The sequence below is a fragment of the Ambystoma mexicanum genome, chromosome 2q, assembly GCF_040938575.1.
Source record: "Ambystoma mexicanum isolate Mex_15411 chromosome 2q, UKY_AmexF1_1, whole genome shotgun sequence".
NCBI classification, from domain to species: Eukaryota; Metazoa; Chordata; class Amphibia; order Caudata; family Ambystomatidae; genus Ambystoma; species Ambystoma mexicanum.
In genome coordinates this window covers 415655019-415727107 of record NC_090924.1, presented here as the reverse complement: position 1 = coordinate 415727107, position 72089 = coordinate 415655019, and the positions used below count along the sequence as shown (strand labels likewise).

Genomic DNA, 72089 nt, shown 5'->3' with positions numbered 1-72089 from the left:
TCCTTGCTTATCACTACCTCCTCTAGCTGTAGACTGAGGATGGTACCTTTTAGTTCATCCTTCTGGAACTGTGGCCTGAAAAGGAATCCCGATGCCAATCGGAAAACCTTCCCTTGTATTCCCAGGACCCAACCCAGAAGTATCTCGACCCCCCTACAAAAACATGCTCAGGTGAATAGGTTGACCTTGTAGTTTGCTCTGAGCGTGTGCCACTAGCAGGAGTGTGGCCACTCGTGTGTAGTAAATGCCGTGTGTGGTGTACACCATCCCTCATTCCATGAATGATATTGTGGCGTTTAGCTTGCTGAATAAGCCTCTCCCCAGTATATTGATAGCAGTGTCTTTGGAATACAGTAGTGGCGCTATGATGTGCTGCATCCCTATTGTTGGTGACAAATCCTTTGTTACTGGAACCATCACCACCCCCCACCACACAGAAAAGCTCTGTGTATCCATCACCTTGTTCAAAAGCTGGAATCCCCCTTTCCGTATACAAGATTTAGTTGCTCGTGTATCTATGAGGAATGAGAATTCCCTGGATCCTATTTTCACTGCTAAGACAGGTTATATCCGGGGGCCATCATTTACTGCTAGGACTGAACACATTCTGGCTTTCTGTGGGCCCCCCTATTGTTGTGGGCTTTCCTGTGGGAAAGGGAAAGGATTTCTGCCGACAACAATGACCCTGGTGTAGTGGGGCTCTACATTCTGCCCTAACACCACTGTACTTCCTGCAGATACTGCTAGTGTTGGTGCCATGGTTGGGGATGCTATCCCACCATCCACTGCCCCCCCCTTGCACCTTGCTGTGGCAGCATCTGCCCCTGCTGCAGCTGTGCTGAAAGCGGCTGCATCTGCTGCCACTGGGGCTGTGTGGTAACATACTCTTGTTGCTGTGCCATCTGCATTACTTGTGCATGGGCTTGTTGCACAAATGGACAGGTGTGAGTGAGGTGCCCATGTTCTGGCATATAAAGCACAGCCCACAAACGATGTTTCCTGTCCCTCTGTAACCTCCTCCTCTTCCTCGTTGCTGGTACCTCATCCCCATTGGGAAGAATCACCCATGCATATAATTCCCCTACTGTGGGGCTCCCCACTTTGGCATATACTGTGGATGCTTATAATGCCCTTGCTGTGGTGTGTTTACCACAGGAAATGCTCCTGGTTGGGCGGTGCCACTGCAGCTGCGTCGGGCACAAGCATTGTCCCTTCAATAGTATACTTCACCTGTTTCTTTTATACCAGTTTGTTTTCCGCTGTTGCAGCATTTCCGGCCGCTTACCTTTCGCTCTCCTGTTTTTGTTTACAGTAGTGTACTATCGGTGCCTGTGTCTCTGGCCACCCCTTTGCTTCTATTCCCACAATCTTTTCTATTGATGCCTGGATATCTGTTGGCAGCCTCTTGCCCAATATCTAGTAAAATAAGGGTATGCCATTGTCCCAGGACCTTTGTGTCTCCTGAGTACAGAGATCCTGCACCTGTTTAATATAGTTTACAGGGTCATTGTCGTTCTTCATTTTATGAGCCATTGCTTTCCCCAGGTCCCAGCTATCGGGATACAGGCTTTTCCCATACGTTTGCTCGGCATCTGTTGACCAGTCCCTTCCACTCTTGTCGCTGTCCTGTCGTCTTATTTGTTTCCTCCCCCTTCTCCTGTCTTTATCAGACATCCACTTGTCACATTCTCCATTGTTCCTTTCTCCCCCAACTGCTCCCTCATCTGAGGCCGCACTACCCTTGTCCCCTCCTATTTCTTCCTCCTCTATGCCTTCTTCCTCTTCGTCGACCAGTCTAAATGTTGTCCTCCCTGATAGCAATTTCCCCTTGTCCCTTTTATTTTCTCTCTGCACCTCCTCTTCTATCACCCTCTCTGCTTCATTGAATAATGCATCCACCTGCTGTCGTGTATTCTTTTCTATGTCTGATAAGTATTTCCTCTCCCCCTTTTGTGTACCTCCTACCTCCGTGCATCTCTGTCCCTCTTTTCTTCTGCCATCTCTTTGTCCCCTCGCTGTGGATTTGTATATCCTGCCACGGGCCGCAATGTCAGACAGACACCGTAGGTCGGGGGTGGAGAGCTTGGTCCACCCCCTTCCTTCATCCCCACTCTCTCTTTCTTCACTTCCCCTTTTGTATCTTTATACAATTTCCAAAGCCCCAATATATTTTGCCTGCTTTTCAAGTTGGAGCCCTTCTATTTTGTTAACAAGTATGAAAACATGTTTTCTATTATTCTGCTATCGAACGTTCTTTCTCCAGGCCACGCATGGATGCACTGTCCTGCAGTCTCCTGGACGCACTAAAATGTATACTTTAATATTGAATTGTGATACTGGAACAATTTTTTACACATGTCATCCAGGGGGCTAGCTAGATAGGCCATTATCTCCTGCCCTCTGCCTGCCCTTCCTCAGTGTCCCAATTCCCCTAAGCGCCATTTCCACTTCTCTTTGTATTCTCCCCTTCCCTGCAACACCGACACACACTCCTGAGCACCCGTGTCCCCCTTCGTTAACTCTGGCATTCTCCACCGGCCCACCCACGCACTCTTCTCCTCAGGCCTGTCCACCCGCTCTGTGTTAGTAACCAACAGCCCTCTCTATGGGCTCACTTTCTCTCTATGTTAGTACTGAGAAGCACTGAGTCACCTCCACTTTTTTCACTCGCTTACCGCTAAAACTACAAAGCTCATTACTATACACAAGGTACCTGTCAATGTTGACCCTTCCACCTTGGGCCAACACTGCAAACCAATACAAACAATACTAACTACCCTGCATGCATTCTCCTCTGTTCCTCCAAAATAATTGTACATTAAAAATGACACGCATCTACCCCCAAATGACGCAACTATACAATCGATGGTGCTGCGTGCAACTCCTGTCTAATGTGGTCCGCCTCTTACTATGCACCTCTCCTGCTCTAACGCAGGTGTGCCCTCACCCAGGTCCACTCCCAATAGGGTGGCATATGCTAAAATCAGATAGAACTGCGGCCGATCAGGCTCCCACCTTGAGGATGCGTCCTAAACAGCATAAAGTACTGTCCCTGCCCGCCATGGGCATGCAACCACGATGCAGTGCTTTCTTGCATGGTTACACACTTGTCCTAGAGGTCCTCGAGTTCCCTCGGCAGCAAGCCTCCCCTATGGCCACTGCCTGCCCTGAGCGCGGGCGGCACTCGGGACTTGGCAGTCTTTTGTGAACTTGGTGTCTGTAGATCCTCCTCGGTGATGTGCGTGGATCAGGACTGCGTTCTCTGGATCCATGCCCCCAGAGAGGGAAGCTGGAATACCATCACTTGACCAAGAGAACTGAGGATCTTGCTGGGGCCTGCAAATATGTATATGGGGTCCTCCAAAAAGCTTGTGAGAAATAGTTACACAAGTAATCCAAAAAGAAGCATACACTGGGAAAGCAGTAACGCTGTTTATTGCAGCTGGGTTAGCACAAATCAAACCGAACAGTGGAACAGAACTGGTTAATGAGAGCTGACAAACTGGCATAGAGCGAACATCATCTTTTATACTGCTAATAGAATGTTGATGGTAGTGGAAACAGTTGTGCTTCAAATGTCACGTCTGAGTGGTTCCCATGCAGACTACTGCTTAAACTACGTCATACCCTTATAGCTAGACATAAATTAGTAGAACATGATTGTAGGAAACCGATCTGCCCTCTATTAGCTCATCATCTCCCCATGTGGTGCCACATTGATTCCCACTCCTCCCGCAAACAGATTGCAATTAGTAAAAGCATTTGTGCTGACCTCCGGTTCTTTATTAACCTGCCATTAGTCAGCACCATAGTGGAAGGAACACGAGACACCCTGAACTTCTTGGAAGGGAGACATTCACATGGCACCTGCAGGATGTCGACCCTCACAAACATTGTAGTGGACACACAGAGGGCTGGTTACCTCTCAGGGACATTGGAACCTACCGTCTGATTGGTTCTTCGAGGAGCATAGCCCCTTCCACCTCCCCGTTCCCATACCCACTGGCCAAAGAGCAATTAAGACTGCCATGGTGTTATCAGGTCGACTTCTCCAGCTCCCACAAGCAGCCGTTAGATTGGCTTGTCGGCCTTTATTACGTCACCCAGTACTGTCCCATCGACTATGGACTGCTGGAGATGAGCAGCTTGAGTTCAGCTTCCCCCCGCCCTTGACCGTGGTGCATCCGTTATGTATTTGGAGAGGGCCTTCATTGTGAAGCCCAACATGTGGCATCCCCAAGGAGTGCGCTTACCTTTGGTTATCTCCATTCTCATACTTGTGCATACAGATTCCTTGTGTCGATGCCATAAACAGAGTATCCCCATCCCCTGATTTGCTTCCAGGCCCGATTAAGAGGCTGACTACGGCTTCCCTTCTTTCTCCCCCTAGAGTGCGTCCCAGCCCATCCCGCTTATTCCCTCAATTGGTAGGTGCGCCCCCTGTCTGGTGCTGAACCAGCACATTCATTACAAAGGTTTGATCTGGCTGTTATGGCTAATTGATATCAGCTGATTCAATCGATCACCTATTATTTTTTGGCAACTTGAAAAGGTACAAATGCCCATCATCTCTCCTGACTCCTATCAAGATGCTTCGCTCAGATACAACTATGCAGGTCAGACTTACGTTGGAGGGCCTCTTGTCTGCTGCATTAGCCACAGAACTGGGACTGAGACAGGGATGCATATTAGCCTACACATTGTTTAATCTTTTTATTTTGGACATTGGTGAGAAATGTGGGGAGGCAGTAGTCAGAGATCACTTGGTTGCTATAAACGGACAATCTCGTCCTCCTCTCTCATGGATTACAGAACCTCTTGAATAAGCTGGATGAGTATGCCAACGAGAATAACCTGACTGTAAACTCTGATAAAACCCAAATTGTGATCGCCGGGGAAGAACGAAACACTTGCGGTAGTAGCAAAATATAAATATCTGGGTGTTCCTTTCACTGGTTCTATTATCAACAGCTCCTACTTAATAAGTATGGATGCCAAACTAAGAACCATAATATCTGAGGCCAAAAGTCTGACATGCTAATATGGCAAATTCACATTCACGCACATCATGACTTTTTTCCAGCAGAAGGTAGTACCAATTGACACGTATGGGTCTGAAACCATGATGCCTAGGGAGAGAAAATTCTGCTATCGACTGAAAGCTCAGTTCTGGAAGTCGGTATTAAGGCTAGCCAAGTGTGTGCCTTTGGCCATAATATGATATGAATTGGGTGTTCTTTCCTTATATAGTCAGGCTCTTTGGAAAATGTGTTGTTTTTACAGAAAAAGTCTCATGGGTTTTTGTGCGAAGAATTTTTTGAGCACAGTGGCACAATATGTAACGACATCAAGAGAAAAATGTCCCGTGTATGGAGCAATTGCATTTTGGATGCTTTAGTAGATGCACATGTCTCTATTGATATGCTAATAACTAACCCAGGAAAGTCAAACATTTAGTTTTACCAGTATGACTGGATATGTTCACAAGGAGAATGTAAAGGTAATGTAGATTTTAACATTATCTTATTTGGAAACAAAAGATTTCAGAATATGGTGGATTATTTGACAACATGCCCATCAAATTATATTTGCAAGCAATACTTAAGAATCAGACTAAACTTGTGTCCAACTAACGAAATTTTATCAAGAAGGGGCATTATACCGAAAGATAAAAACTTTTGTTGATTCTGCAAAAAGAAACTTTGTTGAATTCAGTGTTAGAATGCCCGGCTCTGATAAAAAATCGAGAAAGGTATTTTAAAAATGTGTTTTATATCGACTACCACTTGTCTAAAGATGAAACATGGCTTACTATTTTTTTCTAGTCCAAGAATAACAGTGAAAATTGCACTCGTACAATATATGAATGCGATCTTACAGAAACAGTTGAATGTGGAGTAGAATTTACTTTTTGAAAAATGGTTTGTTATGTACTGTTGTGTCACGGATTGAGCTGTATTTGAGTTGCATTATGTATATTTCTTTTAAATTGTTATAACAAAGTGCAGTTAGTCTTATTGTATAGTATTTAGGTGTGTTTACATTACATTGTAAAGAATGAAATTTGTTTGTGATAAATAATTTGAAAGGTTGATTAAATCAGCAAAACAAACAAATAAATACATTAAAAAAAGATATCACGCCCTTAATGTTGAGAGAAACATAACTTGTCATTTTACTGCCTCACAGTTTTTATGTAAAGGAGCAGCACATTGCCAGCAAACAAACACCAGGACTTGCACAAACAATGCCAGTAGACGGGGCTTGGGGATGGTGTGCTAATGGGGAACAGGAAAGATAGAGAATAGAGGAAGGTGATAGGGGAATGAATGAAATCGATTTGCAGGGTGAAAAATCCTGCATTCTGTATAAAGATATATGACAGGAGCAAGAAGAAAGATGCCGTGGTAGGAATGGGGTAAGAGAGGTAGGCATGAAAAGGATGTAAAAGGCTGCATAAAGGGTGATTAAGGGGGTAATTCATAGAATTCAGCGCACAATTGGCACACGCGGCTGGCGCACAGTGTGCGCGTGCGAATCCCTGCGCCAGCCGCGTGCGCTAAAATCCATTTCCGCGCACAGCGTATTCATGGATTCCAGCCACCAAAAGCAGCCGTGGCGCACAGTGGCGCAGCGACCCTGCAGCAGCGCCAGTTATGCCCCCAAGAACGCCTCTCGCGCAGGGAAAAGCCATCAATATACCCAATCCAGCGCAAAGGACTGCGATAACCCTGTACCAGCACGGCAAGCGGGCTACGTGTATCACTGGGGTGCGAAGTACCTCACGCGATTGGCCCCGTGCGAGCAGGGTATGCGTATTTCAGGGGTGCGCGGGAAGTTCCACACGCGATTTCCGCAGGGTACGCGTATCTCAGGGGTGCGCGGGAAGTGCCACACGCGATTGCAGCAGGGTACGTGTATTTCAGGGGTGCGCGGGAATTTCCACACTCGATTTCATCATGGTACGTGTATTTTGGGGAGCGGGGGAAGTTTCACACACGACATCAGCAGGGCACGTGTATTTCAGGGGTGCGCGGGAAGTTCCACACGCGATTGCAGCAGGGTAGTGTATTTCAGGGGTGCGCGGGAATTTCCACACGCGATTTCATCATGGTACGTGTATTTTGGGGAGCGGGGGAAGTTTCACACACGACATCAGCAGGGCACGTGTATTTCAGGGGTGCGCGGGAAGTTCCACACGCGATCTCATCAGGGTAAGTGTATTTTGTGGTGCGGGGGAAGTTTCACACGCGACATCAGCAGGGTACGTGTATTCCAGGGGTGCCCGGGAAGTTCCACACGCGATTCCATCAGGGTACGTGTATTCCAGGGGTGCGCGGGAAGTTCCACACGCGATTGGGCCTGTGCGAGCAGGGTACGCGCATTTCAGGGGTGCGCGGGAAGTTCCACATGCGATTCCATCAGGGTACGTGTATTACAGGGGTGCGCGCGGAGCTCCACACATGAATTGCACGTGTGGGTCCTCCCAGGTGTTCCCTCTACACCCTCCACGGCCCCTGCAGGTGGCTCACACCACAGGGGACTACCCTGCACATGTCCTGCAGGCACACCATCCACCATGGCCATGACCCCCAGCCAACCCACATGTCAACTTGCACTACTGCCCACCAACGCATGTCCCCCTGCACCCCCAGTCACCAGGGGCACCCTCCACCAGGCCCCCACCCATGTCTCCCAGCACCCCCACCCCCCAGCAGTGCAGTGGCACCCACCACCAGGCCCCCACCCATGTCTCCCACCACCCCCCACCCCCCAGCCACCAGGGGCACCCACCACCAGGCCCCCACCCATGTCTACCAGCACCCCCACCCCCCAGCAGTGCAGGGGCAGCCTCCACCAGGCCCCCACCCATGTCCAACTCATATCTCCCACCACCCCCTCCACCCAGCAGTGCAGGGGCAGCCTCCACCAGGCCCCCACCCATGTCTCACACCACCCCCACCCCCCAGCCACCAGGGGCAGCCTCCACCAGGCCCCCACCATGTCTCCCACCACCCCCACCCCCCAGCAGTGCAGGGGCAGCCTCCACCAGGCCCCCACCCATGTCTCCCACCACCCCCACCCCCCCAGCACTGTGGGGCACCCGCCACCAGGCCCCCACCCACGTCTCCCAGCACCCCCACCCCCCAGCCACCAGGGGCAGCCTCCACCAGGCCCCCACCCATGTCTCCCACCACCCCCACCCCCCAGCACTGTGGGGCACCCGCCACCAGGCCCCCACCCACGTCTCCCAGCTCCCCCAACCCCCAGCAGTGCAGGGGCAGCCTCCACCAGGCCTCCACCCATGTCTCCCAGCACCCCCACCCCCCAGCACTGTGGGGCACCTGCCAGCAGGCTCCCACCCATGTCCAACTCATGTTCCCCACCACCCCCACCCCCCAGCAGTGCAGGGGCACCCACCACCAGGCCCCCACCCATGTCTCCCAGCACCCCCACCCCCCAGCACTCTGGGGCACCTGCCAGCAGGCCCCCACCCATGTCCAACTCATGTTCCCCACCACCCCCACCCCCAGCACTGTGGGGCACCTGCCAGCAGGCCCCCACCCATGTGCACCTCATGTCTCCCACCACCCCCACCCCCCAGCACTGTGGGGCACCTGCCAGCAGGCCCCCACCCATGTCCAACACATGTTCCCCACCACCCCCACCCCCCAGCAGTGCAGGGGCACCCACCACCAGGCCCCCACCCATGTCCCCCAGCACCCCCACCCCCCAGCACTCTGGGGCACCTGCCAGCAGGCCCCCACCCATGTCCAACTTATGTTCCCCACCACCCCCACCCCCAGCACTGTGGGGCACCTGCCAGCAGGCCCCCACCCATGTCCAACTCATGTTCCCCACCACCCCACCCCCCAGCACTGTGGGGCACCTGCCAGCAGGCCCCCACCCATGTCCAACTCATGTCTCCCACTACCCCCACCCCCCAACACTGTGGGGCACCTGTCAGCAGGCCCCCACCCATGTCCAACTCATGTTCCCCACCACCCCCACCCCCCAGCACTGTGGGGCACCTGCCAGCAGGCCCCCACCCATGTCCAACTCATGTTCCCCACCACCCCCACCCCCCAGCACTGTGGGGCACCTGCCAGCAGGCCCCCACCCATGTCCAACTCATGTTCCCCACCACCCCCACCCCCCAGCACTGTGGGGCACCTGCCAGCAGGCCCCCACCCATGTCCAACTCATGTTCCCCACCACCCCCACCCCCCAGCAGTACAGGGGCAGCCTCCACCAGGCCCCCACCCATGTCTCCCAGCACCCCCACCCCACAGCCACCAGGGGCAGCCTCCACCATGCCCCCATCATGTCTCCCACCACCCCCAACCCCCAGCAGTGCAGGGGCAGCCTCCACCAGGCCCCCACCCATGTCCAGCTCATGTTCCACACCACCCCCACCCCCCAGCACTGTGGGGTACCTGCCAGCAGGCCCCCACCCATGTCCAACTCATGTTCCCCACCACCCCCACCCCCCTAGCACTGTGGGGCACCTGCCAGCAGGCCCCCACACATGTCTCACACCAACCCCACCCCCCCAGCCACCAGGGGCAGCCTCCACCAGGCCCCCACCCATGTCTCCCAGCACCCCCACCCCCCAGCCACCAGGGGCAGCCTCCACCAGGCCCCCACCCATGTCTCCCACCACCCCCACCCCCCAGCCTCCAGGGGCAGCCTCCACTAGGCCCCCACCCATGTCTCCCAGCACACCCACCCCCCGCCACCAGGGGCAGCCTCCACCAGGCCCCCACCCATGTCTCCCACCACCAACACCCCCCCAGCACTGTGGGGCACCCGCCACCAGGCCCCCACCCACGTCTCCCAGCACCCCCACCCCCCAGCCACCAGGGGCAGCCTCCACCAGGCCCCCACCCATGTCTCCCACCACCCCCACCCCCCCAGCACTGTGGGGCACCCGCCACCAGGCCCCCACCCTCGTCTCCCAGCACCCCCACCCCCCAGCAGTGCAGGGGCAGCCTCCACCAGGCCCCCACCCATGTCTCCCAGCACCCCCACCCCTCCAGCCACCAGGGGCAGCCTCCACTAGGCCCCCACCCATGTCTCCCACCACCCCCACCCCCCAGCAGTGCAGGGGCAGCCTCCACCAGGCCCCCACCCATGTCCAACTCATGTTCCCCACCACCCCCACCCCCCAGCACTGTGGGGCACCTGCCAGCAGGCCCCAACCCATGTCTCACACCACCCCCACCTCCCCAGCCACCAGGGGCAGCCTCCACCAGGCCCCCACCCATGTCTCCGAGCACCCCCACCCCCCAGCCACCAGGGTCAGCCTCCACCAGGCCCCCACCCATGTCTCCCACCACCCCCACCCCCCAGCCACCAGGGGCAGCCTCCACCAGGCCCCCACCCATGTCTCCCAGCACCCCCACCCCCCCCCCACCACCAGGGACAGCCTCCACCAGGCCCCCACCCATGTCTCCCAGCACCCCCACCCCCCAGCACTCTGGGGCACCTGTCAGCAGGCCCCCACCCATGTCCAACTCATGTTCCCCACCACCCCCACCCCCAGCACTGTGGGGCACCTGCCAGCAGGCCCCCACCCATGTGCACCTCATGTCTCCCACCACCCCCACCCCCCAGCACTGTGGGGCACCTGCCAGCAGGCCCCCACCCATGTCCAACTCATGTCTCCCACTACCCCCACCCCCCAACACTGTGGGGCACCTGCCAGCAGGCCCCCACCCATGTCCAACTCATGTTCCCCACCACCCCCACCCCCCAGCACTGTGGGGCACCTGCCAGCAGGCCCCCACCCATGTCCAACTCATGTTCCCCACCACCCCCACCCCCCAGCACTGTGGGGCACCTGCCAGCAGGCCCCCACCCATGTCCAACTCATGTTCCCCACCACCCCCACCCCCCAGCACTGTGGGGCACCTGCCAGCAGGCCCCCACCCATGTCCAACTCATGTTCCCCACCACCCCCACCCCCCAGCAGTACAGGGGCAGCCTCCACCAGGCCCCCACCCATGTCTCCCAGCACCCCCACCCCACAGCCACCAGGGGCAGCCTCCACCATGCCCCCATCCATGTCTCCCACCACCCCCAACCCCCAGCAGTGCAGGGGCAGCCTCCACCAGGCCCCCACCCATGTCCAACTCATGTTCCACACCACCCCCACCCCCCAGCACTGTGGGGTACCTGCCAGCAGGCCCCCACCCATGTCCAACTCATGTTCCCCACCACCCCCACCCCCATAGCACTGTGGGGCACCTGCCAGCAGGCCCCCACACATGTCTCACACCACCCCCACCCCCCCAGCCACCAGGGGCAGCCTCCACCAGGCCCCCACCCATGTCTCCCAGCACCCCCACCCCCAGCCACCAGGGGCAGCCTCCACCAGGCCCCCACCCATGTCTCCCACCACCCCCACCCCCCAGCCTCCAGGGGCAGCCTCCACTAGGCCCCCACCCATGTCTCCCAGCACCCCCACCCCCCGCCACCAGGGGCAGCCTCCACCAGGCCCCCACCCATGTCTCCCACCACCAACACCCCCCCAGCACTGTGGGACACCCGCCACCAGGCCCCCACCCACGTCTCCCAGCACCCCCACCCCCCAGCCACCAGGGGCAGCCTCCACCAGGCCCCCACCCATGTCTCCCACCACCCCCACCCCCCCAGCACTGTGGGGCACCCGCCACCAGGCCCCCACCCTCGTCTCCCAGCACCCCCACCCCCCAGCAGTGCAGGGGCAGCCTCCACCAGGCCCCCACCCATGTCTCCCAGCACCCCCACCCCCCAGCCACCAGGGGCAGCCTCCACTAGGCCCCCACCCATGTCTCCCACCACCCCCACCCCCCAGCAGTGCAGGGGCAGCCTCCACCAGGCCCCCACCCATGTCCAACTCATGTTCCCCACCACCCCCACCCCCCAGCACTGTGGGGCACCTGCCAGCAGGCCCCAACCCATGTCTCACACCACCCCCACCTCCCCAGCCACCAGGGGCAGCCTCCACCAGGCCCCCACCCATGTCTCCGAGCACCCCCACCCCCCAGCCACCAGGGTCAGCCTCCACCAGGCCCCCACCCATGTCTCCCACCACCCCCACCCCCCAGCCACCAGGGGCAGCCTCCACCAGGCCCCCACCCATGTCTCCCAGCACCCCCACCCCCCCCCCACCACCAGGGACAGCCTCAACCAGGCCCCCACCCATGTCTCCCACCACCCCCACCCCCCCAGTCACCAGGGGCAGCCTCCACCAGGCCCCCACCCATGTCTCCCATCACCCCCACCCCCCCCAGCACTGTGGGGCACCCGCCAACAGGCCCCCACCCACGTCTCCCAGCACCCCCACCCCCCACCCACCAGGGGCAGCCTCCACCAGGCCCCCACCCATGTCTCCCACCACCCCAACCCCCCAGCACTGTGGGGCACCCGCCACCAGGCCCCCACCCATGTCTCCCAGCACCCCCACCCCCCAGCAGTGCAGGGGCACCCACCACCAGGCACCCACCCATGTCTCCCAGCACCCCCACCCCCCAGCACTGTGGGGCACCTGCCAGCAGGCCCCCACCCATGTCCAACTCATGTTCCCCACCACCCCCACCCCCCCAGCACTGTGGGGCACCTGCCAGCAGGCCCCCACCCATGTCCAACTCATGTCTCCCAGCACCCCCACCCCCCAGCACTGTGGGGCACCTGCCAGCAGGCCCCCACCCATGTCCAACTCATGTTCCCCACCACCCCCAAACCCCAGCACCTTGGGGCACCTGCCAGCAGGCCCCCACCCATGTGCAACTCATGTTCCCCAGCCAACATGTCATCACAATCTAGATCCCTGGTCCCTATGGTCAGCCTCCAAATGCAAAACACCTACCCGAGTATTGCATCCACCCACTCATAATTTGCAATTACATCACAGAACACCAATTGCAAGTTCCGAAACAAACACTTTCCCTCACATACACCCAATGGGTGTCAGTGAATCTCAAAACACATATCATGAAATGCATGAAACCAATGAGATACCACACATTGAAGTTCACCATAAAAAATATGTATTAAAGGAAACATAAATAGAATAAAAAATGAAGAAACAGAAATGTGAATGTACAAAAATTAAAAGAAGCATGTCAGTTAAAAAAAGCAAAACCAAAAATAAAATTCCAAAGTAATGTTGTCCAAAGTCAATGTCCACAAAACAAAATCCAATGGTAAATAAAAAAGAAAGCCATTGCTCCATGGTTAAAAAGTGAAAAAAAAATACAATCCACTGTGAACTATGTACATGGGAACAAGCCAGGGTCCATTAACCCAACAAAATAAAGGAAACCTATCTACTACACTAACTAATAAAAAAAACTATATACAAAAATGTGGCCAATGTCCGAAAGGTCCAAATAAAATAAAAACAAAAATGAAACCTAACACTACCTACATAACTATGTACAAGGGCAGCGGGCTAGTTTCACGGCTCACTTGTGGATGTCCCGGGCCAGGGCATCATTGAACTCCTCCTCAATGTCCCGGAGGCGGTCCTCCTCCATGGCCCCGAGGGTCCGCAGGGCCGTCGACGTCTCCACCTCCAAACCCCTGCGGATTGCCTCGAGGCACTCAGCCCGCCTCAGGGCCCTCCGCATGGAGTTCACCGCCCTGACCATTGTGAGCCGTGCCTCTTCCGCCCGCTGCCGCTCCGCATCTATGGCGTGGCCCAACCGCTGCCACACGGAAGACACTCTCTGTCCTGGGTCCTCCTGCCCTCCGGCCGATGCCTGCCCCTCCGATGTTGAAGGCCCCAAGCCTTCATGGCTCCCACCACGTTGCTGCTGCTGCTGCTGTGCCTCTGCCCGTGCACTGCCTCCTGCTGCCTGCACATCCTCCGCCGGCTGGGGTGCTGGACGTCCGACTCCCGACTGTGGCAGGGATGCCTCCTCCACCAGCCTGGCTGCACCGTCAGAGGCAGCTCCACAGGGCACCCAGGTGACTGATGGGTGGGAAGATGGCACAGAGGAGGACTGGCGCGTAGGGGGTCCAGTTGAGGAGGGGGTCGTAGCAAGCCCCATCAGATGGAGGAATCCGGCCTGGGTGACCTGTCCCAGCAGGCTGACGTGGTCAACGAGCCATTCGAGATGACGTGCAGTCTCTTCATGAAAAGACTGCAGGTCACCTTGCATGGCCCGTTGACGCAACGCCACACCAGCCAGGACAGGCTCAACCCGGACCTGGATAGCCACGTCTGCAGGCAGAGGAAGGCCAGTTGACGTGAGCTCATCCCCTGCCTGAAAACGGGTCTGGACGTAGGCATCCCTGCTGGTGCAAGATGATGCAGGGACAGGATCAGGGACAGGATTGCACACAGGCACCTCTGCGGCGGCCTGTGCTGCCTCCTGTCCCTGGTCCTGCACTGCACCACTAGCACCAGTGGGAACCCGACCTCCAGACCCCGTCTCTGGTGCTTGCACAGCCTCCTCCTCCACCAAACCCCCCACCAACCTGGATGACTCCGTGCCATCTTCCCCTGTGGGGTCCCAGCTGCCCCTTCTGCTGCCGAGGAGTCCAACTCCAACCTCCGCCTCTTGGACCTCCCCCCGGCAGCTGCGGCCTGGGATGCGGCACCGGACTCCTCACTCCCCGACGAGATGACAACCTGGGAGGGGAGCCGGGCCTTGCGTCTCCGGCTGGCGGTGGGATCCCCGCCGCTGTGCTCCACAGCACCTTCTCCGCCCTCTTCATCAGTTGACGCTGCAGACAGGGAGAAACAAAACAGAGACATCAGGGCACTGTACAATGGACACATACACACATGACAGTTGTACATGAGTGGCATTGGCAAACCTCAGAAATGTCATCACAATCCCCAACACACATGTCATTACAACTCACACACATGAGCCATACCACAGCCATATCGCAACTGCCACCACCATCCATACACATACAACAGCATGAGCAGCCAAAGGTGAGCCAGACATCACATGCAACACAGGAAGTGCACCACACATGTACACACACCACCACACTTGCATGCATGTGTACACCTCTGCCAAGTGTCGCAGTGTTCAGGCGGGCATCCATGTCACATCTGCCAATCAGGCTTCCACATACCGCTGTCACATGCATCCATGTTGCATCACTGTTGCACCCTTGTCAAATACACACACATGCACATGTACACAGTGCTGATACATGCAGCCAACAACAACATACATGCATGACATCACGGACATGCCTACTTACATACACATTCATCCAAACATGTGTGCCCACACAACTGCATTTGGCATGCAAGCCTACACACACAAGCACCATCCATGTCTCACACATTACAGCCCTCGCATGTGTCAGCCCCACGGACCTGTACACCCCCACCCATACTCGACCCCATACAAACAGATGTGCAACCTGCACACTACTGAATAATCACCACACGCACTGCTCACAATCAGGATGCATGTACACTCACCGCTCGACTCCAGATGGGTCTGCTTCTCAAGGACCTGGACGTGGAGCGCTGGGGATATACGTTCCAGGCCTTCAAGAGGCGCCGGGCCTTGTTCAGGGTCCTGGACCTGAAGTCCTCCCAGCGCTTCTTGACATGTTGTAAGTCGCGGACTGCCACCCCCTCCGCGTTGATGGCAGTCACGATGTCAGTCCAGATCCGAGACCGTCCTTCCTTGTCGGCGCGGGAACTTCCGAAGAGGGCATCATACTGCCCCAGGACTTGCTCCACCAGGACACCAACTTCGGTGGCACTGAAGCTGGTGCCCCTCTGCCTCTCTGGCCGGGGGTTGTCAGTGGTCACAGATGGTGTTTGCCCCAACATGACAACCCCAGAGGCAGGAGTGGGTGGGCAACTGGGTCCTGGGGCTGGGCTGTGAAGCGATGGAATCCCAGTCGGGAGTCTTCGGTTCCAGCAGGGGTGGTCACAGCAACAGCACCCCTGGCTGATGTGCAGGCAGCAAATGGCAGGGCACGTGGGCAGCAGGCAGTCAGGCAGCAGCAGATGGCAGGTGGGAGCGTGCTCGGGGCTCTGGGGGGCAGTAGTTCGGCCTTCTGGGCAGGAGCGTGGTCTTCCGTGTGCTTACGCGTGGCCAGCTTGATACGGAGTGATTTGGCACGTGAAAAATATGCACGTCAGCGTGTAATTCGAGGAAAGGCCCTTAGCGCGTAAGCGCGTCTGCACGCATACACATTTTCATTGGACAGAAGGCCCCTCAAGCGCAAGCGCCCCTGTGAAGTGACAGACGTGCATGGGCATTTCAGCACGCGTGAAAAACTGCACGTCCGCGTGTAATACGAGGAAAGGCACTTAGCGCGTATGCACGGCAGCACGCATATGCGATTTCATTGGACCAAAGGCCCTTAGCGCGTGAGCGCGCGTGAAAAACTGCACGTCCGCATGTAATACGAGGAAAGGGCCCATGCGCGTAAGTGACGTGATGCGCGCGTGCGTTTCCCTCAGCATGGGTTAAAGGTGAGTGGGCCCAGCAGTTCGCTGTACGTGCCTTTCGTGGAGACCGACGTGTGTTGCTGCTTCCTGTTGTTTTGCGCGCCATCACAACTTCACAGCTATCAAGGACGTATCTCTTCTTTTGGCGGGGGTATTGGCTACGCGTGTTTTTCTGCATCGCGCTAGTCAGACGGTGAGTCGCACACGCTCTTTTTCCCACTGCGGGTGCCCCTGTGTATCGCACCCATTTTCGATGTCATAGTAGCCTGCGTGTCCCACACGTCCGCGTTATTCGTGTTACTGGGTGCCACCGCGTACTGCGGGAGGTTGAATCCACGCACGTAGGCTGCAGGGTTGCGTGCACGGTTTTACTGCAGTTTTGGGGTGCCTGAGCATTGCGTGACCCGTCACCACATCACCAAGGTCACATACAGCCCTGCAGGTGCAGGGGGGCTGTTAACATCTTGCTTCCCACCCCCTTCACCACAATTGCCCAGGTCAATTGTGGTGTACACCTCCCATTGGCACCACTCCATCTGTGCTAGCACTACTACATCTGTGCCATGGTTGGGAGGCCACCAAAGGTGAGGGGCGCCTCAGCTGGGCGTACTCCTCATGGCGGGCGTGGTCGGGGACGTGGCTGTGGTGACCAGGGAGTAGGGGGACTCCAGGGTGTCCAGGGCAGCCACAGAGGGGGAAGAGGCAGGGGTGCGCAACTTGAGCACAATGTTGTGCCATGTGTCGGTGCAGCCATGCCACCACCCCCTGTGGTTCCGGGGGATGCAGCTCCTGCATCTGGCACTGGCACCCATATGACCCGGCAGTCCGTTCCTTTGACTGCCACGGGCTTAAGGGTAGTGGTAGCTGCAGGTGCAGCTGTGGACACTGCCACCCAGGCTCAGGGTCTGCCAGCGCAGGCTGCGTGGGCACTTGAAGAGCCCTTGGTAGATCTCCAACAGGCCAGCGGGGAAACCATAGGGGCAGGCCGGGCTGCTCAGACCAAGACACGTGTCCCTGGGGCAGTCATGTCATCTGCTGCCCCGAACAGCTGGGTGTTGGCAAGTGCAGGGGCAGATGCACCCAACAGCACCCCGGTTGTGAGTCTGCCAACCAGGACCGTTGCGGTCAATGACCCTGCCACAGCTGATGTTGCTGCGCAGGGTCCATTAGTGGGCACCCAGCTGCCACCGACACAAGTCAGGCCTTTGGTCATCCCTCCACCTGCCACTCCCTTGGCTCAATCCACCGAACCCACTGGCCATACTGGTCAGAGCGGCATTAGCCAGCCAGGGTCTGCGCCACAGTCCAAGAGGAGGAAGGTTGCACCTGCAGCACAGATTGGGACCCCACACACAGCCACGACCTCCTGCACGTCGAGGAAGAAGCCTTTCTGTAAGCAGGAACTGGACCTCCTCGTGGACTACGTGCGGGGCCACAGCCGTGACATGCTAGTGGGTGCCAATAGTCAGACTACGGCTGCCCAACGTGACACCCACTGGAAGCATGTTGCGGAACATGTCAGTTCATTCGGCCATGAGGTGCGCACGGCGCAGGAGTGCAAAAAGCGTTGGAATGACATCAAGCGCAGCACTAAGGCCAAGCGTGCCTCAAATTACAACTTGACTCTGGTGACTGGCGGTGGGCCTGCACCAGAGGAGGAAGAACTCACTCCGCACGAGGCTCTCGTTGCGGAGTTCATACCACCTGAATTGGTCGAAGGAGTGGGAGAGATGCTGGACTTTGATGCCCAGTCCAGTGAGTGTTGATGCATGTTTGTTGAGGACGTGTGTGTTTCACTTCTGGGATGTGTTGTGCATGATTGCTGCTACATGTGACGTGTACATGGTTCTGATGTGTAAGTAATGCAATGCTACCGTCATGCATGTCTCCTCTGCCTGCATGCGGGACTCCATGTAGGCATGCTCCCTTGCCCCTCCTCCGCCACTCCGCACCCCAGTTCCACCTTTGCACTGGTCTGCTTCAATCATGCCAATGTGTACTTTCTTGTTCATGTGTCCTGTGTAGATGCTAACTTCCAGCGTAGAATCTGCCAGACATATGCCGTGTGGTACAGCCTTAGTACTCGATGCAGGGTATCTCACTTGTACTGTGCATGGGTCAGATGTCCCGCAGGGACATGAGTGCCCATTCATACTCCATGTGCATTGCACGCATGCCCCTATGTGTCCTTGACTGGATGATCACTGTAATATAAGTCCTTGGTTAAATACATTGCCTGCCATCTCATCAGCCTTCCCATGTCAACTGTGGCTCAGTCCTGCGTTGCACACATGTTTAGGCTCTGACAATCTGTGTGGCTCACAGGCCTCAGCCTGTTCATTGGCCAATGACTCTGTCCAACTCTTGTTGTGTCTTCTTCACACGTGGGCGGCCTCCAGAGTTTCCATCATGTGTCCTGCCCAATGTCCCAGCATCATTTGCAGTGTTGTAATTTGAATCACATTAAGCTGTTGATGCCAGTCAACACTGCCAGTCAATACACAGGTGTATGGTCAGCCTTTTGATACCATGCTAGGCATCCCTGCTTTGGTACTGGGGTGGGGGGGTGCTTGGCTTCTAGACATGGTACACATTGAATGCACAATGCACGTGATGTCTGAATTTGACATTGCATTGCCTTCACATTTCCTGGCACACACCATGTAGTGCTTGTACATGTAGGTAGTGAGTGGTGTACACATTTACTGCACTGCATAGACCCACTTCCATGGAAACTGCCACCTTTCAACAGGTCTGATCACAGAAGCTATTCAAAGTAGACCCAGCATGCATGCCAGGTCATATGTTGTGTGTCACATGTCTGCCGGATGCCTTTGCTGTCGGTGTGTGTGTGTGTCGTGTGCTTCTGACATGTATATTGACATTTTTCTCTCTATTTTTCAGGTGATGACGCAATGGAGGCGGAGGATGGTGTTGTCATGCCAGACACAGGGTTGGTAACACCACATCAACCCGGCACTAGTCGGGGTCGTGGGGTGGTAGGCCACGAAAACCCCCAAGTGCTGCAGTCCATCTTCTCTCTGGCTGCCTATGAGTCTAGCCTTGATGACGACTCTGACGTCCATGTTGAGTTGGATGAGCATCAAGTCCATGTGTCAGGGGTGAGTGATTCTGATGTGGACACTCCTCTGTCTGCGACACCTGCACTGAGGGATCAGACAGTCTTGGTTCCTCTGCCCGTGGTGGATCGGGACACAGGGTCACCCTCCATACCAGTCACTGATGTGCCTGGGACATCACGTCGACAGGGGCATGTAGTCGTGCAGCTGCAGGCGGTGCCAACACAGCGAGGACCCCCGGTCCTTGGGTCCCGCAGGGGTCAAGCCCGGCAACGCGGTCGCCACGCGCAACCGCTGTATACTGAGTGGGAGCAAGACATGACTGCCAATTCCGAACGGCAGGGGGCAGCAATGGAGAACATCGCTGAAAGCATGGAGCGTGTGGCCCGATCTGTGCTCCCCCCTGCTAGGCAGGTGCTACTCCAGCAGCAGGCGGCATGGTCCACGGCCCGCTCGCTCAGGCTGGGCATGGCGGCCTCAGACAGGGCACGCCAGGCTGAAATGTCGTCTCTGCGTCAAGCAATTGCTGCTCACGCAGAGGCGCACATGGATGCCCTGAGGGAGGAGTATGCTTCCCTCAGATCCACTCTGGGTGTCCTTATGATGTCCCAGAGGCAGCAGGCAGAGGAGAGGTTTGCACAGCTTGAGCGTACCATCTCGGCTGAGCTACAGGCTTGCCGGGAGGTGCAGCGGTTGTCCAGCCAGGCCTTGCAGGAGGAACTCTGTGTTACACGTGCTACCTTGCAAGAGGAAGCACGTGTATCACGTGAGGTTCTGCATGCAGACCTACGTCACATCGCCACACAGAACCAGGCTCACCCGTCCGGCAGACTTGCTGCCGACGAGGGGCAAGCTGCGGATAGGCGTGGCAAGGCTACTGTGCCACGTCCTCCTTTCCAGGATGAGCCAGACTCGGACGACCATCTATCTCCCACGTAGGTCATGCTGTGCAGGCGTTGAGCCCATGGAGGATTTTTTTTTTGGCTCAGCATCATCGCATGTGGATGTTGAGCAGCACCCCGTACCTCCCCTCTCCTGGGTGCCTCCCCTCCCCCGGGTCTTATGTGGCCATTTTTGATTTTTCTTTTAGTTTAGTTAGTTAAGTTTCTGTTTGATAGTTAGTTTAAATAGGTAATGTAGGTTTTCCATAGTTAGTGTAATTAGTTAATAGTTGAGTTATTTTAAAATTGCTAATCTATTGTGCTTTCATGTGACGGTGCGGTGCTTTGGGGCTTTTGAAGGCATCCACTGTCTGTTCCAGATGGGCCCTTCATGGTTGTCTTGTGTATGTGTTTGCTGCTTGGGGTCCTTGACTCACATATGCCACTCCTGCCTCCCTTATCCATGGGCTCGAAAGGATGGTTCGGTGTTACAGCATTTTACACAAGGGCTTTGGACTGTCATATCTGTGGCATGTCTGGTGCTTTGTGACTTGTGTTGACACCCCTAGTGGGGATGATTTAGGTGTCATTGTCCACTGTTCAGCTTTTGCTAGATGGGGTGTGTCATGATTAATGTGGACATTGATTGCTATGCATTGTGTAGTATGTTTCATATCTTTCCTGTACATGTGCTTGTTGCAATTCATGCTGTAGATAGTGTTCCACACTTTGGAGGTGAAAGACGGACTGATGGTGTGATTTGTGATGTGACTCTCTGACATGATCAAGTAATGAGATGCCTGATGAGACACACACAAATGACTTTGAAGCATTAATCATGTGTTTCATGCCCTTTCTGCAGGGGGATGAGCCTCCAGAGCACCTTTGCCAGCAGACATGGCCCATTGGACGACGGAATTCTGGACCCGTTTGTTGGTGCCCACATGCACATGTGTGCACAAGCAGAGGCACAGTGATTGCAGACCCACACCCTAGAACTGCTGACATGTTCCAAGGAACGCCAGGCAAGGTGAGCATCACAGGGGGGCCACGACACAGCAAAGCTTGCACCAGGCGAGTTGCACATGCAGGCTTAGTCACAGCACTGAGGGTGAGCTTAGACGAATATTGGTGTTGAAGCACACAATGCAGCTCAGATGTGTTTGTGGACTGATGGCTGCTGATAGTAGGGTTGTCTGGGACACATGCAGGGGCAGTGGCACATACCCTCCGGTACACCAAGGTCCATTGAGGTACTTGTATCAACCATGTAGCCTTCCGAGACATGCAAAGGGGCAGCTCACAGGGACATACAGCAAGGGACATACTCGGGTGCAGTGTATGTCTTTTCCACGTACTTCATGATAAATGCACTGCCAACTTTGTTTCGGTCATGGTGGTACGCAACTTGCTCTGTAGTCATGGCTTGCTATATGGGTCTGTCTGCTTACCCAGGGAACATTGCATGTTGTGTGAATTGTGACACATTGGTGTTCCATTTGCCACGCACCCACCAGCGGCTGACTTACTGCATTGACTGTGTATGACCCGTCACAGGGGTCATGTTATATATGGGTACGAAGCATCGACCACAGATTGTCTGTTTGTAGAGTAGTTTGTTGCTATGGGGCATGTTTGGTGTTGTGTTTTTGTGTAATTGGCACGTACAGCTTGTTGACTGTGGCTCTCTTTGCAGCATTGCAGTGCTCTTGTAACCGGACCTGAGAGTGCACAGGCAGGAGGCCAGCACTCAAAACCAGAGCTAAGTGTCTTGTTGTTTTCCTTACGAACTGCTCTGCATAGGCTTGCTGGGGAGTGTACTGATGCATGGATGTATGTGTGGTTCAATTTGGTATGTTTTTTTCTCCCTAATCACCTGTGATCCTATGCAATTTTGAAACCTGTACCCTCTACCCGGTGTTCCTGCTTCCCGTGCCTATCCAAGCAATGTTCCCTGACCCTCTTTCCCCACTGGGGTTGCGGATGCCTGTGTAAGCCCCGAACTTGCAGGCGCCAAAACCCTAGAGGGGGTGGTTGGTTCGTACCACTCCTGAGCCTGGACTACAGAAGGCCATGACAATGATGTCCAAGTTTGTTTGGATTGTGTATGTGTTCATGCAGGTTGTACATTTTCGTGCATTCCCTAGTTTCATTTGTCATTCCTCCTCCCCTCTCCTGCCACTCATTCCAGTCATCCAGTGTGTCAACACCTGTCCCGACTGCATATCCCGGAACCTCATTCCCCACCAGGGTCTCAGGGGCCTGTGTGAGTTTGACCTTGCAGGCACCTGGGACATGGTGGGGGTGGTTGTTTCGTGACACTCCCGCACCTGTACAGGGGACCTGTGACAGTACACATCCATTCATTGTGCATCATCCTATGTCATGTACCACACATGTCTCACATCCTGTCGTGACATTGTTTTGCTGTGCTACCTTGGTTGTTGCATCATTGTGGTAGTACTTGGCCTTTGTGAAGTACTGCTACGTCAAGTCATCTACTGGAGGGTGTTCGGGTTCGTTTTTATGCCTTGGATTTTGTGATTTTGGAAATGAGTGTGGATTCTGAGGGTTCAGGCATCTTTTTACACACAAGGTGGGAGATGGTGACGAAGGGTAAAGGTGATCCTGTGGCCAGGTGGAATTGAGGTTTGGAGGCTCCATGACCCAGGTGCAGTTGTTCAGTGGGTCATGGTCATTTGTGAGGGAGGGGGGGGGTTGTTGTTGATAGTTGCCTTGCCCTGCAGTGTGATGGGAACTCTGACATAGTAATGGTGGTATCCTATGTACATGTTGTGTTCTGCTGATCAATGCCTGTTCATTTGTTGTGTTTTCCTTTCAGGTGCGAGGGGATAGTTGTGGTTTGACATGCTGGGGTGTACACATGGTGGATGTTCACATGTGATGTGTAGGGAACACTGATGGTCACTTGAGTGCACATGCATATGTGGAGTGCATGTCCCTGCAGAACCACACACTTGCACTCTGATGCACTACATGTACTCCCACCCTTGCATATCCACGTGTACACTGTTTGCCTTCTGGTGCCCACTGTGTCCCGGCAGCACATGTTCTGTGACCGATCATGGATCCAGTACATGCCTAATTTGATGTTTGACGTGGTCTGTCACTTAGATGTGATGCTCAGGGTGTGCATCACACACAATGGCTGTTCACTGTGCTGTGCGCTGAGCAGTGTGATGCAGGAGTAGGACACTGCACACATGAGCGGCAGTGTTGATTTTGCAATGCATAATGTGCATGTAGACAGGCATTCATTGTGATGTTACCTCTACGACTGTTGTAATGCATTTGGAAATGACTTATTTTGGGTGGGAGATTTTGTTGGTCTGTCATTTCATCTGATTCCAAGTCAGGCAGCAGTGTCCGATGCCACTGTACATTTAGGACATGGCATTGGTGTATGGGTATTGCTTGCCATGTCATGTTGATGTTTGGGAGGGTTTGAGTGACATGACAGTGATGGCCATGGCCTGTTTTGCAGGTGTGTGTGATGCACACCTTGCATGTCCGGGTCATCCGCTTCTCAGAGCAACTAGCTGGGGGTAGATTTCTCTCTGCAGCAGGGCCCTCCCCCTGGAACAGACTTCCGGCCTGACTTGAACTTGAGGTGAACCATCTCCAGTTCTGGAAGCACCTCAAGACCTTCCTCTTTGCTTCTGCTTACTCTCTGCCTCTCCCTTGCAGAATTCTCCACTGGAACTGCACAGGAGCTGCAAATGGGCCACTCTCACCGACCTCGGTCCCTGGCCCAGCCACTCTCCACTTGCACTGCCTCCCTGGCAACCCCTGCACTGCAGTACTGTCTCTCTATCCCTACAGCCCTCCCTTCCCAGCACTTGTCTGCACTTACCTTTGTAGTTGCCACCAGGCGACCTATGTATTATTTTTTTGGGCTACTTCTCCTGTACTGGACGACCCCCCACCCTTCCCCTTTCACTTTTCCAATTCCCCCTACCCCTGCACTTGCACGATCTCAATGACACCTGTCCTAGTAGTACCGTTCTCTGTGTTCCCTTGTTCCCCCCTCCCTGCCTCATTGCGCCTTGGAATACTTGTGTATGGCCCATATCATGTCATATGTCATATGTGTGCCTTTTGGTCACACAGGATAGCTTGTGTTTAAGTAGCTAGGGATGCAGACGATGTGGCACTTCCATGGCAACTATCTCAGGGTGGTAGGGTTGTGACAGTTGACTGTCTCTTTGTCATCATCGATTGTCACCTGGTATGTGCCAGGCCTGTGTGCACTTCGCAGGGGTGGGAGTTTAGGTGAAAAATGTGGCCACAAGCTGGGTCCGGGCTTCCTCGCCACGTGCCCTGTCCCCCCCCATGGGCAGCACCTCTGCCTGTGGTTGGGGATGTGGGGGCACCACCATGTCCACCGGGACGCCCTGCCGTGTTGCAACATTGTGGAGGACACATGCTGCCACAATGATCCTGCACACTACTGGTGGTGCATAGAGTAGTTGCCCACCAGAGCGGTCAAGGCAGCGGAAACGTGACTTGAGCACTCCGAATGTGCGCTCCACTATGCCCCTTGTTGCAATATGGACGGCGTTGTATCTTACCTGGGGTGGTGTGGTGGGGTTCCGGATTGGTGTCATCGTGTGGTTGCTCAGAGGGTAGGCACTGTCCCCTGGGGAGGTGATAATAGTTGAGATTATTAGGGTTTGGATATTTGTCTGTGTGTGACTTGCATGCATGTGCAAGGGCATTTGTACTGACCTAGGAGCCATGTGTCGCCATGCTGCCCAGCTTCCAGGGCCCGGCTCAGGGTGGACATTCTGTATATGAAACTGTCATGGGTGGAGCCAGGGTAGTTTGCATAGACAGAGGTGATGATTCCCTTTGCATCACATACCACCTGTACATTGATGGAATGCCAGTGCTTGCGGTTTCGGTAGATGTGCCCAATGGCCCTAGGTGGAGGTAGGGCCACATGGGTGCAATCTATGGCACCGAGCACTTTGGGGAAGTGTGCCACCCTGAAAAAATCCAGGACAACGGCCTGCCTTTCTGCGGGTGTTCTGGGCATGTATATTTGCCTGCGGACTGAGGGGCGCGCTGTCATGATTGCCAGTACCTGGTGTAGGCAGCGTGACTGCGTGGCCTGTGAGACCCCCTCCACTATGGCAGTGGTCCGCTGAAATGACCCAGTGGCCAAAAAATGCAGGACATTGAGCAGCTTCTCCAAGGGGCTCAATGCTTGGGAGCAAAGGGTGGGGGATGTGAGGTCATCTTCCCACTCCCTGACCAGGTCTAGGATGATGTGGGATGGAAACCTATACCTGCCGTAGACCTGGTCGTCAGGCATCCCAAAAAGGCTTGTCCGTTGTGCGAAAATGCGTGCCCTGGCTATTCTCCTCCTCCTGCGGTGTCCCACGATCAGTGCAGCGACAAATGGGGCATTCATCGTAGCTGTATATACGCGTTTGTTGTTTGCACGCACTTTTATGCTGTGCGCGGGGACGGCTCCACCTGCCTTCGTGTGGGCGGACGCGTTGACGCCTGTACACGTCTTTTGCCGTGCGCGGGTTTCCCGTATTCGGATAGGGTCCAAGTGTCATCGCGTGTGATCGGAGGGGAGTGAGCGTACACGCAATTGGCCTGGGTACGTGTGTTTCGGGGTGCGCGGGAAGTTCCACACGCGATTAGCCTGGGTATGTGTGTTCCGGGGTGCCGGGAACTTTCACACGCGATTGGTGGAAATCCACGTGTGTTCTGTCATCACGTGCAATGAGGGAAACACCTGCGCACATCACGTCACAGACGCGATCACGCGTTAAGGGCCTTTGGTCCAATGAAATCGCATATGCGTGCTGCCGTGCATACGCGCTAAGGGCCTTTCCTCGTATTACACGCTGAAATGCCCATGCACGTCTGTCACGTCACAGGGGCGCTTGCGCTTGAGGAGCCTTCTGTCCAATGAAAATGCATATGCGTGCAGACGCGCTTACGCGCTAAGGGCCTTTCCTCGAATTATACGCTGACGTGCAGATTTTTCACGTGCCAAATCACTCCGTATCAAGCTGGCCACGCGTAAGCACACGGAAGACCACACTACTGCCCCCCAGAGCCCCGAGCACGCTCCCACCTGCCATCTGCTGCTGCCTGACTGCCTGCTGCCCACGTGCCCTGCCATTTGCTGCCTGCACATCAGCCAGGGGTGCTGTTGCTGTGACCACCCCTGCTGGAACCGAAGACTCCCGACTGGGATTCCATCGCTCCACAGCCCAGCCCCAGGACCCAGTTGCCCACCCACTCCTGCCTCTGGGGTTGTCATGTCGGGGCAAACACCATCTGTGACCACTGACAACCCCCGGCCAGAGAGGCAGAGGGGCACCAGCTTCAGTGCCACCGAAGTTGGTGTTCTGGTGGAGCAAGTCCTGGGGCAGTATGATGCCCTCTTCGGAAGTTCCCGCGCCGACAAGGAAGGACGGACTCGGATCTGGACTGACATTGTGACTGCCATCAACGCGGAGGGGGTGGCAGTCCACGACTTACAACATGTCAAGAAGCGCTGGGAGGACTTCAGGTCCAGGACCCTGAACAAGGGCCAGCGCCTCTTGAAGGCAGCGGATGCCAAGGGGCGCCGGGGCCACTTGTCGGAAGAACAGATGAGGGTCCTGGAACGCATATCCCCAGCGCTCCACGTCCAGGTCCTTGAGAAGCAGACCCGTCTGGAGTCGAGCGGTGAGTGTACATGCATCCTGATTGTGAGCAGTGCGTGTGGTGATTATTCAGTAGTGTGCAGGTTGCACATCTGTTTGTATGGGGTCGAGTATGGGTGGGGTTGTACAGGTCCGTGGGGCTGACACATGCGAGGGCTGTAATGTGTGAGACATGGATGGTGCTTGTGTGTGTAGGCTTGCATGCCAAATGCAGTTGTGTGGGCACACATGTTTGGATGAATGGGTATGTAAGTAGACATGTCCGTGATGTCAAGCATGTATGTTGTTGTTGGCTGCATGTATCAGCACTGTGTACATGTGCATGTGTGTGTATTTGACAAGGGTGCAACAGTGATGCAACATGGATGCATGTGACAGCGGTATGTGGAAGCCTGATTGGCAGATGTGACATGGATGCCCGTCTGAACACTGCGACACTTGGCAGAGGTGTACACATGCATGCAAGTGTGGTGGTGTGTGTACATGTGTGGTGCACTTCCTGTGTTGCATGTGATGTCTGGCTCACCTTTGGCTGCTCATGCTGTTGTATGTGTATGGATGGTGGTGGCAGTTGCGATATGGCTGTGGTATTGCTCATGTGTGTGAGTTGTAATGACATGTGTGTTGGGGATTGTGATGCCATGTCTGAGGTTTGCCAATGCCACTCATGTACAACTGCCATGTGTGTATGTGTCCATTGTACAGTGCCCTGATGCCTGTGTTTTGTTTCTCCCTGTCTGCAGCGTCAACTGATGAAGAGGGCGGAGAAGGTGCTGTGGAGCACAGCGGCGGGGATCCCACCGCCAGCCGAAGACGCAAGGCCCGGCTCCCCTCCCATGTTGTCATCTCGTCGGGGAGTGAGGAGTCCGGTGCCGCATCCCAGGCCGCAGCTGCCGGGGGGAGGTCCAAGAGGCGGAGGTTGGAGTTGGACTCCTCGGCAGCAGAAAGGGCAGCTGGGACCCCACAGGGCCCAACAGGGGAAGATGGCACGGAGTCATCCAGGTTGGTGGGGGGTTTGGTGGAGGAGGAGGCCGTGCAAGCACCAGAGACGGGGTCTGGAGGTGGGGATCCCACTGGTGCTAGTGGTGCAGTGCAGGACCAGGGACAGGAGGCAGCACAGGCTGCCGCGGAGGTGCCTGTGTGCAATCCTGTCCCTGATCCTGTCCCTGCATCATATTGCACCAGCAGGGATGCCTACGTCCAGACCCGTTTTCAGGCAGGGTATGAGCTCACGTCAACTGGCCTTCCTCTGCCTGCAGACGTGGCTATCCAGGTCCGGGTTGAGCCTGTCCTGGCTGGTGTGGCGTTGCGTCAACGGGCCATGCAAGGTGACCTGCAGTCTTTTCATGAAGAGACTGCACGTCATCTCGAATGGCTCGTTGACCATGTCAGCCTGCTGGGACAGGTCACCCAGGCCGGATTCCTCCGTCTGATGGGGCTTGCTACTACCCCCTCCTCAACTGGACCCCCTACGTGCCAGTCGTCCTCTGTGCCATCTTCCCACCCATCAGTCACCTGGGTGCCCTGTGGAGCTGCCTCTGACGGTGCGGCCAGGTTGGTGGAGGAGGCATCCCTGCCACAGTCGGGAGTCGGACGTCCAGCAGGGGTGGCCACATCTACGACAGCACCCCAGCCGGCGGAGGATGTGCAGGCAGCAGGGGGCAGTGCACGGGCAGAGGCACAGCAGCAGCAGCAACGTGGTGGGAGCCATGAAGGCTCGGGCCTTCAACATCGGAGGGGCAGGCATCGGCCGGAGGGCAGGAGGACCCAGGACAGAGAGTGTCTTCTGTGTGGCAGCGGTTGGGCCACGCCATAGATGCGGAGCGGCAGCGGGCGGAAGAGGCACGGCTCACAATGGTCAGGGCGGTGAACTCCATGCGGAGGGCCCTGAGGTGGGCCGAGTGCCTTGAGGCAATCCGCAGGGGTTTGGAGGTGGAGACGTCGACGGCCCTGCAGACCCTCGGGCCATGGAGGAGGACCGCCTCCGGGACATTGAGGAGGAGTTCGATGATGCCCTGGCCCGGGACATCCACAAGTGAGCCGTGAAACTAGCCCGCTGCCCTTGTACATAGTTATGTAGGTAGTGTTAGGTTTCATTTTTGTTTTTATTTTATTTGGACCTTTCGGACATTGGCCACATTTTTGTATATAGTTTTATTTATTAGTTAGTGTAGTTAGATAGGTTTCCTTTATTTTGTTGGGATAATGGACCCTGGCTTGTTCCCATGTACATAGTTCACAGTTGGATTGTATTTTTTTTCACTTTTTTACCATGGAACAATGGCTTTCTTTTTTATTTCCCATTGGATTTTGTTTTGTGGACATTGACTTTGGACAACATTACTTTGGAATTTTATTTTTGGTTTTGCTTTTTTTAACGGACATGCTTCTTTTCATTTTTGTACATTCACATTTCTGTTTCTTCATTTTTTATTCTATTTATGTTTCCTTTAATACATATTATTTTTGGTGAACTTCAATGTGTGGTATCTCATTGGTTTCATGCATTTCATGATATGTGTTTTGAGATTCACTGACACCCATTGGGTGTATGTGAGGGAAATGTGTTTGTTTCGGAACTTGCAATTGGTGTTCTGTGATGTAATTGCAAATTATGAGTGGGTGGATGCAATACTCGGGTGGGTGTTTTGCATTTGGAGGCTGACCATAGGGACCAGGGATCTAGATTGTGATGACATGTTGGCTGGGGAACATGAGTTGCACATGGGTGGAGGCCAGTGGGGGCCTGCTGGCAGGTGCCCCACAGTGCTGGGGGGTGGGGGTGGTGGGGAACATGAGTTGGACATGGGTGGGGGCCTGGTGGCAGGTGCCCCACAGTGCTGGGGGGTAGGGGTGCTGGGAGACATGAGTTGGACATGGGTGGGGGCCTGCTGGCAGGTGCCCCACAGTGCTTGGGGGTGGGGGTGGTGGGGAACATGAGTTGGACATGGGTGGGGGCCTGCTGGCAGGTGCCCCACAGTGCTGGGGGGTGGGGGTGCTGGGAGACATGAGTTGGACATGGGTGGGGGCCTGCTGGCAGGTGCCCCACAGTGCTGGGGGGTGGGGGTGGTGGGGAACATGAGTTGGACATGGGTGGGGGCCTGCTGGCAGGTGCCCCACAGTGCTGGGGGGTGGGGGTGGTGGGGAACATGAGTTGGACATGGGTGGGGGCCTGCTGGCAGGTGCCCCACAGTGCTGGGGGGTGGGGGTGCTGGGAGACATGAGTTGGACATGGGTGGGGGCCTGCTGGCAGGTGCCCCACAGTGCTGGGGGGTGGGGGTGCTGGGAGACATGGGTGGGGGCCTGGTGGAGGCTGCCCCTGCACTGCTGGGGGGTGGTGGGAGACATGGGTGGGGGCCTGGTGGTGGGTGCCCCTGGTGGCTGGGGGTGCAGGGGGACATGCGTTGATGGGCAGTAGTGCAAGTTGACATGTGGGTTGGCTGGTGGGCATGGCCATGGTGGATGGGGTGCCTGCAGGACATGTGCTGGGTAGGCCCCTGTGGTGTGAGCCACCTGCAGGGGCCGTGGAGGGTGTAGAGGGAACACCTGGGAGGACCCACACGTGCAATTCATGTGTGCTTCTCCCGGCGCACCCCTGTAATACCCATATCCTGTTGAGATTGCGTGTGGAACTTCCCGCAGACCCCTGGAATACACGTACCCTGCTCAATCGCGTGTGTAACTTCCCGTGCACCCCCGAAATACACGTACCCCACTCAATCGCGTGTGTAACTTCCCGCGCGCCCCTGAAATACACGTACCCCGCTCAATCGCGTGTGTGACTTCCCGCGCACCCCCGAAATACACGTACCCCGCTCAATCGCGTGTGTAACTTCCCGCACGCCCCCGAAATACACGTACCCCGCTCAATCGCGTGTGTAACTTCCCGCGCGCCCCCGAAATACACGTACCCCACTCAATCGCGTGTGTAACTTCCCGCGCACCCCCGAAATACACGTACCCCACTCAATCGCATGTGTAACTTCCCGCGCGCCCCCGAAATACACTAACCCGCTCGCACAGGCCCAATTGCTGTATGTTGCCACTTTTGTGATGCGCTGAGACTCTACCGCCTGCCTTCGTGTGGCGGACGTGTTTCAGCTTGTGCGTGTCTTTGGCTGTGCGTGGCTTTGCCCTATTCGATTCCATGAATACGTGTGGTTCGAGTGCGTGTGGGCGTTCCGTCTGTTTCCCTGCAGTACATCCCCAGTTACGGCCTTATTTTCGTGCGTTGTTCCCCATTCCGCGCGTTACGCCCCGTGTCCCGCCCACTTTCTGGTGTATGCGCCGAGGTTGTGCGCTTTCACTGTGCGCGTCGCGCACACCTTTCGGGATGTTGCAGTGACTTTTGCGCCATGCACGGGTTTGGCGCACATCCCGAGGTGTACATGCGCAGGGACTTCCATGAATCGCACGCGTGCGCGTGCGCCTGTTTTTTTCTGCTTGCGCCTGTTTGCGCCTGCTTGCGCGAAGATTTTCTGTGCACGTTTGTTCCATGAAACGGCCCTTAAATGTCTTTGTTTGAAGATGTGTTTACACAGAAACACATTTTAATTATTTATTAGAGAAAAGATGAAATTTCTGATTAAAAAGCGTACATAAATAGGACATGAAAATATGTTTTAAACTGAAAAGTGCAATTATATATTCTGATATGCTGAACGATCAGGTTAAATGAGTGAATGGGAAATGTGTGGTCCAAATTGGATGAAATTCTCAAATGGGATGCTAAAACGAGAAATCCCTCTAAGAGTTTGAAGATATGACTTTCCCTAAAAACACTTTCTTAATTGCCCCCTTCACGTCATTGTTACGGAGGCTGTAGATGAACGGGTTCAACATGGGAGCCAGCATAGTGTACATCACACTGGCTTCTCTGTCCTTGGTCAGCGCAAAGCTAGTGGCTGGTCGAAAGTACATGAACGTGATGGTACCAAAGTAAGGGATCACTACTGCCAGGTGTGAGGAGCAAGTGGAGAAGGTTTTGCGCCTACCCAATGCTGAGGGGATCTTCAAGATGGCCCTGATAATGCATATGTATGAGATGACAATAATCAGGAATGGGCTCATCACCACCAGGGATCCTTCTGTGAAAATCACCATCTAGTTTGGGAAAGTGTCAGAGCAGGAAAGCTTGAAGAGTGGCACCACATCGCAGAGAAAGTGATTAATTTCACAGGCTCCACAGAAATATAGCCTTTGTGGTGGTCGGGGGGGCCGCTGGTGTCATGCGGGCCCCTCCGGCGTATGGGCCCTGCGCGCTGCAACGCCGCGCAGGAACAGACACGGAGACGTCTGCTTGCTCCGGCGCTCCGGCTCCAACTGCCTGGCGCCACCTTTATTCTTAACTGCGCATGCGCCGGCTTGTATGCCGCGCATGCGCATTCTGTGTACTACGTACACAACATCCCTCCTTTTCCCCTCAAACAACAAAACCATTAAACATGGGGCCAACGTGGCTCAAACATTATATACTTAACAGACTTTTGTTGCTCAGGTCGCTGAGTCCATAATAAAGTCTTGGAACTTTTGTGGAGGGCTGCGTCCCTCTCTGCGGGGGTACCTGGGCGGTCCTCTTTCGACATTCTCTGGCTCCGCAGGGTCTCCGGGCGTGTCGACGTTCTCCGGTGGTGCTTCTGCCGCCTGACTTTGGCTAGGATCCGGTTCTTCTTCAGAGGTTGCTGGTCCTATGCGTTTCGAAAGACACATTTCTGGTCACTGTCCCACGCGCGTTCGCCGCCGTGACCATGGATCCCTTGACGTGGGTAACTCCCATCGGGTGTGGTTCATATGTCATTGAGAGTTTCCCCTCTGGTTTCCTGTTCCGGACCAGGACGGTGTCTCCTACCGCTATCTCTTTTCCCGGCAGCCTTCGCCTCATTGTCTCCTTCTCGTTCCTCGCGGCCCTGTCCGCTGCCACTTGTGTGTCATCAATCACCCCCGGGCGTCGCTCTCCCGCTTCCGGTATCAACCCTCTGGGTATGCGCTTAAATAGTGCCTCAGCGGGCGCGATTCCGGTGGACTGATGTGGGGTGGACCGGTACTCACGGAGGAATTCGATCAGATTATGGCGCAGGTCTTCCCCTCCATTGACGGAGATGCGAAAAATTTTGTTAAGAGTCCGCATGAACCGTTCAACCTCTCCATTGGCTCTCGGCCACAGTGGGGTCACTTTGCGGTGCTTGATGCCTCGTTCTGCGCAGTATCTGGCAAAACGCTGCCCTTGGAATGGAGCGCCGTTGTCCGAACAGATCTCGAGCGGGAAACCGTGGGTGGCGAAAATTTTGTCCATGGCCAGGATGGTGTGATCGCTGGCGGTGGATTCTACGAGTTCCACCTCCGGGTACCTTGACCACTGGTCCGTTACCACTACGAAGTGTAGGCCTCTGCCGGTCGAGCCGAAGTCTGCGTGGACGGTACCCCACGGCACGTCGCTCCGTGGCATGGCTTGGATGGACGGGCTCTTTTCTGCTGGACTCGCGGCTTGGCAAGGGATGCAGGCCTTTACGAACTCGGTCACTCGGTGTTCCAGGTCGGGGAACCAGACTTTCAGCCTCAGGCGCGCCTTCATCTTAGCCATGCCTTGATGTCCTGTGTGGGCTAGCTGGAGAACTCTTGTGACCAAGGACCTGGGGATCACGATCTGGTCTCCCCGCAGTAGTAGGCCGTCCTCTCCCGCAGTAGTAGGCCGTCCGTGGACACCGAGAGCTCGTGTCGAGCCTTCCACAACAGTTGCAGGTCTCTCTGCACCTCTGGGTTTCTTCTGGCGTTGTTCAGGAGGACGTCTCGCCATTCCCCTGTGGCAACCGCTCTTTTCACTCGCAAGAATGCCTCGTCAGAGTTCGAGTCATCTGCAATGTTCTCCCTCGACAGGGCTACTCGCAGGGCTGATTCAACGACGAGATGCACAGCGTCCCCTGCGTCAGATAACTCTACCGGATTCTGGGCGTCCCTCGTGCCGGGGTGGCGGGACAGGTAGTCTGCGGGGTTGTGGGTGCCTGGGCGGTACACCAACTTGACGCTATATTCGATGAGCGATAGCATCCATCTTTCGATCCGGGGAGGCGGCTTGGAGGAAGTGCCGGACAAGATGGGAATCAGGGGTTTGTGGTCGGTGACCACGACGACGGGTTTGCCGAGGATGTATATCCGGAAGTGTTTGCATCCCCACAGGATGGCAAGGGCCTCTCTCTCGATTTGCGAGTAGCGCCTTTCCGTGTCGGTGAGGGCCTTGCTAGCGTAGGCAATGGGTCTCATCGCTCCCAGTTCATCGGCCTGCATGAGGACTGCCCCATGTCCTACGGGGCTGGCATCAACTACGATCTCTGATTCTCGGCTGGGGTGGAAGTAGGCCATTGTCTCCTGCTCTGACAGGGCCTCTTTGATGGCATTGAATGATCTTTGTTCCGCCGCTGTCCATTGCCACGGTACGTCATTCCTGGTGAGTGCTCTCAATGGTTCTGATAGGGAGGCTAGGTCTTTGATGAATCTGCCGCAGTAATTGACCATCCCTAAGAAGCTCCGAACTTCTGCAGGAGATGTGGTCGGAGGTGCGTCTCTTATGTCTTTTACCTTGCCGGGATCAGGTGAGATGCCGTTCGCATGGAAGGCGAACCCGAAGAATTCCAGCCGATCTTTTAGGAATTCACACTTTTCTTGGTGTAGTGTAAGACCTACCGCCTGGAGTCTCTCAAACGTGCGTTCTAGCCTTTTAAGGTGTTCGCTCTCTGACTTGGCGAAGACCAGAATGTCGTCGGACATGTTAATGACACCCCTCAGGCCGGACAACGCTCCTCTTATGGCGTTCTGGAAGACCTCAGCCGCGGATGAGATCCCGAAGTTGAGTCTCTTGTATTGGTACAAACCTTCGTGCGTCGTGAACGTAGTAATGTACCTCGACTCGGGGTGCAGTTCCAGTTGATGATAGCCAGATCTGAGGTCTAGTTTGGAGAAGACCTTGGCGCCTTGGAGTTCGCCGACGATATCGTCCAGGGTGGGTGTGAGGTGGCGCTCTCTTTTGATGGCAGCATTTGGTAGCCTCATGTCCACGCAGATGCGCACAGCCCCTGGTTGCTTCGGCTTCGGGGCCACTACGATGGGTGAAACCCACGGGGTGGGCCCTTCTACCCGTTCGATGATGTCACGGTCCATTAGCTGTTGCAATTCTGTTTCTACTTGTGCCCTCAGGTGAAACGGAATTCGGCGGTGTTTGAGGGCTGTCGGCCTTACGGATTTGTCGATGTGCAAGCGAATGGGGTCTGCGTTCAGTTTGCCGATACCCTTGAAGAGACTCGCGAACTTGTGTAGCATGCTCTTTAGATCTGCCTGGTATACCCCAAATGTGAAATGCACAATGTCAAGCGCTTCTGACGCAGCACAGCTCAGCAGCGAATGGGGGCTGACGTCGGTGACGAAGAATCTTGCCTTGATGGAGTTCTGTCCATGAGATACTGGGGCAACAAATGCACCTTGGATGGGTAAGGGGGTGTCGCCACCGAATGCATATATCCTCGCCGTTGATGTCGACAGTTCTGGTGGGCCTGGCAGGGCTACGTAGTGTTTGGTGGCTAGCACGCAGACCGACGCCCCGGTGTCGATGAGGATGGGGGTGGGAGTGCCCTTGATGTTGACGGTGCACTTGGGTTGGCGTTTCGTGCTGGAACATCTCGCGATGCTGGAGATGAAGAAGACTTCTTCCTCCTCCTCCTCTTCTTCTTCTGCGAGGTCTAGGTCTTGCAGGCCTTGATCAATGGAGGAGATGCCTCTCACTCTGCGAGAACTGCCTCGCCCCACTCTCTCTGGTCCTCTCGCCGTTGTAACAGGGGCAGCCGCACGGCACGTTCTGGCAAAGTGACCCGGTATGCCGCACCGGGCGCATGTTCTTGACTTGGCTGGGCAGTCACCGCTGTGGGGGAGGTCATACCCACAGTTCGAGCACGATGGGGCGGTGCTTGGAGTGGGCGCGGTGTCGGGCTTTCTCGGCGCCCATCTCGACCTATTCGCAGCCGACCGTCCCACTGCAAATGCGTCCTCGTTGTGTCCTGGTCGCGAGGCAGCGTCCATTTTCGCGCCTCTGGCCTCTGCTAGTTCATGTGCTCTGCCCAGGTCTAGAATCTGCTGGAGGGTTAGGCCAGGCTCCCTCAACACTTGCCTCCGAAGTTTACCGGAGCTGCACCCCTGCAGTAGTTGGTTGCGGACCATTTCCTCTTCATCGGCCCATCTGCAAGAGGTCGCCAGGTGTCTCAGGCGGGCGCAGAATTTGTCTAGGGGCTCATCGTCCAATTGTTTTTTGGCGCCCATGACGAACCTGTCAAAGTCCACGTTGGCCATGGGTAGGAAGTGGTCTTTGAGTGCCTGCTTGACCGCGTCGTAAGTGACCACGGGGATGGTCAGGGAGTCGTAGATCTTGTGGACTTCTGCGCCTGCTGAATAGATCATGGTCGCAATCTTTTCATCATCGTCGTTAACCCCTGCTGCCCTGAAGAACATGTCTAGTCTTTTGACCCACAGCAGCCACTTCGGTCCTAGCTTGGAAGGGGGTCCAGTGGCATCAAACTCTGGCATGGGGGCTAGGGAGCTGCGGGCTCTGCGGGGAATCGGGGCTGCGGCACCCTCATCATCTGCGCCGTCACCCATTTTTTTTTGTACTCACAGGTGGTAGATGCGGCCTTGTGGTAGTGGTGGGAGCGAAATCCCCTTCTTTCTTCTTAGGTGCCACAGTCTTGCACCAGCAAGACTGTGGGTGTTCCAAAAATTAAATTGATGTTGTTTTTGTTTTTTTTTTTCCTGACGCCGTCGGCGAGTGGCGCACGAGCACCCTGTTGGGCCGCAACCACGGTCGCCACGCGTGACGGGGAGCAGGTCGAAGAAACAAAATGGCCGCCGGTGCGTCGTCAGTCCGTGACGCGGCGGACTTAATCACGGCGTTGCAGCCGGGCACGGGAGTGGGCCGTGGCTCCTCCTCGTCGCCAGTGTGGTGGTCGGGGGGGCCGCTGGTGTCATGCGGGCCCCTCCGGCATATGGGCCCTGCGCGCTGCAACGCCGCGCAGGAACAGACACGGAGACGTCTGCTTGCTCCGGCGCTCCGGCTCCAACTGCCGGGCGCCGCCTTTATTCTTAACTGCGCATGCGCCGGCTTGTATGCCGCGCATGCGCATTCTGTGTACTACGTACACAACATCCTTGATGTCATTCCAGTATGCAAAATGGAATTCAGTATTGCTGTGACCCATGTCCCAGCCACCATTTGGGCACATGCTGTCTTTATCATCACAACAGGGTAATGAAGGGGATTGCAGATTGCCACATACCTGTCGTAAGCCATAACAGCCAAAAGGAAGTCCTCCACATTGGCAAACAGCAGGAAAAAGAAAACTTGAGACAAGCAGCCACCATATGTAATGGATTTCCTCTCCAAAAGGAAGTGCACCAACATCTGGGGGAGGGTGACCAGGCCCAGGCAGATATCGACGAAAGACAGATGTGCCAGGAAGAAGTACATAGGGCAGTGGAGCCGAGGATCACCAGTAACTGATAGGATGATGGTCAGGTTGCCCAACAGCGTGATGATGAAGATTACGAGGAACACAGCAAAGAGCTGGATCTGATAGCGTGGTACGTCTGAGAAACCCAGGAGGATAAAATCTGAGATCAAGGTCTGGTTTACACTTGTAATTGTTCTCAATTTGCTGAAACACAATAGGCACAACACAGCACATTGAGATATTAGAAGTCATTGATTTTTAAACTGATCTTCACAATAAGCATTTTCTTCAAATACTTTGCTTCTTTAGGCATATGCAACACCAATCACACATTAACAAAACTTACAGTTGTATAAGTGTTTCACAACATGCATCACATTATAAGTCATTTTAAATCAGTCTGCTAGTTTATTAAATCACAATTCATAAGACACACTCTATGTACACTTTTCTGCATTTTAAGTTCCTATAATAATTGACTGGCAAGAGGGGCCTGTTTACTAAATACACCCAATAGTACTAAGAAAATGATAAGTCTTGGAAAAATCCCTGATATTTTGATTGACTTTGCTTGAGTGAGAACTTTCTGTAATGGACAGATAATGCATTTTCACAGAAAATTTATTTTTCCAGAAACGCTGTGTGTTATTTCTTGTGTTGCTCCAACGTTTTGTTAAAGCTGGCTTAGATATTATTTGATTTTATTAAGGGGTCTTCCGAGCATGCTTAAAAGTGGGACATGTGATGTCTTGAAGAAACTCCAGAGAGGGACATTTAGACCCATGTGACTGCATGATCTGACTACGTCTAGTATTTACAGAGGATCACTCAAAGACCGTAAATGACAAAATGACAGTAAGGGTGCAAACACCCCTTTCCAGGACGCATTAGAGGAGGACTTTTTCATCTGACACAGTAACCGAAAGTTGATATTGAGAAAAGACTAAATGTGACTGAAAGGATTTTTTGAATTGGCAGGATTTTGGCTGCTTCTGTCAGAAGGCCCAGTGTTGATTTCCAGAATGTCCTTACGATTTGAATCAGTCAGGCCACTGGTGACCTACAATTGTGAGAGTGTATGGAGGGCACTTAGGTTGCAGAAGCCAGGTCTGACAGATGTAGAATGCTGATTATCTTGTCTTGAAATACAACAATAAAACTGTCTTTGTTTGTCATCAGCCAAAATGGATGTGTGAGCCAGATTTCTTTCACATTTTTAAAAAAGGAGACAAAAACGATGGAGTCCTCGAAATACTGTACATAAGAACTGAGGAATTTGCTCCTTTGAAAATTTAGCAGGTTCAACCTCTAATCTAATTCCTGATATTTCATTGTGACAAACCTAATATTACTTGGTCTGTTTGTGACAGAATGACATCTGTTGGCATGTGAGAGCCCTAGCTTTACTGATTCTTATTGATATAAAATGCTGTGGGTGACTTTATTTCTGCTAATCATACACCCCTTTCAAAATGATCAATGCCAAAATTAAAGTACACACAGGAGCCTGATGGCAACCATTCTTTTGACCATTAAAGTGCTAGCCGTTCAGTGGTCACCTGTACATCCATGGAAATTGCAGGGACACAAAGTCAATGCAGGCAGAGATAGCAAATTAACTTCTGAACTGCTGAAATCTGCTATAATAACAGTTTGCCTTAATCAGTATGATGGCAGGTAAATGTATAAATGTAAGTCATACCTGGTTGTTGTATTGTGACTCATACAAACACACAAGTATCGAGCCACAGCAATTTGTTATCAACTTTGTAATCTGGGCATGAACATGACAGTGCTGATGCTTATAGTTGTCAAATGTAACTGTGAGCAAAGATGCCCTTGAAACAACAGCATAGATGCTGTCTAAATTGATTCTCCAACAGGGAGGGACACACCGTCCCCAGGGCAAATAAAGCTCCCACAGGGGGTATTCAGGGAATGATGCTTCAGAGGCAGCACTAATATAGCAAAGCAAGCCACACACCAGCTACCGATCACTGGAATTAATTTGAAGCCAGCACGCATGTGAATGGGGTGGAGTTGAGTAGACACTTCAGGATTTTAGGACTGGATAAGGGTTCCACCATCTTGCTTTTTTATGGTTCTCTTTTATTCCTTCAGGCAAGGAACACAGTGTGTGATGTTATAAGGCAAAGGGCACTTGGACCCCTTTATAGCAGCATTTCTTTTGTCAAATCCCCTGTGGCATTTTGCCTTTAAAATGAGAGGGGCAACCCCTAATTCTATGATTGTTTCCTGGGCTCCAAAGGGAATAAGAAGAATACATAGTTGGACATTTCTTGGGAGTGTAGTCCATACCAAAATCCTCTACAAGGGAGATGAAGCTAGAAGGCATCCAAGACAGAATGAAAGCTATGATATGATATAATTGGTTATTTATAACTCGCTTAATACCCAGCGGTTTCTAAGCGCAGACCCGTGGATCGAACCTGTGGTGCTCCGTGTCATCTTGCTTCCAAGGCAAGCACGTTGCCGCAGAGATATCCTTCCGTGACAAATTCTATGTCAAATGTCCCTAACAATTCCTTAGGGAGAGTGGGGGTAGGGTGCCTGTGGCCACACTGGAATCATAAACCTGTCACTGGAGTTGAAGTATCCCTGTAGGTGTCTGCAGGCTCCCTGGGGTATGAATGCATCAGAAGCATACACCTTGTCCTGAAGCACCGGATTAGGGCTTCCAGTGAACCAGAAGTGTAAGAGCAGCTGGAATCCTGTTTCACCACCTCGAGCCTTATTTCAGAAGCTTCAACACATGCTTAATGCACTTTAAGCTGACACAGAACCTGTGGTGCTGTGTTTGGCAATCGACAAACTTTGAGCTGCTTAACTGTTTCTACAATCCATCACAATACTGTTGCGCACCAGTGAAGATCACTGTTGCCTCAACTCAAGTGCCAGCTCACTGCTATGGAAGCATCTCAAATATCACATTGATCCAACAGAACCTTGCCTCAACTCTATTCGTCCACTGACTTGACCCTCTGGGGGTCATTGTGCTGCTAACTCTCACTTACTCAGCTCAGCATAACCATAATTTCAACCCGACTCGACTACTGTCTCAAACCTGTGGGACCCATTGACTCGCACTGTCTAAAGCACACATATTCCACCTTGATGTTGATTCGAGGTTGAATCAATGCTGCTCAACCCATCTTGATACCAGCCTACCTCAGGAAAGCACTTAGAATCCCAGCTCAATTCTGTGAAGCACCCGTGACAAACAAATAAAGTACTGTGATGAGGTCCTGTCACCCTGGTTTCCTTGTGGGACCATAGTGACGTTGAAGCCCCTTCTCTGCCTTTTTCTTGCATATTCTTGAACATTGACATTGTGCCAAATGAATGCCTGAACACCTCTGCTCACCGACCCAGAGTACTATTCTACAACAGCTTGAATTTTCTGTGTTTCTTTAAAGTAGAGGGGTTTTGCTTGTGTTTTAGTTATTGCAGACATATCCTGCCTTCAGTGTGTGCATTTCCACCTGCTTCACCTTTATGATTAGGATCACTGCTGGTTTAGTGATAGTATGCGGCCGAATAGGTGATTTAGTCAATACTCATCCTTGTACACTGACAGAGCATTAGCAATTGTGCACAGTGTCTGCTTTTTAATAACAACAGCAGCAATATGATGACTTCGGCAGAAGCAGGGATTGGCTCACAGAAAACGTGGCAACCTCTAGAGGAATGATTACAAAATCTGGGTCAATATATTACAACATGTGATCAATTTCATATCTTGTTCCTTTAGGAGGTTCATCCAATTCTACAGAGTTCCCATTAAAAAACAGAGTGAATTTTGATCTTAATTTTTAGCTGGCATAAAGATGGAAAGCAGTTTATATTCTGATATACTCCCATATTCTTTTCATCTGGATATTTTTATTTGGCTGTTCAGCATTGACTGCTCACTGTTCATTATTTACAAAATTAATTGCACAATAGATTCTTCTACATCTCAAACCACTCCATTCACCAGACACCCAGCTTCATTACACACACATCTACTTTAGGGTGTTCCCTCCAAGCACTTTAATTATGCTATTCCTGGAGCAGCCACCAAAGATCTTTTTAAAGGCCAGAAGAGATATCACCTTTGTATAAGGGTGATTTTTGTCTTAACTCTGTGTGACACCCATGACTCATTGTTAGACATTTTGACTGGCAGAAAGTTAAAGAAAGGCACAATACCATAGGTCTGCTGCTATATTCCATGGATTAGTCAAGGTTTTCCTTTTGCCCCAGTAGTAGCAACTTTGCACTTTCAACAGTACATTTAATAAGCTTATCTTGTCATTAGGATACCACCAAATACCTAGTATAAAATTAGGAATAGCCTTGCTTCCATAGCTAGAATAATATTTATATAAATGTTTCCAATCAGTCTTGCTTTTTGTAACCTTTTCAAGTATGGGTACTTGCTGTGATGAATCATGGAATTCATTTATTTCTCCCCAGGGGATAGCTTTTCTCTGTGAGGCTAGAGTTGAGCCTGCTACACATTACCCTCACTAATGGCAAGGAGGACCTCAACAGTAGAGACTATTCCCTTGGGGACAAGGTCTCCAGTTTCAAAGAGGAACTCCCTACATTACTCACCCACAATCCACCTCCAACAACTTCTATACAAAGAAAACATGAACAACAAATTAATGTATGTTACTGCAGTGCAGAAACCTTAAAACCATGTCAGAAAGCAAATGAGTACAATATTGCGAAGAAGAAGATTGTCTGAGTGGTGCAGAGTCCTCAGACAACAGAGAAATTACTTGGATGCTCTGTCAGGGAAGGTCCAACTAGGCATCATAAAGGGAGGAGGAGCAATCTTGTCAGGAAGAGAAGCTGGGAGATTCGAATCAGCTGTGTTAGGATAGCTGAACCTGGCCAGGACGTACAGCTTGCAAGCGTGGAAACAAGCTGGCGAGGGAAACGACGCAATGAAGCCTGAAGTGAGAAGAGCCGAGGGAAAGAAACCTCAGGTTACTGAGTCATAAGTGGTGGCGTGACTAAGAGTTAGTGGACTGCTGAGTCCAACAACGACACCAAAAAACAATGTACTCACTCTGTCCAAGGCACAGAGTGAGTACATAGGAAGAGAGAGAAGTTGAGAGGCCAGAAGCCAACCTGACGAACTGAAGCAAGCATCCCGCCCTGATCGCAGGCCTGGTGATGATAACCCGAAGTGAGAGTAGTAATGGGGAAGGTGGGAGACCTGGGAGAGATAACGAACATAGGGAGCACAATAAACATACTAATCCCAGTGAGGATTGCAACCTAATATTCCCTAAGGAGAGTGGGAAGTTTTATGAGGACTTTCAGATGAAAGAGAGAGCAGTAAAAGACCAAAAGAATCATTCCTGGTACCTCATACTCATCCCAGTAATACTAAAGAGGCAGAGAGTTTTGATTACCTCCAGTGTGGTCAAGATGAAAATATTTGAGTATTGAGTCTCTGTGTTGCATTTTAGGCGAGAACACGGATTTTTCCTCTTTGGATTTATTGACTAAAGACGCAAGACACCCCCATACCTGAATCTTTGATCAGGTAAGACAGTGTGTCCAGACCATTTATACAATGGTGTATTGTTTATAGGGCAGGCTTACTAAGATGCTTTGTCCTCTTCTTACGTTGCAGTATAGGCGCAGAGTTATCTAGCACCAGTGCAGGATTTAGTCCATCGTTGACACACGTCTCCATTATTTCCCGTGGAGGTGAGTGCCAATCTGTATACACATAAACTGAGATATACACACAAGATATATCTGTGTCTAAACAAATAAGAGATCGGAATTCTGATGTTATGTATATCGTTTGTTTGTAGATTGAGGTTTGATGACATCCTCCACCTTTTGACATTTCGGAGTGGTTGCAACAGAACCATCCGTCTCCTGAAGAAGGTCGCTTATATTTACCGGCTTAAATTAGGGGCCTATTGTGACGAACATATGTTGAGTTACAGCAAATAAGCAGGATGCTATTTGTTTTTGTATTAACACTTACTGTAATCACCAAGAGGTGTTGAAATGTATGTTAATATATTGGTTCTAGGCTAGTCTGAGTACCACAAGTGTGGAATATTGACATGTATAGTGAGAGTGTGAATGAATGATGGAATGAATGGTGGTGTTTAAATGGGGATGTTGGGAACAATAAATATTTGTGTAGATTGTTTATAAATAAATATATATATTTTTTTACAAGACCTGGTATTGTTTAAATGTGTACAGATGTTCTGATCTCATTTCGCCCAGGTTCATTTTTGTTGTTCCATTATATTTAGCCTGAAAAACCTGTGGCAGTAAGGCAATCCCTATTTTGAAACTCGGCATGATGCTATGCATTTCTTTGACATTTTTTTCATGTATGGTATGTATCTCCAACAGATTCCATGAGTATCCTATTGATGGCACGTTAACGGGTTTGCAGCGCAGCAGCTCCTTCCTATTTTGTGGCAGACACCAGCCTCCAATGCAGTCAATAAGTCGAGAATGAATCTGTTTTGCAGGCCCATCAAGCGCAGGGCACCAAGCTCTTCTAGCACTGCGTTCTGCCCTTTTTTTGGTCACGTTAGCCAACTGGAGCACCTCGTTCTTGGTAATCTGCAGCCATTTAACATTGACGACTGCTTGTACCACTGGTAGAAGGAGGCAGGTGAAGAACACGGATGCTTTGCTGAAAAGTTTTAAATGCTGTGGGGATTGCGTCCAAGCTCTGTGTTGATTCGGCAGATATGTAGTTACTGTTCCTTTTCCTCCTTGTCATGCACTTTGGCTCATTTCTCACCTCCTTCAGTTCTTTTTCTTTATTCTTCTTTCTTAAGGTGGAAAATTAATTGAATGGCAACTAGTCTGTCCGGGGCACGAACAGTTTAGGGGTGTGGAGGGTCACCAGTACGCATATTCCTCCCCAGTTTGGAGGTAACTGGGCATAGGCTCTGAACCCGCAGGCCCAACACCAATCCATCACTGCTGCTGTCTCTTTCTGCAATGCCGAGATTCTCATTGTCCTCCTGCAACCAGTGTCAATCCCCAGCACGATAGTCCCAGTTGCTCTGAAACACAAAGGATACTATGTGAGTAGTTTTATGCAGACTGGGCAGTGTTTTTCATCTATCTATGTCAAAGAATGGACATTGGCATCCCATATTCCTCTGCATTCACAATCTATTTTATTCACTACCCTTTCATCAAACCACACTAGCCCTTCTGCTCAGCATTGCACCATCCTTCTTTGCCACTTCCCGTCGTGAAACACCAAACCCTTTATTCACATCAAGAGCCTAGTGTGGCACCACAGTATATTATGTACTGTCAAGTACTTGTAAAATATTCTTCTGTGGGTAGTAGTCAGCTGTTTCTCCCTCTGTGCTCCCTCAATGTTATATTCTGGTATGAAATGCTTCATAGCTTCTCCCCAAACCATGCTTTCAAGCTGGACATAATGATCTGCATACACCTGCTCCCCTTCATATATCCACTGCACTTCTACCGTGTGCTCCTGGAACATCCCCCTAGTTCTACATAAAGATAAATGCATCAAGCATCTCCCCTCCTCAACTGCTACTTCTTATGGCAAGAATTGTTTTGGCCTCCCCACGAGGTGTGGGATTAGAGAGCACACATATCAGCTGCCGCTAGTGCTCCCTCACCCCAACTTCATGTTTAACGCAATGATCATCACCACTAACTCTGCTGCCTCTGCTAAATAATACGATGTCAATCACTGCTGGGATGCTATGACATATTCCCCATTCCTGTAGCACACTATTGCAGCTGCACTAAGGCCCTCATTACAAGTTTGGTGGTCGAAATCCGGTGTTACCATGATGGCGGTGACACCGGTTCCGTCACTGCATGCTTGCGTTAACAAGGACACCTACGGAGACAGATGCACCGGCCCAAATGCCAGAGGTACATCCGTATCCACCTCATCCATGCCGGACATAGCCGATGCGGAAACACTGATGCCAGAAATACCGTCATTGCAGAAACCTGAAATAGAGCGGCGGCCATTACATAAATAACAATCCACTGCAATCCTCTGATACCACAAAGCCCACAGTTACTGTGTCAGCCCAAAAACACTGAGGAACATGATATCAAGGTTCCCAGTCAGCAAGCAGAGGAAACCCTGCTTCATTGAGGCAGAACTCACTGTGCTTGTCGAGCACATAGTCGACAATGCAGGGGAGTTGTTCAGCGCAGACCAGAGGCGCTCCACGCAGTACAGAAGAAAGGCCATATGGGCTGAGCCTGCCCAGAAGGTGTCAGCTGTTGGTGTGAACCCCTGTTCAGTAAAACATTGCCATAAGAGGTGGGATGACCTGCGGCTCAGGGTGCAGAACATGCTGGCAGCCCACAGACAGAAATGCAGCGCTACAGGAGGCGGACCACATTTCCCACTGAAGCTGCTACCATGGGAGGAGAGGTGTAGCAGCGTGCTGCACATCGAGGGAATCGAGGGCATCGGCTGAGCTGACGCCGGAGCCCTGACACCTGCCGAGGCCAGACAGTACAGAAAGTGCAAAGACATGAATGTAAATCAAGGTATACCTCCCCCTCAACAATTCGCAGAAAGCCACATACCACAGTCCCCATCAACCTTAGCACACCCAGCACCCCCATGGAACAACCCCCAGCAATGCAGAGAGAGCCACATACCACAGTCCCCATCAACCCTAGCAAACCCAGTACCCCCATGGGCCACCCCCAGCAATGCAGTGAGAGCCACATACCACAATCCCCATCAACCCTAGCACACCCAGTACCCCCATTGGACACCACCACCCTTCAGCCAGCCAGATGGCATGCACCAAAGTGGACGCCGTGACTCACACACATGACTGCAGCACACATCAATGCATATAACTGCATCTACATGAAGCTTGAGGAGTGTGTTGCATGTGATTGTACCATACACATCCTGTGACACCATTAACACCATGCCTTACAATCCCCTACAGGAACATCATCTGACACGGATGGGGGTCATCAGGTGATGTCAAGGGGGACTAGACATGAACATCATCGTAAACAACAATTGTCATCAGGCGCAGGCACCTCCGACACCCCTGGTGTCACTATAGGCGAGGTGCACTTCCCTCAGTAGACCACCATCCCTGCTGCAGCAGCAAACCAGCAGTCACTGCCGGTCAATCCCCCTGCAGTGCCTGCAAACCTGCAGCCACCGCCGGTCAATCCCCTTGCTACCACTCCAAGTGGACCTGTAATTGCTGCAGCACCTCCAAACCAGCCAAAGTCTGATGATGGCGAAAGCACACCAGACCATCATGCCAGTGAGGTACCAGGGTCAAGGAATGAGGGGTGTACCTCCATGCCAGAACAACTGGGCACATTCAGCCCAATGGGCCTCCACAGTCCAATGCGCTCCCCGCTGCAGGAGTGGACCTCTCGCCTGCAGGGCATTGAGCAATGTCAGGACACGTACAGCAGACTTGTGGAACAACACATGGAGGAATCAAGGCTCCAACGTGAGGAGTCGCGGTTGCAGAGTGAGAGCAACAAACTGTCAGTCCGCCGCCTATCATGTGAAATATTCCGTTGTTCAACATCAAACATGTTGGTGCCGAGAAGGGTAAGAGAGGGCAACAATGTACAATCAATCATTGCAGAGACAATGTCGCTGGCCCTGCAAGGAATTATGAACCGCATGCCCCACCAAACCCTGCTTTACCCTCCACCAGCACCGCTCCTTCGAGCTCTATGGCCAGCAGCCCCAGGTTGAGGTCTATGCGGCTGTCTGGACATACACCAAGGGACAATCATGGGCCCAAGTGTGGCAAAAAACAGGGTGCACCATGAGAGAATGAAGTCACCCATGATACTATTGTGTTTTGGGCCTGGGTGATGGGGGGGTACATTTAGGAGGTGGGGGTGGTCAATAGTGGGGATAGCTAGCTGGGGCCTGGGTGGTGGGTGGGTACATTGGGGATGTGGTGGTGGTGAATAGTGGGGATGGCTAGTTAGGGCTTGGGCAGTGGGTGGGTAAGTTGGGGAGGTGGGGCTGGTCAATATTGGGAATAGCTAGTTGGGGCCTGGGCAGTGGGTGGGTACGTTGGTGAGATGGGGGTGGTCAATAGTGGGGATAGCTAGTTGGGACCTGGCTGGTGGGTGGGTATGTTGGGGAGGTGGGGGTGGTCAATATTTGATATTGCTACTTGGGGCCTGAGCGGGGGGTGGGATGTTGGGGAGGTGGGAGGTCATGTGTGGGCATTTTCTCTTATTGCACCTGTTCCATTTGTTTGTTTCTTAATACACTGGTTTGCAAATGTGAATTACGAGTGGACATTCTTCTTCCGTGTGTGTATAAATCAGTTAATATAAATGTCACATATTGAAGTGCACCATGTCTATTTGTAGTTGATCAGAAATAATTGTGAATAAGTTCACCCTGTGCATGTAGTCCATCATTTGGCATCCCGGACTGGTTGTGCGCCCCTCCCATCATCCTCGTCATCATCCTCCTCATCTTCATCTGGTTGTTCCATGTCCTGGGGCAGTGGAATGTTCCTGCGTATGCACATTTGTGCAGCTTGGCACATACCAGCACAATTTTGCCTACCTTCATGGGGCTGTACTGCAATGCCCCGCTGGATCGGCAGAGACAGCGGGACCTAGCCTTCAGCAGTCCAAAAGCCCACTCTATCATCCCCCGTGCCCGTATGTGTGGCCGGTTGTAGGCCTCCTCATGCCTTTTTTGTCGCCGTTGGAAGGGCGTCATTAGTCATGGCGTGAGTGCATATCTGGCATCACCTGCATGGGGGTGACAGTAATGAGACATGTCTGTGGTTAGTTGTTGCTAATGATAGCATGTACAGACTATCTGTATGAGATCAGCACAGTACTCAGTACAACCTACAAATGTGCCATCTCGTATGACTATCCTGTGTTCTTGGGCCACACATTCCTACACATACTGTTTTTGTCAGATGTATCCATTCGTGGTGTGCTGGTAGCCAACCACATGTCTCATTCCTTGCTTTTTACACGATGAATGTGTTCAGATGTAGTAGGTGCCTCATGGATTGTGAGGTGCTGGCAAGATCCGCATCAGACAGACGCAGCCCACACGATTGTAGGGACTACTGCAAACAGCACGATTTGTAGCCATCATGCACATGGGTCTAACTACTACTTATTTACCGGTGGATATACTTGCTCCCACATGTTGGCATTGCATGGTGTGCCACTCCATGGCTAGGGTCTTTTTACACTTATCCAGGGTATGTATTCCCTTGACATGACAGATTCCCATTTGCCTGTTGCAGCGGTAAACTGGGTGGATTGTGGTGGTTGTCTAATGCCCCCACCCAAGTACACAGAGGTCATGGATTGGTAGTTCTACTCATCTAACAGGCAGGGACACTATGGTGGTTGTCTACTGCCCCCCTCCCCCAAGTACAAAGAGGTCATGCATTGGTAGTTTTGCTCACCCAACAGTAAGGGACACTATGATGGTTGTATATTGCCCCCCCCCTCAAGTACACAGAGGTCATGCATTGGTAGTTCTACTCACCCAACAGCCAGGTCCTTTGTCCCGCATAACGTGCCATGTACCCTGGCAACGTGACGTTCCACAACACCATTGAGTCGTGAGTGGACCCTGGGAATCGTGCCAAGCAATGTGTGATGAGTTGTTGTGCATCACAGACCATCTGCACGTCGAGTGAATGAAATTGCTTCCAATTGTGATAGACCTCCTCAATTGCACGTCTGACAGCCAACTCCATATGCGTACAATCTAATGCGCCAATGCAATTGAGCATGCCGCCAAGGTAATGAAAGGCCACTTTGTTGGCATTGACCTGTGCAGGGAGGGGTTTGGAGTAGGGCAATATGGTCTGACACATGGTGCAACAGTGCATCCAGTACCTGGAAGAGTATCCTTGAAAAACAGGATTGTGACAGCCCATTCGGCTCCCCAACAGTGTGCTGATACGTTCCAGTGGCAAGAAAGTGCAGTACAGAGACTGCCTTCAGCAGGGGTTGGATTGCAGTCTGAATGTTAATGAGGCTGTGGATGTCTTCTTCAATGAGGGTGACAATTGATAATATTGTGGCCCTGTCAAGCCGGTATAATGCAGGTATTTGACTTGGGGTCAGGTTCCAGGGTGAGGCCCTGATGCAGGGTATTGCTGGCTGCCTGCGGGGTGGTACCTGCTGTACATTGATGTTTGGGATGGCCACCGGGTTCCTCAATTGCCTTCTGCACCTATATCGCCTCCTTCTCTGTCTCAATGCTGCTTCGAACTCCACTGCTGCTTGCAGGTGCCCCATCCCAATTGCTGCTAGGCCGTCTGCCAGCATGGTTGTGGGTTTGGTATGGATGTGGCCTTTTTGTAGGCTCCCAGCAGCCTATGATGTGTAGCTGGCCTAACTGTGCACACCTGGGGCTTGTTGCAGCTCACCTGGCACTGTTTAATGCCTAGTCCACGGTGCCGGTGTTACAGGCGTGGTGTTCACATTATTACTGCCATATTTGTGGAGGTGTTTCTGTGTCCATGGTACTCGTAATGAACCCAGTATGCGCTGTGCCAGTAACTGAGAGTCGTCCAGCTGTGTGCACCGTGAGGGGCGTTTTGTGGGGATGGTGTTTCCGCCATCGCGGGTCAGAATGTGCCAGTCCGGAAAACAGTGCTGGTACAGTTCTACCGGCACCGTTGTTTTCAGACCAGCAAACTTGTAATGAGGCCCTATGTCTTCTTGATATTATATGATATGATAGGTGGTGGGCAGTCATAATTTTAAAAAAAAATGTCGACAGACAAAAATGTCGACAGACAAAAATGTCGACAAAAAAATGTCGAAAAAAAAATGTCGACTTTAGTTTTTTTTAATTATATATCTATTTTAGGGGTTCGGGAGTTAAAAAAAAGGGAAAAATTTAAAAAAAAAAAAAAGGGGGGTTTGGGGGGAACCCCCCCATTTAAAAAAAAATGCATTGAAAAAAAAAGTCGACTTTTTTTTTTCGAAATTTTGACATTTTTGTTGTCGAAATTATCACTATAAACCATGATAGGTTATTAATAACGTGCTTAACACCCAGAGGTTTCTAAGCACGGATGCGGGGATCGAACCTGTGTTGCTCTTTGTCGTCTTGCTTCCAAGGCGAGCACGTTGCTGCTGAGCTATCCTCCCATGACAAGTTCTGTACTTGATGACCTGTCGATATAAACCATGTCTGCCCCTTCTATTTCTTCTATTTCTTCTTCTTTGACCTGTATGTTCCCTTCCATTCTGTCCATATGTGCTACACATCATGCATATAGTCCCCTCCTTCTGCAAGTTGTGCTATGAATGCTGCTGGATTTACCACACAACACCTCACTACCACAATGGCTTGGTTTATCAGTATCACATCAAACCCTGATGCCCTCTGTTTCGTCAGTGTGCTTTTTGATTTTTCCAAGATGGCAAACAGTGAGTGCTCCACGTACAGTACTATGGGGCACCGCACAGTGATTGTCGCTGCCTTCTCTATTGCAAACACTGCAGCCGCAAACGCAGGTGAAGTGTCTATGCATCAATGGTTCTAAACGTCCGCTGTAGTAAGCAAGTGGTTTGTGTGCCTGTGGCCTCTTTTGCATGAGGACCACCGTCATCACTGAGTCATTGGAGTGGGTGAACAAGTAGAATTTCTCTTTGTAGTTAGGGGCAGTCAGCACTGGCACGTGGGCTAATGCTTCCTTTAGTTCTATGAAGCTTTCTTTCATTTCTGGTGTCCTTTTTAACTCCCTCTTCTCTTTTTGTGCTTCCTTAAGGGCCTGCATTAAGAGATTTGTGTATGTAAAGCAGTCATAAACCTGTGCCCAGCTGTAATTGCATAACCCCAGAAACCTCTTAATTTCCTTCACTGTGTGTGGACTTGCTGTTAGGTGAATTGCCTTGACCCTCACTTGTGTTGTTTTGCGCTCTTAAATGGATATTACCTGTCCCAGCTACACAAGCTCCTCCTGGCAGCATTGCAGTTTTGCCTTGTCCACTTTGTACCCCTTCTCTGAAAGTAGTGTTAAAAGATGTACCAAGTCAGTCCTGGCTCTTCCTCAGTTGCACTGCATATCAGCAAATCATCAACATAATGTATCTCTGCTCAGGTCCATTTGTATCACTCTGTTGAAAATGCTCAGTGACACGCAGTACGCCTGGGGCAGCCTAGTATATTCAAATCAGGTTCCTCAATACGTGAATGCTGTTAGGTATCTTGAGTCAGGGTGCAATGGAATGGAGAAGAAGCCATTCTTCAAGTAAGTCAATTACTGTGAAGTACTTTGCCTTAGCTGGAATGTTGCACAGTTTTGTAGCAGGGTTCGGTACCAAGGGAAATTCTGCTTCAAACACATCGTTTAGAGGGCGTAAATCCTGTATAAATCTTGATGATCAACCCTTTGACTTCTTTATTGGGTATATGGCTATGTTACATGGCGACAAGGATGTTTGTATGATGCCCTGTGTCATAGTGCGTGTAGGGTTGAGTATATTTCCTCATCCGCTTCTCTGTACAATGGGTATGTTTAGCAAAGGGTAACACTGCACCTTCCTTCAATTGTATCTTCTCAGTGCCCATCATGGGTCATTGGGTCCATCATTTCTCTGGGACCCTTTTGAGATCTTCATCTGTTTGTTTGCTCCCCCTCTTCACGTTCTGTCTAAGAATTGGAAACAGCTTTTGTACTACTTATATTTGATGAGGTATCTTAGCTTGAATACCATCTCACCCTATTCTTCCTCACTGGAGAACAGTTGCTCATCTCTTACTCCTGTTGCTGTCACTGTTGGGTCAATGCATAACACTGTACGCCATTCCTTGTTTTCATTATGTGTCCTGCATAGGATAACCATGTCCTTGCGTATCACTACCTCCTCTAGCTGTAGACTGAGGATGGTACATTTCACGTCATCCTTCTGGCACTGTGGCCTGAAAAGGAATCCTGATGCCAATCGGAAAACCTTCCCTTGTATTCCCAGGACCCAACCCAGCAGTATCATTACCCCCCCGACAAAAACATGCTCAGGTAAATGGGTTGGCCTTGTAGTGTGCTCTGAACGTGTGCCACTAGCAGGAGTGCGGCCACTCGTGTGTAGTAAATGCTGGGTGTAGTGTACACCATCTGCCTCTCCATAAATGATATTGTGGCGTTCAGCTTGCTGAATAAGCCTCTCCCCAGTATATTGATAGCAGTGTCTTTGGAATACAGTAGTGGCGCTATGATGTGCTGCGTCCCTATTTTTGGTGACAAATCCTTTGTTACTGGAACCATCAATACCCCCCACCCCCCAGAAAAGCTCTGTGTATCCATCACCTTTTTCAAAAGCTGGAATCCCCCTTACTGTATGCAAGATTTAGTTGCTCCTGTATCTATGAGGAATGAGAATTCCCTGGATCCTATTTTCACTGCTAAGACAGGTTTTTTCCAGGGGCCATCATTTTCTGCTAGGACTGAACACATTCTGGCTTTCTGTGGGCCCCCCTATTGTTGTGGGCTTTCCTGTGGGAAAGGAAAAGGATTTCTGCCAACAGCAATGACCCCGGTGTAGTGGGGCACTACGTTCTGCCCTAACACCACTGTTCTTCCTGCAGATACTGCTAGTGTTGGTGCCATGGTTGGGGATGCTATCCCACCATCCACTGCCCCCCCTTTGCACCTTGCTGTGGTGGCATCTGCCCCTGCTGCAGCTGTGCTGAGAGCGGCTGCATCTGCTGCCACTGGGGGTGTGGTCACATACTCTTGTTGTTGTGGCATCTACATTACTTCTGCATGGGCTTGTTGCACAAATGGACAGGTGTGAGTGAGGTGCCCCATGTTCTGGCATATAAAGCACAGCCCAAAAACGTTGTTTCCTGCCACTCTGTAACCTCCTCCTCTTCCTCGTTGCTGGTACCTCATCCCCATTGGGAAGAATCCCCCATGCATATAATTCCCCTGCTGTGGGGCTCCCCACATTGGCTCATACTGTGGCTGCTTATAATGCCCTTGCTGTGTGTTTACCACAGGAAACGCTCCCGGTTGGGTGGGTGCCACTGCAGCTGCGTCGGGCACAAGCATTGCCCCTTCCATAGTATACTTCACCTGTTTCTTTTATACCAGTTTGTTTTCTGCTGTTGCAGCATTTCCGGCCGCTTACCTTTCGCTCTCCTGTTTTTGTTTACAGTTTTGTACTATCAGTGCCTGTGTCTCTGGCCACCCCTTCGCTTCTATTCCCATAATCTTGTCTATTGATGCCTGGATATCTGTCGGCAGCCTCTTGCCCAATATGTAGTAAAATAAGGGTATGCCATCGTCCCAGGACCTTTGTGTCTCCTGAGTACAGAGATCCTGCACCTGTTTAATTTAGTTTGCAGGGTCATTGTCATTCTTCATTTTATGAGCCATTACTTTCCCCAGGTCCCAGCTATCGGGATACAGGTTTTTCCCTTACGTTTGCTCGGAATTTGTTGACCAGTCCCTTCCACTCTTGTTGCTGTCCTGTCGTCTTATTTGTTTCCTCCCCCTTCTCCTGTCTTTATCAGACATCCACTCGTCACATTCTCCATTGTTCCTTTCTCCCCCAACTGCTCCCTCATCTGAGGCCGCACTACCCTTGTCCCCTCCTATTTCTTCCTCCTCTATGCCTTCTTCCTCTTCGTCGTCCAGTCTAAATGTTGTCCTCCCTGATAGCAATTTCCCCTTGTCCCTTTTATTTTCTCTCTGCACTTCCTCTTCCATCACCCTCTATGCTTCATTGAATAATGCATCCACCTGCTGTCTTGTATTCTTTTCTATGTCTGATAAGTATTTCCTATCCCCCTTTTGTGTACCTCCTACCTCTGTGCATCTCTGAGCCTCTTTTCTTCTGCCGTCTCTTTGTCCCCTCGCTGTGGATTTGTATATCCTGCCACGGGCCGCAATGGCAGACAGACACCGTAGGTCGGGGGTGGAGAGATTGGTCCACCCCCTTCCTTCATCCCCACTCTCTCTTTCTTCACTTGTTCCCCTTTTGTATCTTTATATAATTTCCAAAGCCCCAATATATTTTGCCTGCTTTTCAAGTTGGAGCCCTTCTATTTTGTTAACAAGTATGAAAACATGTTTTCTATTATTCTGCTATCGAATGTTCTTTCTCCAGGCCACGCATGGATGCACTGTCCTGCAGTCTCCTGGACCCACTGAAATGTATACTTTAATATTGAATTGTGATACTGGAACAATTTTTTACACATGTCATCCAGGGGGCTAGCTAGAAAGGCCATTATCTCCTGCCCTCTGGCTGTCCTTCCTCAGTGTCCCAATTCCCCTAAGCGCCATTTCCACTTCTCTTTGTATTCTCCCCTTCCCTGCAACACCGACACGCACTCCTGAGCATCCGTGTCCCCCTTCGTTAACTCTGGCATTCTCCACAGTCCCACCCACGCACTCTCACTCGTCACACTAGTCTTCTCCTCAGGCCTGTCCACCCACTCTGTGTTAGTAACCAACGGCCCTCTCCATGGGCTCACTTTCTCTCTATGTTAGTACTGATAAGCACTGAGTCACCTCCACTTTTTTCACTCGCTTACCGCTAAAACTGCAAAGCTCACTACTATACACAAGGTACCTGTCAATGTTGACCCTTCCACCTTGTGCCAACACTGCGAACCAATACAAACAATAATAACTATCCTGCATGCACTCTCCTCTGTTCCTCCAAAATAATTATACATTAAAAATGACACGCATCTACCCCAAATGACGCAACTATACAATCAATGGTGTTGCGTGCAACTCCTTTCTAATGTGGTCCGCCTCTTACTATGCACCTCTCCTGCTCTGACGCAGGTGTACCCTCACCTAGGTCCACTCCCAATAGGATGGCATATGCTAAAATCAAATACAACTGCAGCCAATCATGCTCCCAGCTTGAGGATGCGTCCTAAACAGCATAAAGTAAAGTCCCTGCCCCGCCATGGGCATGCAACCACGATGCAGCATCTGCTTGCATGGTTACACACTTGTCCTAGAGATCCTCGAGTTCCCTCAGCACCAAGCCTCCCGTATGGCCACTCCCTCCCCTGACCGCGGGCGGCACTCGGGACCTGGCAGACTTTTGTGAACTTGGTGTCTGTAGATCCTCCTCGGTGATGTGCCTGGATCAGGACTGCGTTCTCTGGATCCGTGCCCCAGGGAGTGCAGCTGGAATACCATCACTTGACCAAGAGAAATGAGGATCTTGCTGGGGCCTCCAAATATGTATGTGGGTTCCTCCAAAAAGCTTGTAATAAATAGTTACACAAGTAATCCAAAAAGAAGCATACACTTGGAAAGCAGTAACACTGTTTATTGCAGCTGGGTTAGCACAAATCAAACCGAACAGTGGAACGGAACTGGTTGATGAGCGCTGACAAACTGGCATAGAGCGAACATCATCTTTATACTGCTAATAGAATGTTGATGGTAGTGGAAACAGTTGTTCTTCAAATGTCACATCTGAGTGGTTCCCATGCAGCCTACTGGTTAAACTACGTCATACCCTTATAGCTAGATATACATTAGTAGAACTTGATTGTAGCAAACCGATCTGCCCTCTATTAGCTCATCTTCTCCCCATGTGGTGCCACATTGATTCCCACTCCTCGTGCAAACAGTTTGCAATTAGTAAAAGCATTTGTGCTGACCTCCGGTTCTTTATTAACCTGCCATTAGTCAGCACCATAGTGGAAGGAACACGAGGCACCCTGAACTTCTTGGAAGGGAGACATTCACATGGCACCTGCAAGATGTCGACCTTCACAAACATTGTAGTGGACACACAGAGGGCTGGTTACCCTCAGAGGCATTGGAACCTACTGTCTGGTGGGTTCTTTGAGGAGCATAGCCCCCTTCCACCTCCCTGTTCTCATACCCACTGGCCAAAGAGCAATTAAGACCGCCATGGTGTTATCAGGTCGACTTCTCCAGCTCCAACAAGCAGCTGTTAGATTGGCTTGTCGGCCTTGATTACATCACCCAGTACTATCCCATCGACTATGGACTGCTGGAGATGAGCAGCTTGAGTTCAGCTTCTCCCCTCCCTTGACCATGGTGCATCCGTTATGTGTTTGGAGAGGGCCTTCATTGTGAAACCCAACCTGTGGCATCCCCACAGAGTGCGCTTATCTGTGGTTATCTCCATTCTCATACTTGTGCATACAGATTTCTTGTGTCGATGCCATAAACAGAGTATCCCCATCCCCTTATTTTCTTCCAGGCCTGATTAAGAGGCTGACTACGCCTCCCCTTGTTTCTCCCCCTAGAGTGTGTCCCAGCCCATCCCGCTTATTCCCTCAATTGGTAGGTGCGCCCCCTGTCTGGTGGCGAATCAGCACATTCATTGCAAAGGTTTGATCTGGCTGTTATGGCTAATTGATATCACCTGATTCAATCGATCACCTCTTAGTGTTGGCCAAATTGAAAAGATACGAATGCCATCATCTCTCCTGAGTCTTATCAAGATGCTTCACTCAGATACAACTATGCAGGTCAGACTTACGTTGGAGGGCCTCTTGTCTGCTGCGTTTGGCACAGAACAGGGACTGAGACAGGGCTGTATATTGGCCTCCACATCTTTTTATTTTGGACATTGGTTAGAAATTTGGGGACGCGGTAGCTGCTGCACCTAAAATGGGGAGTCAGAAGATCACTTGGTTGCTATAAACAGACGATCTCGTCCTCCTCTCTCAGACTCTGCATGGGTTACAAGACTTCTTGAATAAGCTGGATGAGTATGCCCAGAGAATAACCTGACTATAAACGCTGAGAAAACCCAAATTGTGATCTGCTGGGGAAGAACGAAACATAAAGCTTCTGCATTTTCGTGGACATTGCAGAGTTCTACACTTGCGGTAGCAGCGCAATATAAATATCTGGGTGTTCCTTTCACTGGTTCTATTATCAACAGCTCGTACCTAATAAGTATGGATGCCAAACTAAGAACCACAATATCTCAGGCCAAAATTCTGACATGCAAATATGGCAAATTCACATTCACGCAAATCATGACTTTTTTTCAGCAGAAGGTAGTACCAATTGACACGTATGGCTCTGAAACCATGATGCCTAGGGAGAGAAAATGCTGAGACCAACTTGAAGCTCAGTTCTGGAAGTCGGTATTGAGGCTACCTAAGTGTGCGCCTTTGGCCATAATACAATATGAATTGGGTGCTCTTTCCTTATATAGTCAAGCTCTTTGGAAAATATGTTGTTTGTACAGTAAATGACTCATGGGTTTTTGTGCAAAGAATATTTTGAGCACAGTGCACAGTGCACAAAATGTAACGACATCAAGAGAAAAATGTCCCGGATATGGAGGAATTGCATTTTGGATGCGTTAATAGATGCAAATGTCTCTATTGATATGCTAGTAACTATCCCAGGAAAGTCAAACATTTAGTTTTACCAGTATGACTGGATATGTTCACAAGAAGGATGTAAAGGTTATGTAGATTTTAACATTTTCTTATTTGGAAACAAAAGATTTCAGAATATGGCAGATTATTTGACAACATTCCCTATCAAATTATATTTGCATGCAATACCTAAGATCAGACTAAACTTGTGTCCAACTAACGAAATTTTATTAAGTAGGGGCATTATACCGAAAGATAAACAGGGTAATTCATAGAATCTCGCAGAAAAGTGTCGCAAGCGGCTGGCGCAGAGTGTCCGCGTGCGATTGACTGCGCCAGGCACGTGCGATAAAACCGATTTCCGCGCACGGCGTATTCATGGATTTTAGGCATCCAACCCAGCCGTGGCGCAGAGAATCGCAGAGACCCTGCAGCAGCGCCAGTAACGCCCCCAAGAACGCCCTCGCGCAAGGAAAAGCCATCAAAATCGCTAAATCATCGCAAAGGGCTGCGCTAACCCTGGACCAGTTCACCGGGCTTGCAAACAGCAAACGCCAATCGGGGAACGTGTATTGCAGGGGTGCGCGGGAAGTTCCACACGCGACTGGCCCCGTGCGAGCAGGGTACGTGTATTACATGGGTGCGCGGGAAGTTCCACACGCGATTCCATCAGGGTATGTGTATTTCAGGGGTGCGCGGGAAGTCACACACGCGAATGGGCCAGTGCGAGCAGGGTACGTGTATTCCATGGGTGCGCGGGAAGTTCCACACGCGATTTCATCAGGGTACGTGTATTTCAGGGGTGCGCGGGAATTTCCACACGCGATTGGGCCCGTGCGAGCAGGGTACGCGTGTCTCAGGGGTGTGCGGGAAGTTCCACACGTGATTCCATCAGGGTACGTGTATTTCGGGGTGCGCGTGAAGTTCCACACGCGATTCCATCAGGGTACGTGTATTTCAGGGGTGCGCGGGAAGTCCCACACGTGATTGGCCCAGTGCGAGCAGGGTACGTGTATTGCAGGGTGCGCAGGAAGTTCCACACGCGATAGTCCCAGTGCGAGCAGGGTACGTGAATTTCAGGGGTGCGCGGGAAGTTCCACACGCGATTTCATCAGGGTATGTGTATTTCAGGGGTGCGCGGGAAGTCCCACACGCGACTGGCCCCGCGCGAGCAGGGCACGTGTATTACATGGGTGCGCGGGAAGTTCCACACGCGATTCCATCAGGGTACGTGTATTTCAGGGGTGCGCGGGAAGTCACACACGCGAATGGGCCAGTGCAGGCAGGGTACGTGTATTCCATGGGTGCGCGGGAAGTTCCACACGCGATTTCATCAGGGTACGTGTATTTCAGGGGTGCGCGGGAATTTCCACACGCGATTGGGCCCGTGCGAGCAGGGTACGCGTGTCTCAGGGGTGTGCGGGAAGTTCCACACGTGATTCCATCAGGGTACGTGTATTTCGGGGTGCGCGTGAAGTTCCACACGCGATTCCATCAGGGTACGTGTATTTCAGGGGTGCGCGGGAAGTCCCACACGTGATTGGCCCAGTGCGAGCAGGGTACGTGTATTGCAGGGTGCGCAGGAAGTTCCACACGCGATAGTCCCAGTGCGAGCAGGGTACGTGAATTTCAGGGGTGCGCGGGAAGTTCCACACGCGATTTCATCAGGGTATGTGTATTTCAGGGGTGCGCGGTAAGTCCCACACGCGATTGGCCCAGTGCGAGCAGGGTACGTGTATTTCGAGGGTGCGCGGGAAGTTCCACACGCGATAGTCCCAGTGCGAGCAGGGTACGTGTATTTCAGGGGTGCACGGGAAGTTCCACACGCGATTGTCCCAGTGCGAGCAGGGTACGTGTATTTCAGGGATGCGCGGGAAGTTGCACACGCGATTTCAGCAGGGAATGTGTATTTCAGGGGGTCTGGGGAGTACTACACATGAATTGGCCGTGTGGGTCCTCCCAGGTGTACGCTCCACAACCTCCACGGCCCCTGCAGGCAGCCCACACCACGGGGGACTACCCTGCACCCCTGCTCATGTCCCGCAGGCAGCCCATCCACCATGGGCATGCCCCCCAGCCAACCCACATGTCACCTTGCACTACTGATCAACAATGCATGTCTCCCACCACCCCCACCCCCCAGCCACCAGGTGCAGCCTCCAGCAGGCCCCCACTCATGTCCCCCTGCACCCCCACCCCCCAGCATCCAGGGTCACCCTCCACCAGGCCCCCACTCATGTCTCCCACCACCCCCACCCCCCAGCAGTGCAGGGTCACCCTCCAGCAGGCCCCCACTCATGTCTCCCACCACCCCCACCCCCCTGCCACCATGCGCAGCCTCCACCAGGCCCCAACTCATGTCTCCCACCACCCCCACCCCCCAGCAGTGCAGGGTCACCCTCCACCAGGCCCCCACTCATGTCTCACACCACCCCCACCCCCCAGCAGTGCAGGGGCAGCCTCCACCAGGCCCCCACTCATGCCTCCCACCACCCCCACCCCCCTGCCACCATGGCCACCCTCCACCAGGCCCCCACTCATGTCCCCCTGCACCCCCACCCCCCAGCAGTGCAGGGGCAGCCTCCACCAGGCCCCCACTCATGTCTCCCACCACCCCCAACCCCCAGCCACCATGGCCACCCTCCACCAGGCCCCCACCCATGTCTCCCACCACCCCCACCCCCCAGCCACCAGGGGCAACCTCCAGCAGGCCCCCCCTCATGTCCCCCTGCACCCCCACCCCCCAGCATCCAGGGGCAGCCTCCACCAGGCCCCCACTCATGTCCCCCAGCACCCCCACCCCCCAGCATCCAGGGGCAGCCTCCACCAGGCCCCCACTCATGTCTCCCACCACCCCCACCCCCCTGCCACCATGGCCACCCTCCACCAGGCCCCCACTTATGTCCCCCTGCACCCCCACCCCCCAGCATCCAGGGTCAACCTCCACCAGGCCGCCACTCAGGTCTCCCACCACCCCACCCCCCAGCAGTGCAGGGTCACCCTCCACCAGGCCCCCACTCATGTCTCCCACCACCCCACCCCCCAGCAGTGCAGGGTCACCCTCCACCAGGCCCCACTCATGTCTCCCACCACCCCCACCCCCCAGCAGTGCAGGGGCAGCCTCCAGCAGGCCCCCACTCATGTCCCCCTGCACCCCCACCCCAGAGCATCCAGGGGCAGCCTCCACCAGGCCCCCACTCATGTCCCCCTGCACCCCCACCCCCCAGCATCCAGGGGCAGCCTCCACCAGGCCCCCACTCATGTCTCCCACCACCTCCACCCCCAGCAGTGCAGGGGCAGCCTCCACCAGGCCCCCACTCATGTCCCCCTGCACCCCACCCCCCAGCAGTGCAGGGGCAGCCTCCAGCAGGCCCCCACTCATGTCTCCCACCACCCCCACCCCCCTGCCACCATGGGCAGCCCCCACCAGGCCCCCACTCATGTCTCCCACCACCCCACCCCCCTGCCACCATGGCCACCCTCCACCAGGCCCCCACTCATGTCCCCCTGCACCCCCACCCCCCAGCATCCAGGGTCACCCTCCACCAGGCCCCCACTCATGTCTCCCACCACCCCCACCCCCCAGCAGTGCAGGGTCACCCTCCACCAGGCCCCCACTCATGTCTCCCACCACCCCCACCCCCCTGCCACCATGACCACCCTCCACCAGGCCCCCACTCATGTCTCCCACCACCCCCACCCCCCTGCCACCATGGCCACCCTCCACCAGGCCCCCACTCATGTCTCCCACCACCCCAACCCCCCAGCCACCAGGGGCAGCCTCCAGCAGGCCCCCACTCATGTCCCCCTGCACCCCCACCCCCCAGCATCCAGGGGCAGCCTCCACCAGGCCCCCACTCATGTCCCCCTGCACCCCACCCCCCAGCATCCAGGGGCAGCCTCCACCAGACCCCACTCATGTCTCCCACCACCCCCACCCCCTTGCCACCATGGCCAACCTCCACCAGGCCCGCACTCATGTCCCCCTGCACCCCCACCCCCCAGCATCCAGGGTCACCCTCCACCAGGCCCCCACTCATGTCTCCCACCACCCCCACCCCCCAGCAGTGCAGGGGCAGCCCCCACCAGGCCCCCACTCATGTCTCCCTGCACCCCCAACCCCCAGCAGTGCAGGGCACCCTCCACCAGGCCCCCACTCATGTCCAACTCATGTCTCCCTGCACCCCCAACCCCCAGCAGTGCAGGGCACCCTCCACCAGGCCCCCACACATGTCCCCCTGCACCTCCACCCCCAGCAGTGCAGGGCACCGTCCTCCATGCCCCCACTCATGTCCAACTCATGTCTCCCACCACCCCCACCCCCCAGCATCCAAGGGCACCCTCCACCAGGCCCCCACTCATGTCTCCCACCACCCCCACCCCCCAGCAGTGCAGGGGCAGCCTCCACCAGGCCCACACTCATGTCTCCCACCACCCCCACCCCCCAGCAGTGCAGGGGCAGCCTCCACCAGGCCCCCACTCATGTCCCCCTGCACCCCCACCCTCCAGCATCCAGGGTCACCCTCCACCAGGCCCCCACTCATGTCTCCCACCACCACCCCCCAGCATCCAGGGTCACCCTCCACCAGGCCCCCACTCATGTCTCCCACCACCCCCCAGCCACCAGGGGCAGCCTCCAGCAGGCCCCCACTCATGTCCCCCTGCACCCCCACCCCCCAGCATCCAGGGTCACCCTCCACCAGGCCCCCACTCATGTCTCCCACCACCCCCACCCCCCAGCAGTGCAGGGGCAGCCTCCACCAGGCCCCCACTCATGTCTCCCACCACCCCCACCCCCCAGCAGTGCAGGGGCAGCCTCCACCAGGCCCCCACTCATGTCTCCCACCACCCCCACCCCCCTGCCACCATGGCCACCCTCCACCAGGCCCCCACTCATGTCTCCCACCACCCCCAACCCCCTGCCACCATGGGCAGCCCCCACCAGGCCCCCACTCATGTCTCCCACCACCCCCACCCCCCTGCCACCATGGCCACCCTCCACCAGGCCCCCACTCATGTCTCCCACCACCCCCACCCCCCTGCCACCATGGGCAGCCCCCACCAGGCCCCCACTCATGTCTCCCACCACCCCCACCCCCCTGCCACCATGGGTAGCCCCCACCAGGCCCCCACTCATGTCTCCCACCACCCCCACCCCCCTGCCACCATGGCCACCCTACACCAGGCCCCCACTCATGTCTCCCACCACCCCCACCCCCCCTGCCACCATGGCCACCCTCCACCAGGCCCCCACTCATGTCTCCCACCACCCCCACCCCTCAGCCACCAGGGGCAGCCTCCACCAGGCCCCCACTCATGTCTCCCACCACCCCCACCCCCCAGCAGTGCAGGGGCAGCCTCTACCAGGCCCCCACTCATGTCTCCCACCACCCCCACCCCCCAGCAGTGCAGGGGCAGCCCCCGCCAGGTCCTCACAATCCCCAATCATGTGCGTAATGGTCAGCCTCCACAGCCAAAAAGCCCTACCAAGTAACCCATTCACCCACATGGAAATGGAAATCACATGTTACACCCCCAATGTTCATGAAGCTAATGAACCCATGTCCGTCACACACAATGGTTGCAATTGAATGGGAAAACACCCAACATGACATGCATGAAACCAATGAGATGATACCACACAGTGAAGTATGGAAACAAAATTGTATTGAAAAAAATAAAGAATGCTAAAGAAAGAAAACAAACTACAATGTGAATGAGAAAAAAAAAGCTGCATGTCCGTATAAAAACACAAAACTGCAAATCAGAATTCAAAAATTTTTTGTCCAAAGTCAAATGTAAAAAAATCGTCATGCAATAAATAACTATGTGAAAAAATACCAAGGGTCCATGAGCCCAACTGAACAAAGGAAACCTACTAAAAAACCTACCTAAAAATTCAACTATATACAAAAAATGGAGCAGTGTCCGTCGACGACAAATCATAATAAGAAAGAAAGGAAACCTAAAACTAAAGAACTATATACAAAGGCGGCGGGCAAGTCCAGCGGCTCACTCCGTGCTGTCCCGGGCCAGGGCATCATCGAACTCCTGTTCGATGTCCCGGAGGCGGTCCAGTTCCATGGCCCCGAGGGTCCGCAGGGACGACGCCGTGTCCTCCTCCAACCCCCTGCGGATTGCCTCGAGGCACTCGGCCCGCCTCAGGGCCCTCCGCATGGAGTTCTCCGCCCTGACCATTGTGAGCCGCGCCTCTTCCGCCCGCCGCCGCTCCGCACCTATGGCGTGGCCCAACCGCTGCCACACGGAAGACACTCTCTGTCCTGGGTCCCCCTGCCCTCCGGCCGATGCCTGCCCCTCCGATGTCGAAAGCCCCAAGCCTTCATCTCTCCCACCATGGTCCTGCTGATGCTGCTCTGCCTCTGCCCGTGCACTGCCTCCTGCTGCCTGCACATCCTCCGCCAGCTGGGGTGCAGTTGTTGATGTGGCCACCCCTGCTGGATCTCCGACTCCCGACTGTGGCAGGGATGCCTCCTCCACCAGCCTGGCCGCACCGTCAGAGGCAGCTCCACAGGGCACCCAGGTGACTGATGGGTGGGAAGATGGCACAGAGGACGGCTGGCGCGTAGGGGGTCCAGTTGAGGAGGGGGTCGGAGCAAGCCCCATCAGACAGCGGAATCCGGCCTGGATGACCTGTCCCAGCAGGCTGACGTGGTCAACGAGCCATTCGAGATGACGTGCAGTCTCTCCATGAAAAGACTGCAGGTCACCTCGCATGGCCCGTTGACGCAACGCCACACCAGCCAGGACAGGCTGAACCCGGACCTTGATGGCCACGTCCGCAGGCAGAGGAAGGCCAGTTGACGTCAGCTCATCCCCTGCCTGAAAACGGGTCTGGACGTAGGCATCCCTGCTGGTGCAAGATGATGCAGGGACAGGATCGGGGACAGGATTGCACACAGGCACCTCCGCGGCGGCCTGTGCTGCCTCCTGTCCCTGGTCCTGCACTGCACCACTAGCACCAGTGGGATCCCCACCTCCAGACCCCGTCTCTGGTGCTTGCACGGCCTCCTCCTCCACCAAACCCCCCACCAACCTGGATGACTCAGTGCCATCTTCCCCTGTTGGGCCCTGTGGGGTCCCAGCTGCCCCTTCTGCTGCCGAGGAGTCCAACTGCAACCTCCGCCTCTTGGACCTCCCCCCGGCAGCTGCGGCCTGGGACGCGGCACCGGACTCCTCACTCCCCGACGAGATGACAACACGGGAGGGGAGCCGGGCCTTGCGTCTCCGGCTGGCGGTCGGATCCCTGCCGCTGTGCTCCACAGCACCTTCTCCGCCCTCTTCATCAGTTGACGCTGCAGACAGGGAGAAACAAAACACAGGCATCAGGGCACTGTACAATGGACACATACACACATGGCAGTTGCACATGAGTGGCATTGGCAAACCTCAGACATGGCATCACAATCCCCAACACACATGTCATTGCAACTCGCACACATAATACCACAGCCATATCGCAACTGCCACCACCATCCCTACACATACAACAGCATCAGCAGCCAAAGGGGAGCCAGACATCACATGCAACACAGGAAGTGCACCACACATGTACACACACCACCACACTTGCATGCATGTCTACACCTCTGCCAAGTGTCGCACTGTTCAGAAGGGCATCCATGTCACATCTGTCAATCAGGCTTCCACATACCGCTGTCACATGCATCCATGTTGCATCACTGTTGCACCCTTGTCAAATACACACACATGCACATGTACACAGTGCTCATACATGCAGCCGAAAAAAACATACATGCCTGACATCACGGACATGTCTACTTACATACACATTCATCCAAACATGTGTGCACGCACAACTGCATTTGCCATGCAAGCCCACACACACAAGCACCATCCATGTCTCACACATTACAGCCCTCGCATGTGTCAGCCCCACGGCCCTGTACACCCCCACCCATACTCGACCCCATACAAACAGATGTGCAACCTGCACAATACCGAACAATCACCACACGCACTGCTCACAATCAGGATGCATGTACACTCACCGCTCGACTCCAGACGGGTCTGCTTTTCCAGGACCTGGACGTGGAGCGCTGGGGATATGCGTTCCAGGACCCCCATCTGTTCTTCCGACAAGTGGCCCCGGCGCCCCTTGGCATCCGCTGCCTTCAAGAGGCGCCGGGCCTTGTTCAGGGTCCTGGACCCGAAGTCCTCCCAGCGCTTCCTGACATGTTGTAAGTCCCGGACTGCCACCCCCTCTGCATTGATGGCAGTCACGATGTCAGTCCAGATCCGAGTCCGTCCTTCCTTGTCGGCGCGGCAACTTCCGAAGAGGGCATCATACTGCCCCAGGACTTGCTCCACCAGGACACCAACTTCGGTGGCACTGAAGCTGGTGCCCCTCTGCCTCTCTGGCCGGGGGTTGTCAGTGGTCACAGATGGTGTTTGCCCCGACATGACAACCCCAGAGGCAGGAGTGGGTGGGCAACTGGGTCCTGGGGCTGGGCTGTGGAGCGATGGAATTCCAGTCGGGAGTCTTCGGTTCCAGCAGGGGTGGTCACAGCAACAGCACCCCTGGCTGATGTGCAGGCAGCAAATGGCAGTGCATGTGGGCAGCAGGCAGTCAGGCAGCAGCAGATGGCAGGTGGGAGCGTGCTCGGGGCTCTGGGGGGCAGTAGTTCGGCCTTCTGGGCAGGAGCGTGGTCTTCCGTGTGCTTACGCGTGGCCAGCTTGGTACGGAGTGAATTGGCACGTGAAAATCCTGCACGTCAGCGTGAAAATCGAGGAAAGGCCCTCAGCGCGTAAGCGCGTCAGCACGCATACGCAAATCTATTGGACCAAAGGCCCTCAGCGCGTAAGCGCGTCTGTGACGTGACCCGCACGGGTGTTTCCCACACAGCACGTGATGACAGAGCACACGTGGAAAGACTGCACGTCAGAGTGTCATCGCGTGTGATTGGTGGAAATGGCCCTACACGCAGAAGTGACAAAGCGTGTAATTGGTGGAAATGGCCCTACACGCATAAGTGACAAAGCGTGTAATTGGTGGAAATGGCCCTAGCGCGTACACGCCGCGTAAGTGACGCTGGACGTGTGGGCCTGTATAAAAGGTACACGTAGAACACCATTTCCTTGTACGTGCTTTTCGTGGAGAGCGAGTGGGTGAATTCTGTACTTCTTGTCGTTTCACACGCGATTTACTTCACGGCGTTTCAAGTTCGTATTCCCTGTTACCTCTGACAGCTTTTTCTCTTTTTTCTCTTTTACTGGTTTACCTGGGCCTGTTCCCTCAAACAGTGTTCCCTTCTACTGTTGTCCTGTCTCCTCAGACAGCGTACAAATCTTCTTTTGGCGGGGGTGTTGCCAACCAAACGTGCTCCTTTTTCACGCTCTTTGACCTGGCAGACGGTGAGTCACACACGTATCGAACATCTGTGCTTGCCCCGTGTGTAGCCTACCCCTTCAGAGGTCATTCTAGGCTGCGTGTGACACGCATACGTTCATTCTTGTGTTACTGGGTGCCACAGCGTAGTGCAGGTTTTTCTTTCTGCACACGTGGTCTAGGAGGGGTTGCGTGCACGTCATCTCCCTTTTTTGGGGCTCCAGTGCGTAGCGTGACCCGTCATCTTTCCCCAGGGGTTACAATCAGCCTTGCAAGAGCACTAGGGTACAATTACCATCTGGTACCCAACACCTTTGACCCCCAATTGCCCAGGAAAATATTTTACAGCCACTCCCATACGCACATTAACATCAGTGCCATGGCTGGGAGGCGAGGATTCCGTAAGGGTGGCAAAGGTGGAAGAGCCACAAGTGGTGGCCGTGGTGGATCCGGTAGGGGACGTGGTCGTTACTTGCAGGGTGAGCCTGTCCCCCCATGTGTGGAGGACCAGTCAAGGGCACCCATAATCCCCCCCCCCGTTGAGGCTGATGTGGCTGACACCATCCATGCTCAGCCCTTGTTGGACCAGCCCATTGTGGCACCAGACCTGGCTGACTCCATGGCTGACTTCCAGGTCAGCAGGCCTATGACACGTGCACTGGTGCACGTTGATGTCACCATGCCACGTGCATCTGGGGCAGCAAGGTCATCTGCTGCACCAAGTAGGCAGGGTGGAGAGGCTGCAGGGGCAGCTGCGGCTCCATCCACCCCAGCCCTCACACACCCAGCTCGGACAGTGTTGGTCCTAGTCCATGCTGCTGACATTCCCCCTGACACCATCACACTAGAGCCAATGCCTGCACCAACTCCCATGCTGAGTGTGCAATCCCACACTCCTGATACAGAGTCCACCAGGGCTCCTGCCCCTAGTGTCCAGAGCGGCGCAGGACACTCAGGATCACCACCACCTTCCAAGCGGAAGAGGAAGAGTGCTCGTCCGGCACAGGCTGATGCCCCAGACACGGCTACACAGTCCGGCCCGTCCAGGAAGCCCAGCTTCACGGATGACGAACTGAATGCACTTGTCGAGTATGTGTCCACACATGACAACGAGATGGTCATTGTTGCAGGATCCAAGACCACACCTGCACAACGCCAGGCACACTGGCAGACCGTTGCGGACATCGTAAGTGCCCTTGGAATCGTGAGGCGCACAGCCAATGATTGCTATAAGCGCTGGAATGACCTAAAGCGCAGGGCAAAGAGTAAGCTGGCCTCAAGTCATGCCGCAACTCTAGTGACTGGAGGTGGGTCTCCAGTAGTAGACATGGAACTCACTCCACATGAGTCAGTCGCTGGGACCTACGTCACGGAGGAACAGATCCAAGGCGTGGGAGATTTGGCTGATTACGAGGCATTGTCCGGTGAGTGCACATGCATGTGTGTGTCATCCATGTGCATGGTGTGTGTGAGGGCTTCTGTTTGTGTGCCAGGTGAGAGTGTGTGCGCCTGAGTCGTATGGGTCAGCCATGTGCTTCATGCAATACATCCTGCGCAGCTGCATTTGGCCATAGCAGTATCCCTTCTGCCAACAGTAGACATCTAGCCCAACTGCACGCCAGTTGCCCTTGAAGTGTCACCTTGCCACAACATTGTTGCTTAATTTTTCACGGTTCATTTAGTCAGATTGTTTGCATTCCACCACTTATACTAGGCATGTCGCAGTCCTCTAGTCACATGTCTGACATGGGTATGGTAAAGTGGAGTGACTTTGTTACCTGGATATCATTTGTTCAAACATGTCCCTGTGCAAATGGACCATTTCGGACTGGCAGCTCCAGGTTAAGAATCTGACCTGTTTGAATTATAAAAGCTATTACATGCGGGAACTGGACTGAATGAATAGGTGCTGCCCTCCTCTACATCTTCACTCAATAGCAATGGTACATGCCATCTGTGTGATGGCATGTGTGTTTCACCTGGCAATCACAGGCCAATGTGTGATGCCACTGCCAGGCAGCATGCAGAAAATGTGTTCATCTTCCATCTTGGTGTCATCAGTGTGTGCCATTTGCCTGCCCTTCATACGCAGTGAGGGTGCATGCATGGGAGGGTTTTAGTCATGTGGGACATGTGTCAAACAAGTACTGGTTCTCTTGCTTCTCAGCCCTCATTGTGTGCCATGGTGCTAATGCCTGTTTCCATTTCTTTGTTTTTATGTCTTTGCAGGGGAAGACGCACCTGATACTGCTGGGGTTGTGGAGATGGTGCAGACCCAGGAGGGGTCCGAGGGCCGACCAACCACCAGTGAGGGACGTGGTGTGGTGGTGGATGAGAACCCATAAGTGCTGCAGGTCGTGATCTCAAGGGGTGTCTCTGGCTGCACCTCCCCCGAGCTGTACTCAGGTGTTGATTCGGATGAGACCTACATACCGTCGCAGGTGAGTGTTCCAGGGAGGGATTCTGTTCTGTCCCACCCACCTGCACCAGGGTCAGAACCCTCAATGGGGATGTCAGTGTTGGCAGCTACGCCTTTGGTGGTTACGGATGCAGGGTCACACTCCGCGACATCTGATCCTGTTCCTGGGCCAGCAGATCAGAGGGGGAATGCAGTCCTGCAGCCTCAGGCAGTGCCGGCACAGCAAGGCACAGTTCGCCTTGCCCCAGACAGGTGTGGTGCCCGCCGACGTGGTGGCCGTACGCCACCTGGCAATACCGCATGGGAGCAATCCATTTACGGTATGGCTACCCAACAGGCAGCATCATCCGAGATGATGGCTCAGGCCATGGATAGGGTGGCCACTTCCATTGTCCCCCCTGAAAGGCTGATGGAGCGACTAGAGCAGGCAACCGACTCCATCTGCCAGTCACACAGAGAGGACATGTTGGGGTCCAACAGGGACAGGCGGGCGGCACTGGCGACTCTGCAGGAGGCCATCTCCATTGAGTCCCAGGGCCACAGGGAAGCCCTGAGGCAGGAGCTCCTTCACCTCAGGACGACTCTTGTTGAGCTTGAGGCTTCAACACACCAAAGGACAGAACAGCAGCTGGAGCGTCTCACCCGTACGCTCTCAGCTGAGATGCAGGCAACGAGGGCGGAGGTCCGGGCATCCCGTGAGTTGTTGCATGGGGACCTCCGCACACTCATCCTCCAGAACCAGACCTACCACACCCGCATGCTTGCAGCCATGGAGGAGCAGACTAGGGCCTTGCGTGGGCTGCCTCCCATAGTGCAACCACCTCCGGATGCAGCTGCACAGGGTGATAATAGCGACAGCAGTGATACTCCCACAATAGGGTAGCCGTGTGGGCCATGAGCCCATGGAGGTGTTTTTTTTCCCCAGGATCCATGCAGGTGGGTTCTGGTGTGCATCCTGTCCTCGGACCTCCTGGGTGGCCTCCCCAACCCCCCCGGGCCCATCAATGGCCATTTTTTATTTTTTTTTTATTTTTATTTTTATTTTTATTTTTATTTATTTTATTCCAAATTTATTTGGGACGATTTGTTGGCTTCTGTCTTTGCATACGCTGCATTGTGGCTGGGCACATGCAGGCTTGTAATGTATTTGGTTCAGATGCTTGGGTTTGGGTCACACACACCCCTCCTGCTTCCCGTTTCCATGGGCTTGCAAAGGGTGTGCCCAAGTGACAGTGAATTCCACAGTGATGTTGGACTCCCATGAGCTGTGTGGGCAGTCTGTAGTCAATACTGTGTATACATTCCTAGTGCATATTGCTGTTGTGTTGTACACTGCATGTTGCATTGATGTGTAACTCATCTTCTGTGTCTACCTCCCAATTTGCAGGTCCCTTCCTCATGTCTACACAAGGACCTCTAGTCTGGAGATGGGGTACATGTTGGCAGCAGTGCACCTACAACTCTACATGGCGCCAACACTGCACAGTTGGTAGTGGTGGGAGTGCAGGCATTTCCAGGTGGTGAGACTACTGATATTTAACATTTGTGATGTCATGTTAATGGTAGTACGTGCTCAAGTTTGTTGTTGGTCCGGCATTACTGTGAGCATTTCAGGTGTAGCAAGTTTCTAATAGGGACACTGTACATTGTGACACTAGTGTCATGTTGTGGGGATTACTTTGTTTACCTGCAAATAGCATGACATGGCACGGTGTGTCGTGTGGCGGTGCTGGGGTTGGGTTGGCTGACATGGCATTGTCCTCTTGTTGCATTTTGCAAGTGGGTATTCATTTTAGCTGCTTGAATGTGTAACTTCACAAAACTGCATTGGTGGTGTCTGTGTGGGTAGGGATGCACACATTGTGACACTTCCAGGTGAACAATCTCAGGCTGATATGGTTTTGACGGTTCATTCTCCAGACATTCAGGATCAGTGTCAGGTTCAGTCAACATTGATTGTCAGATGGAATGTGCCAGGGCAGTGTGCACTCCACTGGGGTGTGATTTCTATGTGAAGTAATTAGCCACTAGCTGTGTACGGGCTGCCTCCCCCCGTGCCCTTTCCCCTCCCATGCGCAGCGGCTGTGCATGTGGTTGGGGATGTGGTGCCACCACCATGTCCACGGCCAGGCCCCGGCGTGTTGCAACGTTGTGCAGGACACATGCTGCCACAATGATCCTGCACACTACTGGGGGGGCGTACAACAGCTGCCCGCCAGAACGGTCAAGGGAGCGAAAGCGTGACTTCAGCACTCCGAATGTGCGCTCCACTATGCCCCGGGTTGTAATGTGGGCTGGGTTATATCTTACCTGGGGTGGCGTGGTGGGGTTCCGAATTGGCATCATCATGTGGGGGC

General features: G+C 53.4%; 1 pseudogene; it reads right to left on the bottom strand.

Moving 5' to 3' along the window:
* Nucleotides 1-31828: 31828 nt before the first annotated feature.
* Nucleotides 31829-54311, bottom strand: LOC138568726 (olfactory receptor 1F1-like; annotated as a pseudogene).
* Nucleotides 54312-72089: the final 17778 nt, after the last annotated feature.